This window comes from Scyliorhinus canicula, chromosome 12 (assembly GCF_902713615.1).
Source record: "Scyliorhinus canicula chromosome 12, sScyCan1.1, whole genome shotgun sequence".
In the NCBI taxonomy this organism is placed as follows: Eukaryota; Metazoa; Chordata; class Chondrichthyes; order Carcharhiniformes; family Scyliorhinidae; genus Scyliorhinus; species Scyliorhinus canicula.
The window spans coordinates 65026891-65098542 of record NC_052157.1 but is presented as its reverse complement, the minus strand read 5'-3'; the positions used below and the strand labels follow the sequence as shown (position 1 = coordinate 65098542).

Here is a 71652-nt window from a genome sequence, read left to right as displayed (position 1 = left end):
GTTACTGTAACAAGCCCCTAGTCACCACATTCTGGCCCCTGTGCGGGTACACAGGGAGAATTCAGAATGTCCAATTCACCTAACAAGCACGTCTTTCGGGACTTGTGGGAGGAAAATGGAGCACCCGGAGGAAACCCACGCAGACACGGGGAGAACGTGCAGACTCTGCTCTTAATCGGTCCATAGCCCTCTATTTTCTTCCTATTCATGTATCCATCCAGATGCCTCTTAAATGTTGCTAATGTGCGAGATTCCACCACACCAGCCAGTGACCCAAGCTGGGAATCGAACCTGGGACTATGGCGCTGTGAAGCAATTGTGCTAACCATTGTGATACCACACTGGGTGCAGCTACACTTCAAGGACTACAGTGGATCAAGAAGGCAACTCACCACCATTTTCTGAAGGACAACAAGGGATGGGCAATAATGCTGGCCTAACCAGCAATGCCCACATCCCGTAAATGAATTTAATAATAATCTTTATTGTCACAAGTAGGCTTATATTAACACTGCAATGAAGATACTGTGAAAATCCCCTAGTCGCCACATTACGGCGCCTGTTCGGGTACACAGCGGAAGAATTCAGAATGTCCAAATTACCTAACATCACTTCTTACAGGATTTGTGGGAGAAAACCGGAGCACCCGGAGGAAACCCACACAGAGACAGGCAGAACATGCAGAGTCTGCACAGACAGTGGCCGGGAATCGAACCTGGGACTCTGGCGCTGTGGAACCACTGTGCTACTGTGCTGCCCATAAAAGAATACTGGCTCAGATTCCCCAATATAGGCCCAGTCTTCCCAATACAGGCTCCTTTCCCCAATACAGACCCCTTTCCCCAATACAGACCCATTTGTCCTATACAGGCCCCGTTTCCCCAATACAGACCCATTTGTCCTATACAGGCCCCGTTTCCCCAATACAGACCCATTTTCCCCAATACAGGCCCAGTCTCCCCCAGACAAGCCCAGTTTCCCCATTACTGGCCCCTTTCCCCAATACAGACCCATTTGTCCTATACAGGCCCAGTTTCCCCAATACAGACCCATTTCCCCCAATACAGGCCCAGTCTCCCCAATACAAGCCCAGTTTCCCCAATACAGGCCCCTTTCCCCAATACAGACCCATTTGTCCTATACAGGCCCAGTTTCCCCAATACAGACCCATTTCCCCCAATACAGGCCCAGTCTCCCCAATACAAGCCCAGTTTCCCCCAATACAGACCCATTTCCCCCAATACAGGCCCAGTCTCCCCAATACAAGCCCAGTTTCCCCAATACAGACCCATTTCCCCCAATACAGGCCCAGTCTCCCCAATACAAGCCCAGTTTCCCCAATACAGGCCCCTTTCCCCAATACAGGCCCAGTCTCCCCAATACAAGCCCAGTTTCCCCAATACAGACCCATTTCCCCCAATACAGGCCCAGTTTTCCCAACATAGGCCCATTTCCCCCGACACAGGCCCAGTTTCCCCAATACAGGCCCATTTCCCCTGACACAGGCCCAGTTTCCCCAATACAGGCCTTGGTTACCCAATACAGGTGAAACTTACCCAATAGAGGCCCTGTTTTGCCATTACAGGTCCAATTTCTCCAACACAAGCTCAGTTATCACAATACAGGCCCAGATTTCCCAACAGAGGCCCACTTCCCCCGACACAGGCCCAGATTTCCAGTGGGTGGGCTGGTTAGATGGCTTGGCTATAGAAGGCAAAGAGTAGCGGTGAAGGGTGTTTTTCAGAATGGAGATCTGAAGTTAGTGGTGTTCCGCAGGGGTCAGTGCTGGGACCTCTGTTGTTTGTAGTATTTATAAATGGAGGAAAGTGTGGGTGGTCTGATTAGTAAGTTTGCAGATGACGCAAAGATTGGCGGAGTTGCTGATTGTGCCGAGGATTGTCAGAAGATGCAATAGGATATAGATAGATTGGAGACTTGGTCACAGAAATGACAGATGGAGTTTAATCTGGACAAATGTGAGCTGATGCATTTTGGAGCATCAAGCCTAGGTATGAATCATACTGTAAATGGCATAACCCTTAGTAACATTACCATACAGAGGGATCTGGGCGTGCAGGCCCACGGTTCCCTAAAGGTGGCAACACAGGTGGCCAAGGTGATTAAGAAGGCATATGGCATGCTTGCCTTCATCAGCTGGGGCATTGAGTACAGGGGTTGGGAAATCATGTTGCAGCTGTATAAAACCTTGGTGAGGCCACCACGTTATCAGAAGGATGTGGGAGCTTGAAGAGAGTGCAAAGAAGGTTCACCAGGATGTTGCCTGGTCTCGAGGGTTTTGGCTATGAGGACAGGTTGAATAAACTCAGATTGTTTTCACTGGAAAGACCGAGGCTGAGGGGAGATATAGAGGTCTACAAAATTCTGAGAGGCATAGGCCATGCTTTTTCGAAGGGTGGAAGTGTTAATTACAAGGGGACACAGGTTCAAGGTGAGAGGGGGAAAGTTGAGGGAGATGTGCTGGGTAAGTTTTTCCACACAGAGTGGTGGGTGCCTGGAATGCACTGCCAGAGCGTGTGGTGGAATCTCGCACATTAGCAACATTTAAGAGGCATCTGGATGGGTAAATGAATAGGAAGAAAATAGAGGGTGATGGACCGATTAAGGGCAGAAGGTTTTTTTTTAGTTCGGGCATCATGATCAGCACAAGCTTGGAGGGCCGAAGGGCCTGTTCCTGTGCTGTACTTTTCTATGTTCTGTTTTTAATACAGGCCCACTTTCCCCAGTGCAGACACAATTTCCCCAAACAGGCCCATTTCCCCAATACACAGGCCCAGTTCTGCCAGTGCAGGCCCAGTTTACCCAATACAGGTCAATTTTCCCAATGCAGGCCCAGTTTATCAATTCAAGCTCATTTCCTCAATATACAGGCTTAGTTCCCCCAATATTGGTCCATTTTCACCAATACGGGCCTATTTTCCCCAACACAGGCACAGTTTTCCAATAAAGAGTTCCAGTATTCCCAACGCAGGTCCAGATTCCCCAATATAGGCCCATTTTCTCCAATACAGGCCTACTTTCCCCAACACAAGCTCAATTTCCCAATAAGGGGTACCAGTATCCCCAATGTAGGCCCTGTTTTCCCAATAGAGGCACAGTTTTCCCAATATAGGTGCAGCTTCCTTAATAAAGGCCCAGTTCCCGAATATAGGCCTCGCTCCCCCCTATACAAGTCCATTTTCTCCGATACAAGCCCAGGTTTGCCAATAATTCTTTTTTATTTGTTCATGGGATGTGGGCATCGCTGGCTGGATCAGCATTTATTGCCCATCCCTGAGGGCATTTATAAGTCAACCACATTGCTGTGGGTCTGGAGTCACATGTAGACCAGGTAAGGACGGCAGATTTCCTTTCCTACAGGATGTTAGTGAACCAGATGGTTTTTGCACCGATCGACAATGGTTTCATGGTCATCATTATAATATTAATAATAATAACCACCTATTGAATTTAAATTCAACTGGGATTCGAACCCAGGTCCCCAGCGCATTACCCTGGATCTCTGCATTACTAGTCCAGTGATAATACCACAACCCCACTGCCTCCCCTGAGGCTGTTTCCTCAATTCAGGCCCAGTTTCCCCATACTGGCCCAGTTTCTGCCACTATAGGACCAGTTTTGCCAAGACAGGCCGATTTTCTCCAAAACAAGCCCAGATTCCCAATACAGGCTCCGAGTTTTCCCAATACAGGCCCAGTTTTCCAATTGGGGACTCATTTTCCCCAACACAGGCATAGTTTCCCCAATACGGGTGCAGTTTCCCCAATACAGGCCAGCTACCCGGTTCCCATTGTTTCAATGGTGATGAGGATACCATCGGTGGTTTTCTTTTCCCCTAGTCAATGGATGATGCAGCTCAAAATAATTTCCTCTCAATGACATCCATGGCCAGCTGAGTGAATTTTGAGTTCCAGCACAATACTTTGCAATGCTAAGGTGTCTCTGATGTATCCTTTGAAGGATCTCAAGTTGAAGGACTCTCAACATTAATAAATCAGTCGTTGAAAGTACAGAGATGTCTGCGTTGCTAATGTAATGTTTCAGGGTCAGGTGATTTGTGGAAGAGTCTGACGATTAATTTTGGCAGTATTCTTGAATTTTCGCAGAATTTACATGTGTTTTTTGTGCTGGGTGGATTTTGTTCAGCCTGTGTGGTTTTCCAGTCGGAGGTTTGTAAGTCAATGAACTTAAGGGGCAGCAGGGTAGCATGGTGGTTAGCATAAATGCTTCACAGCTCCAGGGTCCCAGGTTCGATTCCCGGCTGGGTCACTGTCTGTGTGGAGTCTGCACGTCCTCCCCCTGTGTGCGTGGGTTTCCTCCGGGTGCTCCGGTTTCCTCCCACAGTCCAAAGATGTGCGGGTTAGGTGGATTGGCCATGCTAAATTGCCTGTAGTGTCCTAGAAAAAGTAAGGTTGAGGGGGGGTTGTTGGGTTACGGGTATAGGGTGGATACGTGGGTTTGAGTAGGGTGATCATGGCTCGGCACAACATTGAGGGCCGAAGGGTCTGTTCTGTGCTGTACTGTTCTATGTTCTATGTAACTGTATAACTCTATAGCCTCAGGCTTGTGTTCTCTTGTTCAGACTCTCCAACAGGAATGTGCCACGATGTGTCTGCTGTTGTTTGCCTTGGGCATCCAGTTCCTTCACCTGCTCTTCCCAGGGAAAGTGCTGCTTGGTTTCCACAAGGTTTTAGAAATCATCAACTATGTAGTAGATTAGTGAAAACTGTTTCACGGGGCAGTTAACCTCCTTGATTGTGGATAATACTTTCACATCTCCACAACCACCTCCAGCCCCTACAACTCTCCCTATCTCCACAACCTCCGACAACGCCCCGTATCTCCACAACCTCCTCCAGCCCCTACAACACTCCCTATCTCCACAACCTCCTCCAGCTACTATAACTCCCCGTATCTCCACAACCTCCTCCAGCCCCTACAACTCTCCCTATCTCCACAACCTCCTCCAGCTACTATAACTCCCCGTATCTCCACAACCTCCTCCAGCCCCTACAACTCTCCCTATCTCCACAACCACCTCCAGCCCCTACAACTCTCCCTATCTCCACAATCTCCGACAACGCCCCGTATCTCCACAACCTCCTCCAGCCCCTACAACACTCCCTATCTCCACAACCTCCTCCAGCTACTATAACTCCCCGTATCTCCACAACCTCCTCCAGCCCCTACAACTCTCCCTATCTCCACAACCTCCTCCAGCTACTATAACTCCCCCTATCTCTCGAACCTCCTCCAGCCCCTACAGCTCTCCCTATCTCCACAACCACCTCCAGCCCCTACAACTCTCCCTATCTCCACAACTTCCTCCAGCCCATACAACTCTCCCTATCTCCACAACTTCCTCCAGCCCATACAACTCTCCCTATCTCTGTAATCTCCTCCAGCCCCTACAACTCTCCCTATCTCTGCAACCTCCTCCAGCCCCTACAACTCTCCCTATCTCTGTAACACCCTCCAGCCCCTAGAACTCTCCCTATCTCTGTCACCTCCTCCAGCCCCTAGAACTCTCCCTATCTCTGTAACCACCTCTAGCCCCTACAACTTTCCCTACCTCCACAACCTCCTACAACTCCCCCTATCTCTGTAACCTCCTCCAGCCCCTACAACCCTCCCTATCTCCACAACCTCATCCAGCTCCTACAACTCTCCCTATCTCTGTAACCTCCTCCAGCCCCTATAATAACTCCCTATCTCTGTAACCTTCTCCAGCCCCTAGAACTCTCCTTATCTCTGTAACCACCTCTAGCCCCTACAACTCTCCCTATCTCCACAACCTCCTACAACTCCCCCATCTCTGTAACCTCCTCCAGCCCCTACAACTCTCCCTATCTCCACAACCTCCTCCAGCCCCTACAACTCTCCATATCTCTGTAACCTCCTCCAGCCCCTACAACTCTCCCTATCTCTGTAACCTCCTCCACACCCTACAACCCTCCTTATCTCCATAACCTCCCACAGTCCCTACAACCCTCTCTATGTGTAGCTTCCCTAGTCACTCTAACTCTCTCTATTTATATAACCTCCTTCAGACCCTACAACCCTCCCTATCTCTGTAACCTCCTCCACTGGGCTACCACTCTCCCTATCTCAGCAATCTCCCTCAAGTCCTACATACCTCCCTATCACTGTAACACCCTCCAGCCCCATAACCCTCCCTTATCTCCGTAACCACCCCCAAGACCCTACAACCCACCCTATCTATGTAACCTCTTCCAGGCCCTTCAACCCTCCCTCCCTCCACATTCTCTCCCAAACCCTACATATGTCCCTATCTCTGGAACCTCCTTCAGCCCTTCTAACCCTCCCTATCTGTGTAACCTCCCTATTTTGAATTGAATTAAAAAGTTGGACGTAAAATGGTAATGATGACCATTGTTGATTGTCATAAAAACCCATTTTGTTCAATAATGTCCTTTAGGGAAGGAAATCTCCCATCCTTACCTGACCTGGCCTACATGTGACTCCAAACCCACAGCAATGTGGTTGAATCTTAAGTGCCCTCAGGGATGGACAATAAATGCTGGTCCGGGCAGCGACGCCCACATCTCATGGATCTCACTGTGGATGTAGTCGGGGAAACCGAACAGAGCGAAGGTGGTGTTGAGGGCCTTGATGACCAGGGCAGACGTCATATCGGGGCATGGGATGGCGAAGGGGAACCTGGAGAATTCATCGACCAGACTGATGATATATGTGTTGCGGTCGGTGGAGGGGAGGGGCCCTTTGAAATCCATGCTGAGGCGTTCAAAGGGGCGGGATGCTTTCACCATGCGCGCGCGGTCTGGCCGGTAGAAGTGTGGCTTGCACTCTGCACAGACCTGGCAGTCTCTGGTGACTGTCCGTACTTCCTCGACGGAGTAGGGCAGATTGCGAGCCTTGACAAGATGGTACAAGCGTGTGACCTCCGGGTGACAAATGCTGTCGTGCAAAGCACGGAGCTGGTCTACTTGTGCTCTGGCACATGTACCTCGGGAGAGGGCGTCTGGGGGCTCGTTGAGCTTGCCGGGGCGATACAAAATCTCATAATTATAGGTGGAGAGCTCGATTCTCCACCGCAAGATTTTTATCATTTTTGATCTTTCCCCGCTGTGTGTTGTTGAACATGAAGGCTACCGACCGTTGGTCAGTGAGGAGAGCGAATCTCCTACCGGCCAGGTAATGCCTCCAATGCCGCACAGCTTCAACGATTGCCTGGGCCTCCTTTTCAATGGATGAGTGCCGAATTTCAGAGGCATGAAGGGTGCGGGAAAAGAATGCCACGGGTCTGCCTGCCTGGTTTAGAGTGGCAGCAAAGGCAACATCTGAAGCGATGCTTTCTACTTGAAAGGGGAGTGTCTCATCTACTGCGTGCATCCCGGCCTTGGCTATGTCTGCTCTAATACGGGCGAATGCACTTTGTGCCTCAGCCGTGAGGGGAAATTGGGTGGACTGATGAGTGGGCGGGCCTTGTCCGTGTAGTTTGGGACCCCCTGGGCGTAGTAGGAGAAGAACCCAAGGCAGCGTTTGAGGGCCTTGGGACAGTGGGGGAGAGGGGGTGCATGCGGTCAGGATCAGGCCCCAGGTGTCCGTTTTGGACTACATAGCCGAGGATGGCTAGATGGGTCGTGCGGAACACACACTTCTCCTTGTTGTATGTAAGGTTGAGGAGAGTGGCGGTGCGGAAAAATTTAGAGAGGTTGGCGTCGTGGTCCTGCTGGTCATGGCTGCAGATGGTGACGTTGTCTAAGTACGGGAAGGTGGCCCGCAGTCCGTACCAGTCGACCATTCGGTCCATCTCCCTTTGGAAGACCAAGACCCCGTTAATGACACCGAAGGGAACCCTAAGAAATTGATAGAGCCGACCGTCCGCCTCGAAGGCAGTGTATGGACTGTCTGATTTACGGATGGGGAGCTGGTGGTAGGCGGATTTAAGGTCAATTGTTGAGAAGATCCGGTACTGTGCAATCTGATTGACCATATCAGATATATGGGAGGGGGTACGCATCGAGCCGCGTGTACCGATTGATGGTCTGGCTGTAGTCCACGACCATTCTGTGTTTCTCCCCAGTTTGAACCACTACCACTTGGGCTCTCCAGGGGCTATTGCTGGCCTCGATAATACCCTCCCGAAGCAGCCCCTGGACTTCGGACCTGATGAAGGCCTTGTCCTGGGCGCTGTACCGTCTGCTCCTGGTGGCGACGGGCTTGCAATCCCCAGTTAGATTGGCAAAGAGGGAGGAGGGTCAACCTTGAGGGTCGTGAGGCCGCAAACGGTGAGTGGAGGTGGGGGCCAGCTGAATGTGAGGTTGAGGCTCTGAAGATTACACTGAAAATCCAAGCCCAGCAATAGTGCAGCGCAGAGGTTGGGGAGGATGTAGAGGCGGAAACCACTGAATTCTACGCCCTGGACAGTGAGATTGACCACACAGAACACTCGGATTGAGACAGAGTGGGATCCGGAGGCCAGGGAGATCCGTTGGTTGGCGGGGTGGACCACGAGGGGGCAGCGCCTTACCGTGTCTGGGTGAATGAAGCTTTTGGTGCTCCCGGAGTCCAGCAGGTAAGAGGTCGTGTGGCCGTTGATTTTCACTGCTGTTGAAGCGGTGGCCAGGTTGTGAGGACGGGACTGGTCCAGTGTCATCGAGGCGAGCTGCAGGTGGTCGTCCGAGGTTTCAGATGGGGAGCGTCGGTGACCCGGATCCAGCGTTCCAGTCCCATGGGGGAGACAAAATGGCGGCGTCCGGAGGACCTGTTGGGAACAAGATGGTGGCGCCCATGGTGCGCACGTTGTGGGGTCGGGGCAAGATGGCGGCACCCACGGGCCGCACGTGGACCTGGGGGGAGAAGATGGCAGCACCCACTGGTTGCACATGACCCCGGGAGGAGAAGATGGCGGAGCCCATTGTTCGTTCGGCTGGTGGGAGGGGGCGATTGCGGGCGCGATAGCAGCGACTGCGCGGGCCTGGCACACAGCTGCAAAGTGGCCCTTTTTACCGCAGGATTTGCACGTGGCGGTGTGGGCTGGGCAGCGTTAGTGGGGGTGCTTCTGTGGGCCGCAGAAGTAGCAGCGGGGACCCCCAGGGTGCATGGCGGGCGCCGCAGGCATATTGATTGGGGGGGCCCCAGCCGGGGGGGTCGTTTGCGGGGTTCAGGAGGGGCAGGAGGGGTGGGCCAGGCGGCGAGCAGGGGAGGGTTGGACATTTCAAGATGCGACCATCATGGAGACCGCTAACATTTTTGTCTCCGTTAGGTCGAGCGTCGGCCCTTCCAGCAGTCGTCGTCAGATGGGGTCCGACGCAATCCCCGTTACGAATGCGTCACGCATGAGGAGATTGGAATGTTCAGTGGCCGTGACGGCATGACAGTCACAGTCCCGTACGAGTGGGATTACAGCCCGCCAGAAGTCTTCAATCGACTCACCAGGTAGTTGTACGCGAGTGGCGAGAACGTGCTTTGCGAAGAGTGTGTTTGTCTTCTGAGCGTAGTTCTCTTTTTGGAGTGTCATTGTTTCCACGTAACTTGGGGCGTCCTGGATCAACAGGAACACGCTGGAGCTCAACCTGGAGTATAGAACTTGGATCTTCTGAGCTTCCATCGGCGTGGGGGACGCAGCGTTGATGTAGGCCTTAAAACAAGCTAGCCAGTGATTAAAGTCCTTTCTGGCGTCTGGCGAGTGCGGATCCAGCTGCAGGCAATCTCGTTTGATCCTGATGTCCATAATGTAGAAAAATCTGACTGTAATAAATTGATGCACGATCAATTGCACGAAAGACTCAGATTGGTACAACTGTGGCTTTATTACAGTCAGATGCATGGCCTCCTGCTGCAGCTGGCGAAATGGCTCATCAGGAGGAGGTCACGCATATTTATACGGCTCCTTGTGGGCGGAGCTAGCCGGCAGGGACCTGTAGTGCAGGTCTTACCGTACATCCCCTAATACTGGTGCACAATGGTTCACCACACAGTGAGTGTGAGAGAAAGTGTATGTGTGTACTTGTGTCCATGTGAGAATGTGTGTATGAGTGTGTGATTCTGTGTGTGTGAGAGATTGTGCACAACTGTGTGTCCATGTAAGTGTGTGTGAGTGCGTGTGTGAGAGCGTATGTGTGAATGTGTGTGAGTGAATGTATTTGAGTCAGCGTGTGTGACTGAGTGTCTGTGTGTGAGTGCCTGTATGAGGGCGAGTGGGCGGCACAGTAGCACAGTGGTTAACACTATTGCTTCATATCTCCAGGGACCTGGGCTCGATTCCCGGCTTGGGTCACTGCCTGTGCAGAGTCTTCACATTCTCCCAGTGTCTGTGCGGATCCTCCGGGTGCTCTGGTTTCCTCCCACAAGTCCCAAAAGACTTGTGTACCCGAACAGGCGCCGGAGTGTGGCGACTAAGGGATTTTCACAGTAACTTCATCGCAGTGTTGATGTAAGCCTCCTTGTGACACTAATAAAGATTATTGTTATTGTATGTGTTTGAGTGTGTGTGAGTGAGTGTGTGAGTATGTGTGTGTGAGAGTATGAATGTAAGAGTGTGAGAGAGGGTGTATGAGTGTGTGTGTGTATGAGAAAGTATGTGTGTGTGTGAGAGAGTGCGTGTCTTTGTGAGAGTGTGTGAGTGTGTGAGATAATGTGATTTTGTGAGTGTGCGCGAGAGAGTGCGAGTGTGTGTGAGCATTTGTGAGAGAGTATGGTGTGTGAATGAGTGTTTGTCTGTGTAAGAGAGTGTGTTTGAGAGTAAGTGCGTACGTGAGTATGTGTGTGAGAGTGTGAGTGTAAGTTTGTGTGAGAGAATGTGTGCGTGTTTGAATGATTATGTGTGAATAAGTGTGTGTGTTTGTGTGCTTATGAGAATATGTGTCTGGGTGAGTGTGTGAATGTCTGCATGTGAGATAATGTGTGTATAAGTGTGCGTGTGAGTATGTGTGTAAGAGAGTGTGCATGTGTATGAATGTGTGTGTGTGTTTGTGAGAGTGTGTGAATGTCTGTGTATGTGAGTGTGTGTGACAGATTGTGTGAATGTGTGTAATGAAACCATCAATTCAGCGAACACGTGTAGTTGGATCTGAACAGAGGCTTTAATACACTAACAACAGAGCCAGCCTATTCGTCGTTGAACTCCAGGAACTGCGAGGCTGGCTCTAAGGCACTGATCTTTATACATCGGCCCCAAGGGGAGGAGTCCTGGGCGGAGCCAAGGGAAGAGCCCAGTACAAACTCTCGCATACTCCCAGAGCGACTCCCCCTGGTGGTCGGATAGTGCAACTGCACTTACAATGGTGGATAGTGAACATATATACACAAAGTTATATTGGCAACTATATACAGCATTGATCTTACAACGGGTAGATAACGAACATATATACATGGAGTGATATTGGCAACTATATATAGTGTGAATCGCATTCACCACATTCACCCCCTGTTAAAAAAACAAGTCCGGCGGGGATGATGGCTCAAAGGCACAGTCTGTCCAGTGGACGAATTGTCCGTTTTGATCTGCGGAGCACCGGGGTTGCAGCCTCTTGCAGTGGCTGGGCGGGCGTTGAGGTCTGGGGTACAGTTGCCGGCTCCGGGGCGAGTCTTGTCTGAGCCTCATACACCTCCTGGTCGAATGGAGACTGGGGGCGCGGGGGGCAGGCTGGTGCTGGCGCTCGGGACTGGTGGGGTGATTGATGGTCTGGCTATAATCGACAACCATGCGGAATTTTTCCCCGGTCTTGACGACCACCACCTGAGCTCTCCAGGCTGTACCGCCTGCTGCGGGTGGCTACTGGTTTGCAATCCGGGGTGAGGTTGGCGAAGAGAGAAGGGGGGGCGATGCGCAGCGTGGCGAGGCTGCAGATAGTGAGTGGGGGCAGGAGTCCGCCGAAGCTGAGGGTGGGACTCTTGAGATTACATTGGAAATCCAAGCCTAAGAGGAGTGGCGCGCAGTGGTCGGGCAAGACATACAGTTTAAATTTGGAATAGCTAGCGCCTCAAATCATTAGCGTTGCTGTAGTGCGGCCTTGGATTTGGATGGAATGGGAGCCCGAAGCGAGGCCGATAGTTTGGTTGACGGGGATAAATAGGGAGGGAACAGCGTCTTACCAGCTCTGTGTGTATGAAGCTCTCTGTGCTCCCGGAGTCGAAGAGGCACGATGTGTCGTACCCGTTGATCTGGACCTCTGTCATCGAATTTCTCAGATGCTTGGGGCGAGATTGGTCAAGGGTGACCGTGTTGAGTTGCAGACCGCGTGGTGGGTGCCCGGGGGAGTTGAATTCTTCCGATCGGGCGTCCTGTTGAGTAGATGCCGCTGCGTTCTGGCGAGCTTGATGCAGGAACACTGCGTTGAGTTGCGGGCCATGTGGTGACTGCCCGGGGAGGTCGTACTCCTCCGATGAGCTGTTTGAGTCTGGGGATGCAGCTAGGGCCCGTGGATCGCACGTGGAGGGTGGTGATGAAGATGGCGTCCAAAATGGCGGCCGCTATGAATCGCACGTGGCCGGCCGCATGCTGGAGGTTTGCCAAGATGGTGGCCCCCATGGATCGCACGTGGCGGGAGGGGGCGGAGCCTGAGCATAGGCCGCAGCGTTTTGGGCCCCGCGGGGCCTGCTGGTGCTGGGGGCGATGTTTTTGGACTGTTGGGGTGTTGAGGGCTGGGGCCCTTCTGCCGAGGCACACTCTAGTATAGTGGCCTTTCTTCCCGCAGCTGCTGCAGGTCGCAGATCTGGCTGAGCAGTGCTGCCGCGGGTGCTGGCTTTGTCCACAGAAGTGGCAGGCTGGAGCAATTGAATAACTGGTTTGGGGAGCTGAATAGTGGCGGGCTGGAGCAGTTGAATAACTGGTTTGGGGAGCTGAATAGTGGCAGGCTGGAGCAGTTGAATAACTGGTTTGGCGAGCTGGCTGGGGGAGCTGAGTAATTAGCTGGAGCAGCTGGATAGCTTGAGTAGTTGACTGGGACAGTAGGGCGACCGGCTGTGGCAGCGCGATAGCTGGGGGGCCTTGCGGCACAAGCTTGGGGGGGTCCTCAGGTGGGGGGCCCATGCGGGGTCCGCGGGAAACGAGTTGAGGCTGCGGAAAGAAACTTCCATTGTGATAGCAGCCTCTACGGTAGTCTCTAAGCCCTGGGCCCCATTTTCTAATAGTCTCTGGCGTACATAGCTAGATCGAAGGCCCGCTACAAAAACATTCCGCACAGCAAGCTCCCTATGTTCGGCCGCGGTTACGGCCTGGTAACTGCAATCATTTGAGAGATTGTTCAACTCGCGTGCAAATTCAGCTAAAGTTTCAGTAGCCCGTTGTCGGCGAGTCGTGAACACATGGCGGGCAAAGACCTCGTTCATGGGCCTAATGTACATTTTGTCCAAAATCGCCAGCGCAGCGGTGTAGGAACCGGCTGGATTTAGTTGTGTTGAAATTCTGTGGCTTACCCTCGCGTGCAGTAGGCTGAGCTTTTGTTCCTCCGTAGTTCCAGCGGTGCTGATTTCAGCCAGGTAGGCCTTAAAACATTTCAGCCAGTGGCAGAAAGTTTCTTTCGCCTCTGCATCCTGTGGATCGAGTTCTAGACGTCCTGGTTTTAGAGCGGATTCCATGCTTTACTTCGGCAGCTTCTTAAGTGTATTAAATTGATGGAACCATCAATTCAGCGAACACGTGTAGTTGGATCTGAACAGAGGCTTTAATACACTAACAACAGAGCCAGCCTATTCGTCGTTGAACTCCAGGAACTGCCAGGCTGGCTCTAAGGCTCTGATCTTTATACATTGGTCCCAGGGGGAGGAGTCCTGGGCGGAGCCAAGGGAAGAGCCCAGTACAAACTCTTGCGTACTCCCAGAGCGACTCCCCTTGGTGGTCGGATAGTGCAACTGCACTTACAATGGTGGATAGTGAACATATATACACGGAGTTATATTGGCAACTATATATAGCATTGATCTTACAACGGGTAGATAACGAACATATATACATGGAGTGATATTGGCAACTATATATAGTGTGAATCACATTCACCACAGTGTGCATATGAGAGAGGGTGTGTATGTGTGTACCTGTGTCCATGTGAGAGAGTGTGCGTATGAGTTTGTGTGTGCATGCATGAGAGTGTGCATAAGTGTGTCTGTGTGCATCCATGTGAGAGCGTGTGTGGAAATGAATGTGTGCGAGCGTTGTCTGTATATGTGAGTGTGTGTGTGAGTGTACGTGTGAGTGCCTGTGTGAGTGTGGGTATGTGTGAGTGTGAGTGTGTGAGTGTGTGTGTGTGATTTAGAATTGATTTTTGGCTGGGTCAGGCCGTACATGTAAACCAATGTGTCCCCACCCTCCCCATTCCCCAGCACTGTGTGTGTGTGAATGTGCGTGTGTTTGAATGATTATGTGTGAATAAGTGTGTGCGTGTGCTTGTGAGAATGTGTGTGTGGGTGAATGTGTGAATGTGAGAGAGTGTGTGTGAGTGTGTGTGTGTGTGTGTGAGTGTATGTATGAGTGTGTGTGAGTACCTGTGTGAGAGTGTGTGCGCACGAGTGTGTGTGTGAGTGGGTGTGAGAGTGAGGGCATGTATGTGTGACTGTGTGTTTGTGTGAGAGCCTGTGTGAGAAAGTGTGTGTGTGCCTGTGTGAGAGTGTGGGTGTGTGTGTGAGAGAGTGTGTGTGAGTATGTATGTGTGAGTGTGTGTATGTGTGAGTGTGTGTAAGTGTGTGTGTGAGTGCCTGTATGAGAGTGTGTGAGAGACAGTGGGCGCGATTCTCCGCACCTTATGCCGGGTGGGAGAATCGTGGGAGGGCCGGGCGAATAACGCCACGCCGCCCTGGCACCCCCCGTGATTCTCCCACTCCCTCCCAAAATCACGTGTCCCGTTTTGCGACAGGCCGCTCGGAGAATCGCCGCTCGCCGTTTCTCACGGCGACCGGCGATTCTCCGGCCCGGATGGGCCGAGCGGCCTGCCGAACCCGACAGGTTCATGCCGGCGGCAACCACACCTGGTCGCTGCCGGCGTGAACAGCGCGCAACCGGTGAGTGTGGGGCCTGTGGGGGGCGGAGGGAGGATCGAGCACCACGGGCGTGCTCAGCAGATGTGTGGCCCGCGATCGGAGCCCACTGATCATTGGGCCAGCGTCTCTAAAAGACGCACTCTTTTCCCTCCGCCACCACTCAAGATCAAGCCGCCATGTCTTGCGCGGCAGCGGAGGGGAAGACGGCAACTGCGCATGCGTGGGTTGGCGCCGGCCAACCTGCGCATGCGCAGCTGACGTCACTTCGGCGCCGCCGGCCACGTCATTCCCGGCGCGCCGCTTTGACGCAAGTGTGTGTGAGTACCTGCGTGAGAGTGTGTGTGCACGAGTGTGTGTGTGAGAGAGTGTGTGTGTATGTGTGTGAGTGTGAGAGAGTGTATGTGTGTGTGAGTGTGAGAGAGTGTGTGTGTGTATGTGTGTAAGAGAGCGTGTGTGAGTGTGTTTGTGTATGATTTAGAATTGATTTTTGGCTGGGTTGGGCCTACATGTAAACCAATGTGTCCCCACCCTCCCCCATTCCCCAGCACTCCATGGTGGGAATGGTGGGATACTGTGAATTGCTCTGGTTTAGGGTTAGGGTCTGATTCACACCACTGGAACATTTATTTGTCTCTTTTCCATAGCCAAAACATTGTGGGCAGGTTCCTACTTGTTGGTTGGAGAGAATGGGGGTGTCAATGTCCCACGGCAATGATTGTCCCCTTTATTGGCCAATGGATGGGCAGAATCGAGCTCTCCGTCTGATGAAGAGCGTTGGGCGGGTTCCAGAGGCTGAATGGAAGCTGTCTCCAGCACCATAGGAGCTGCAGCCTGGCCTTGTGGCCACCCAGAGAGCCCCCCCCCCCCCCCCCCCCCCCCATCAATCTGATCCTGGGCAATCGGTCCTGTTTCTGGAGCTGTGGTGTGGGCCTAAATCACAAAAGACTTTGTTCAAAAATGCTTATGTCTGACGCTCAGTGATGTGGAGAAAATGGCTCCAACCTAACCGTTGTTCAATTGAAAATAGAATTAAACAAATTAACTTATCTCCGAACGGCATTTGATCATGTCAACCTGAACCCCCAACACAAACAGTGTCATTTGGAGGGCGTTCTCCCTCGGGTGCGGTACAGAGGGAGTTCCATTCCCCACCCTCTGGCTGAGATCGGTTGGGAGGGGGGCTCTCGTTTCTCTGCCCAAGTGGGTGTCAAAGTTCCTGCGGTCACTATTCCGAACCGGTGCCCTGGTCCTCAGGGTCAAAGTTGCTGGAAAAAGACTGTTTGGAGGGAGGCTGATGTGCGCCAATTGGCCGCAACATCACAGCAACGACCGAAAGGGCTTTACGAACCGTGCAGTGTTTACACTGGGACGTCCTGAGCTGGTGGTGAAAGGCAAGAGAGAGATTCATGTTGAGAGAGAGAGAGAGAGAGAGAGAGAGGACAGTACCTCAAATCAAATCAAGGCAATGGCTCCCCCACCACAGTCATTTGTTTTTCCGACAGTTCATTCATCACCCAATGTGAAACTGAGCTACTGAATGAGTGCTGTTTCCTGCTCTCTCATTTAGATATCGATCGTCTGAAAAAGTAGCAGCAATTCTGAACAGGAGGAAAATATCAATAAACTGCACCAATGGGTACCCAAGATTATGAGTTTGATTTCGTAAGTGACAACTCTCTTGCTTGACTCTAGTTTGCGTAATTTTCGTAACTCGAAGGATTATGTTAAAAAAATTAAATAATGTCACTTTGCGTAGCCTCTCTCAATGCCATTGGATTTTATTTGGTAACAGCTCTCCTGAATTTTGGATTTTGTTTATTGTCACGTATACCGAGGTACAGTGAAAAGTATTTTTCTGCGAGCAGCTCAACAGATCATTATGTACATGAAAAGAAAAGGAAATAAAAGAAAATACATAGAAGAAAATACATAGTAGGGCAACACAAGGTCCACAATGTAACTAGATAACACCGGCCTCGGGTAAAGCATACAGGGTGTCGTGTTCATTTTAATCGTCCCGTTTACAAATATCCTTGTTGAATGGAAAATAAATCAAATTAAACGCCGGGATTACTGAGTCGAAGAGCGAAGAAGATTTTTAAAATGAAAAGTACAAATAATCTGAAAGTATGAGTCTTTCGACAGTTTTCAATTTCTCTTTGGCTGCATTTTTGTTTAATTCACCCGGTAATATTTTATCGACACCTCCAACGAGTTTAGTCGTGTTTTTGCAGTGTTGCTATTTGCTATTCTACAGTCACACCACTGGCACTGGGATATATGATGATAGACCTTCAGTTTGTATTAACGGCTGTTAATCTGATGTCGGGGTTTGACTGACCATTATAGGCAATCACCAAATTGAGGATCAGTAGTTGTCTGCGAGGGATTGGCAAATTGATGCGGTCAGAATTTTATCGGGTCACGGGTTTGAAGCTTCATAATACAGGGTCTAGAGTTTCTCCAAGTTGATCAAGAATGTCAAAGCCTTTCTGATAGATCAGAACAATCTACCCACCTTTTCTCCATATCCCTTATTCCCAGTGATCTATCTTCTTCCCAAATCCCTCCATCCCACTATCGCACCTTCTCTCCTTATCCCTCAATCTGCACCTATGTACCTTCTTTCCATTTCCTTCAATCCCACCTTCTCCTCATATACCTCAATCCCCACCTGCCCACTTACTCCCCACAATGCTGAATCCCCATCTACCCACCTTCTCCTCACATCCCTCAAACCCACATTCTCCCCAAATTCCTCAATTCCATCTCTGTCCATATCTCTCAGGAGTTCCTCTATCTCTCTTTCTTTCTCTCTGGAACCATTCCACCTGCCCCTTCCATTTTGTTCACGCTCTGTCCCCAGCTGGATTCTCACTCTTGATCAGGGACCGTCACACTCTCCCCTCTCCCGACTCTAAGCCGCGGCTCCTCAGACACTCGGGACACTGTTTGCGCTGTGGCGCCCGAGATGTACGTCCTCTCAGGATTATTCCCGAGCTCATCGGTTACCTTCATAATGGACGATTGGGATGAATGGCTTTTCACACTGATGAAGTCGGAATCCATCACCTTCTCCCTGCAGTCTGTCAGTGTTGTGTATCTTTGAATCCCACTTCTGAAAATTCAATCTTTTCTATGGAATGAATAAAGTAGCTGGAATACTGTGTACGGTACCTAAGGATGGATTTGTCGCCTTCGATGGGTGGGGGGGGGGGGGGGGGGGGGGGGTGCAAAGAAGGTTCACTGGGCTGGTTTCTGGGAAGAGATAGTCATTCCTGGGGGAGAGATTGAGTAAATTGGACTGGTAACCCCTGGAGAAGGATGATGTGATCTCATTGAAATAACATAGAACATAGAATATACAGTGCAGAAGGAGGCCATTCGGCCCATCGAGTCTGCGCGGACCAACTTAAGCCCTCACTTCCACCCTATCCCAATAACCCCTCCTAACTTTTTTTGGTCACTAAGGGGCAATTTATCATGGCCAATCCACCTAACCTGCACATCTTTGGACTGTGGGAGGAAACCGGAGCACCCGGAGGAAACCCACACAGACACGGGGAGAATGTGCAGACTCCGCACAGACAGTGACCCAGCAGGGAATTGAACCTGGGACCCTGGCGCTGTGAAGCCACAGTGCTAATCACTTGTGCTACCGTGCTGCCCTAAAATATAGACAATTCTGAGAGGGTTTGACAGGGTCGATGCTAAGAGGCTGTTCCCCGCCGACACCCACCCTTGTCCAGGCTGGAGAGTCTGGAATCAGGGCGGTCACAGGCTCAGGGTAAGCGGTCGGCCATTTTGGACTGATGTGAGATGAAAGATGTGTGCGTGTTAGGTGGATTGGCCATGTTAGAATTGCACTTATTATCCAAAGATGTGCAGATTAGGTGGATTGGCCATGAACGATGCATGGAGTTACGGGGATAGGGTGGGGGAGTGGGCCTACCTGGGATGCTGTTTCAGAGGTTCGGTGCAGACTCAATGGGCCGAATGGAAACCAGAGATTCTATGAAAATATTTTTGCTCAGAGGACTGCGCATCTGTGGAATCCTCGACTCCAGTGGATGCTCAGCCGTTGACCAAGACTTGAGATTTTTGGACGTCACGGGATAGTGAGGGAAGGAGGGAGTTGAGGCAGGAGATCGCCCATGGTCACATTGAATAGGACAACAGGCCGAGGGGCTGAATGGCAATTGCACCCCTCCCCCTTCCCCGCAATGATTTATATTGCTGTGATGTTCCAAGTCTGACACATCTTCCAAGAGAGAATCCTGGCGAGATGATCAAAGTATTCAGCAAATAGGAGTGTGTGTGACTCACAGCCTCGCTGTAAACACAAACAACCTGTTTGAACACACATCAAACACAAAGGAATGAGCGGACAGGAAGTAACGGCTGACTGATTGCCTCACAGTGCAATTGGGCAATGACTCCTCAGACAGGGGACCTCACGGGTATTGGACAGACTCTGCACTTGGATGCTGATATTCACTGACAATACTTTGGAGATTTATTTTGGGGCAGTTTGAGGAAGCATTCTGACCCCCGGACCAACTTTGAACTGAAAGCTGTCCAGGTCTCAGTTCTGGTGTTGAATCTAGTCCTGGACACTGCACAGGCCGAGGCCTGGGAGAGGGTGCAGAGGAGATTCAGAAAGAAGTTTACATTGATAAAGTGCCTTTCACAATGTCTCAAAGTGCTTTATCCCCAATGAGGTACTCTTGTGTTGTCGGAAACCAACAGCGAATTGACTCAAAGCAGCATCCCATCGTTCCCATCGCTCCACCATTGTTGTGCCTTCAGCTGTCATGGGCCCCAAGTTGTGAATTCCCTCCCTAACCTCCCACCACTCTCTCTCTCTCTCCCCCTCACTAACTATCCATCTGTCTCACTCTCTCTTACTCTGTCTCTCTCTTTCTTGCTGTCTCTCTTTTTATTCCTGTCTCTATCACACTCCATTTCTCTTTGTTTCTCTCTATCTCAATCTCTCTGTCTCCCTCTCTCTCTCTGTCTCTCCTTTCTCGCCCTGTTTCTCTCTCATTCTGTCTCTTTGTCTCTCTCTGTCTCTCTTTTTGTCCCTCTCTGTCTCCCTCACTCTGTCTCCCACTCTCTGTTTCCCACTCTCTGTCTCTCTCATTCTGTTTCTCTTTGTCTCTCTCCGTCTCTCTTTTTTGAGCTCTCTCTTTCGGTATCTCTTGGTCTCTGTCTCCCTCTCTTTGTCTTTCTGTCTCTCTTTCTATCTCTCTCTCTTTCTGTCTCTGTCTCGACTCTCTTTCTGTCTCGCTGTCTCTCTCTTTCTGTCTCTCTCGCTCTCTTTCTGTCTCTCTTGTCTCTTTCTCTTTCTGGCTCTCTTTGTCTCTCTCTTTCTGTCTCTCTCTCTCTTTCTGTCTCTCTCTCTCCCACCTGCTTTAAGGCGCTCCTTAAAACCTCCATATTTAACCAAGTTTTAGGTCACCTGTCCCCAATATGTGGCTTGGTTCTAACGCATGAAAGATTTGGATCTGTACCCCAAAGTGTTTCACAGACAATTAAGTACTTTGTTTGAAGTAAGGTCACTGAGGTAATGTAGGAAACACTGCAGCCAGTTTGTGCACAGCATGATCCCACAAATAGCAATGTGATAAGGACCCAGATCATGTTTATTTTCAGTTATGTTGGTTGAGTGATAAATACTGGCTCCAGGACACCGGGGAGAACTCACACCAGTCCCTCACACATCTTCCAAATAGACCGTGGCATCTTTTACACCCACCTGAGAGGGTAGGCCGAGATTCTTGGTTGAATGCCACATCTGAAAGATTGCATCTCTGACAACGCAGCCCTCCCTCGCTGCTTCCCTGGACTGTCAGCCTGGATTGTTGCGCTCGGTTCTGGGAGTGGGACCTGACTCAGAGGTGGGAGTGCCATCAACTGATGTTTGCAAGCGATTCCAGGGATGACGGACTTCAGTTAATACGGAGAGACTGGGAGAAGCTAGGATTATTCTCCTTGCAGCAGAGAAGGTTAAGGGGGAGATTAAATCGAGGTGTTCAGAATCATGAGGGGAGGTTTGCAGAGAGTCAAGAAGGAGAAAGTGTTTCCAGTTGGCAGGAGGGTGGGTAACCAGAGGGACTCAGATTGAAAAGAACCAGATGGGGGGAGATGAGGAGAATTTTTATTTCTCACGACGGGTTTTTGCGACCTGGAAGGTGCTGCCTGAAAGGGCGGTGGAGGCCGATTCAACAGGAACTTTCAAAAAGGGGGGAAATTGGAGAAAGACTGGAAGGGAAAGAATTGCAGAGATATGGAGGAACAGAGGAGGTGAGCAGGAGTAGGGACTAACTGGAGTTAGTCTGGACTTTCCTGATGGGCTGAATGGCCTACTGTGCTGGAATATTTGTCTGATCCTTTCACACCTCAACTTGGGCAGTCCCCAGTCACATTTCCAGAGCTGTGCCAGGGACGTGGACTCTGAACAGCACAGGACGAGGCCATTCAGCCCATTTGTGTGTGCAATGAGTGTCGGGGGAAGAGAGAGAGAAGCAGGACCCTCTGTCACTCTGCGACGAGAGATGAAAAGGTGCAGTTGTGCTGTGCATAAAGAAACTGCTTCTCCGGTAAATGGAGCTGTGGGTTAACTGTTATAGGAAGGTGATACGCAGCGACGAGAGGTGTGAAAACCACAATCTTATGAAGGGGTCAGATATGAGTCTGCTGATCATTAAGAAACTGAGACTGCAGACTGCAACCTTCAACAGCATCAGGCTGGACTCACTATAGAACGACGGAGAGAGAGTGGGGGCGGTGGCAATAGAGACTGCAATGTAAACTCCCCCACCCCCCTACCCCCACCCACTGTCTCACCCTACCCTTCCTCGCTCCTTCTGACCCTGAGTCACAGAAAGCTGGAAAGCCCCCATAGGTCCATCGTGGGTTTGTATCCCATTCACTGGCCTCAGCATTACGAGAACTGCGATCAGTCCTTTAACTCAGTCCCAAAGGATCTCCAGGCACGGCCAACAAACTGTCCCCCCCCCCCCCCCCCCGCCCCACCCACCTCCTCACTGACCCCCCCACCCACCTCCTCACTGTCCCCCTCCGCCCCACCCACCTCCTCACTGACCCCCCCCACCCACCTCCTCACTGACCCCCCCACCCACCTCCTCACTGACCCCCCCACCCACCTCCTCACTGTCCCCCTCCGCCCCACCCACCTCCTCACTGACCCCCCCCCACCCACCTCCTCACTGACCCCCACCCACCTCCTCACTGACCCACCCCACCCACCTCCTCACTGACCCCCCCCACCCACCTCCTCACTGACCCCCCCACCCACCTCCTCACTGACCCCCCCACCCACCTCCTCACTGTCCCCCTCCCCCCACCCACCTCCTCACTGTCCCCCTCCCCCCACCCACCTCCTCACTGTCCCCCCTCCCCCCCACCCACCTCCTCACTGTCCCCCTCCCCCCCACCCACCTCCTCACTGTCCCCCTCCCCCCCCACCCACCTCCTCACTGTCCCCTCCGCCCCACCCACCTCCTCACTGACCCCCTCACCCACCTCCTCACTGTCCCCCTCTGCCCCACCCACCTCCTCACTGACCCCCCCCACCCACCTCCTCACTGACCCCCCCACCCACCTCCTCACTGTCCCCCTCCCCCCCACCCACCTCCTCACTGTCCCCCACCCACCTCCTCACTGACACCCCCCCACCCACCTCCTCACTGACCCCCCCACCCACCTCCTCACTGTCCCCCTCCCCCCCACCCATCTCCTCACTGACCCCCCCACCCACCTCCTCACTGACACCCCCACCCACCTCCTCACTGACCCCCCCACCCACCTCCTCACTGTCCCCCTCCCCCCACCCACCTCCTTACTGTCCCCCTCCGCCCCACCCACCTCCTCACTGAACCCCCCCACCCACCTCCTCACTGTCCCCCTCCGCCCCACCCACCTTCTCACTGACCCCCCCACCCACCTCCTCACTGACCCCCCCACCCACCTCCTCACTGACCCCCCCACCCAACTCCTCACTGACCCCCCCACCCACCTCCTCACTGACCCCCCCACCCACCTCCTCACTGTCCCCCTCCCCCCCCACCCACCTCCTCACTGTCCCCCTCCGCCTTAACCACCTCCTCACTGACCCCCCCACCCACCTCCTCACTGACCCCCCACCCACCTCCTCACTGACCCCCCCACCCATCTCCTCACTGTCCCCCTCCCCCCCACCCACCTCCTCACTGTCCCCCTCCCCCCCACCCACCTCCTCACTGTCCCCCTCCCCCCACCCACCTCCTCACTGACACCCCCCCCAGCCTCCCTTGTCCCTCCCATCCCCCGCCACCCCGTAAACAATGTTAGAGGAGCCCAACAAATTCCAAAAAGAAAGATTGAAGATTGAAGAATGAGAGAAAGATCATACATCTCCACCTTAAGGGTAACCCCGGGGCCACTCGCAGCCAATGATGTACCTTTCACAACGTACTCACTCTGGTAAGGTTGGAAGCAGCGATTAGCATGAAGCCAGCTTCCACACAAAGACCTGGTTGTTTCTATTGGTGTTGGCTGAGGGAGATGTATCGGCCCGAGAACTCCGGGTGGGACATCTCTCCTCCTCATCCTCCAAAGAGGAGCCATGGGGTCTTTAACACCCGATCGAAAGGGCAGACAGGGCTTCGGTTTCACGTTTCTTCTGAAAAGCGGCACCTCCGACAGTACAGCATTCCCTCAGTATTGACGGTGTAGAGTGAGCTTTACTCTGTATCTAACCCTGTGCTGTACCTGTCCTGGGAGTATTTGATGGGGACAGTGTAGAGGGAGCTTTACCCTGTATCTAACCCTGTGCTGTACCTGTCCTGGGAGTATTTGATGGGGACAGTGTAGAGGGAGCTTTACCCTGTATCTAACCCTGTGCTGTACCTGTCCTGGGAGTATTTGATGGGGACAGTATAGAGGGAGCTTTACTCTGTATCTAACCTTGTGTTATATCTGTCCTGGGAGTGTTTGATGCGGACAGTGTAGAGGGAGCTTTACTCTGTATCTAACCCCGTGCTGTACCTGCCCTGGGAGTGTTTGATGGGTCAGTGTAGAGGGAGCTTTACTCTGTATCTAACACTGTGCTGTACCTGTCCTGGGAATGTTTGATGCGGACAGTGTAGAGGGAGTGTGGTGAATTATACTGTATTATAATTCACACTGTATTGCATTGCGTTTTATTATGTCCTTGTGGGCTCTGTATGTGAGCTGTTGCGCGGCTCTGCCCATAGGGGGAGATGAGGAGTTTGTACTGGGCTTCACCCTTGGCTCCGCCCATGGCTCCTCCCACTAACCGGAAGTATGAAGTGCTGCAGCCGTAAGCCTGTTCTCAGTTCCACTGGTCGCAGGCTGGCTCAGTTGTAACACTATTAAAACCACGGTTTACTTCCAATCATGTGTCTAGTGAATTGATGGTCACATCAATTTAATAGTATTAGAAAACTTGAAGAAAACGACTATGGAATCAGCCCTCAAACCTGACCGACTAGAACTCGACCCGCAGGCTGCAGAGGCGAAAGAAATCTTCCTACACTGGCTCAGATGTTTCAAGGCCTACCTGGCTGAATCAAGCACTTCTGAGACTACAGAGGAGCAGAAACGCAGCCTACTGCACACAAGGGTGAGCCATCGTATCTCTACGCAACTTACTTGTACCACCTCATATACTGAGGCCCTGGCCATGCTCGACCGAGTGTACGTGAGGCCCATCGACGAGGTCAACGCGTGGCACATTTTCACGACCCGCCGTCAGCGCCCCGCGGAGTCGCTGGAAGACTTTCTGCGCGATTTAAAGGCCCTTGCTCGGGACTGCAATTATCAAGCTGTATCAGCCACCCAGCATATGGAACTCGCTGTCCGAGATGTGTACGTGGCAGGGCTCAGGTCCAACTATGTGCGCCAGTGATTGCTTGAAAAAGGGGCCCAGAACTTGGAGGACACTGTAGAGTCAGCTACAACTTTGGAGGTCTCGTTCCGCAGTTTGAACTAATTCCCCGCGGACCAGGTGACCCCATCGTGGGCCCCCGACCAGTGACTGCCCCAGGCCTGCGCCGCACGGCCACCCACCCACTATACAGCGCCAGCGTGCCATTTTTGTGGACAGCCCCAACACCCACGGCAGCACTGCCCGGCCCGCAACGCGACATGCAGTAGCTGCGGTCGCAAAGGACACTATGCCCGAGTATGCCTGGCAAGATCGAAAACTCCAAACTCCCCCGCAGTCCAGAGCACTCACCTCCCAAACTCACAGGCCCGCGGGCCCAGTAATGCTGCAGCGGGTCTGCCGACTCCGCCTCCACCTAACATGAGCGACTCATGGGGGCTGCCATCTTGGCAACCCTCCCCCACGCGGCTGGCCACGTGCGAGTCATGCAGGCCGCCATCTTGGACGCCATCTTCCTCGCCACCCGCCACGTGCGATACATGGGGCGGCCATCTTGGACGCCATCCTCTCTAGCCTCTGAATCTCATCTCGATGACTACGACCTCAGCGGACAGTCATCACGGGGCCACTCCAGCACAGCTATTCGAGCCGCCGGCTACCCGCAACTCAACGCAGTCACGTTAGACCAGTCATGTCCGAAACACCTCCAGAACTCGATGATGTCCGTTAAAATCAACGGGTACAGGACACCATGCCTCTTCGACTCCGGGAGCACCGAGAGCTTTGTACACCCTGACCTGGTAAGACCCTGTCTTCCCTGCCTTCCCTGCACGGGAAACTATTTCCCTCGCCTCGGGCTCACACTCTGTCCACATACAAGGGGACACCATCGCGACCCTAACGATACAGGACGCCAGCTACTCTAATTTCCAGCTGTACGTACTCCCCGAACTCTGCGCCCCACTCTTACTTGGACTCGACTTCCAGTGTAATCTCAAGAGCCTCACACTCAGCTTTGGCGTATCCCTACCTCCACTCACTATCTGCAGTCTAGCAACGCTAAAAATCGACCCCTCTCCACTCTTTGCTAACCTCACTCTGGACTGCAAACCCGTAGCCACCCGCAGCAGGCGGTACAGCCTGCAGGACAGAGTATTCATTAGACCCAAAGTCCAGCGGCTCCTACGTGAGGGAGTCATAGAGGCCAGTAACAGCCCCTGGAGAGCTCAGGTGGTGGCCGTCAAGACCGGGGAAAAGTTCCGAATGGTAGTGGATTATAGCCAAACCATTAACCGGTTCACGCTCCTCGATGCGTACCCCCTCCCCAGGATTGCAGACATGGTTAATCAGATCACCCAGTACCGCATATTCTCCACGGTGGATCTGAAGTCTGCATACCACCAGCTCCCAATCCGCCTGGAGGACCGCCACTACACGGCATTCGAGGCAGATGGCCGCCTCTTCCATTTCCTCCGGGTTCCCTTTGGCGTCATGAATGGGGTCTCGGTGTTCCAACGAGCAATGGAATGGGGTGCGGGCCACGTTTCCGTACTTGGATAACGTCACCATCTGCGGCCATGATCAGCAGGACCATGACGCCAACCTCCACCAATTTCTCCAAACTGCCCAGAAACTTAATCTCACTTATAATACGAAGAAATGCGCACTACCAGGCTAGCCATCCTCGGCTATGTCGTGGAAAATGGAGTCCTGGGCCCCGACCCGGACCGTATGCATCCCCTCTTACAACTCCCTCTCCCCCATTGTCCCATGGCCCTCAAGAGGTGCCTGGGATTCTTCTCTTATTATGCCCAGTGGGTCCCTCAGTATGCGGACAAAGCCCGCCCACTATTTAAGACCACACTCTTTCCACTGTCAGCTGAGGCCCGCCAGGCCTTCAACTGCATCAAGGACGACATCGACAAAGCCGCCATGCAGGCGGTGGATGAATCCATCCCCTCCCAGGTGGAGAGTGATGCCTCAGAGGTCGCTCTCGCCGCCACTCTGAATCAGGCAGGAAGACCAGTAGCCTTCTTCTCCTGAACCGTCTCCGCTTCGGAACTTCGACACTCCTCAGTCGAAAAAGAAGCTCAAGCCATTGTGGAAGCCGTACGGCACTGGAGGCACTACCTCGCAGGTAGGAGGTTTACCCTCATTACCGACCAAAGATCGGGGCAAAATTAAAAATGATAAAGTCCTGCGGTGGAGGATCGAACTCTCCACCTACAATTACGATATTATGTATCAATCAGGGAAGCTCAACGAGCCCCCAGATGCCCTGTCCCGCAGCACATGCCCCAGCGCGCAAGACGACCGCCTGAAAGCTATCCACAATAACCTCTGCCACCCGGGGGTCACCCGGCTGGCCCACTACGTCAAAGCCCGAAATCTGCCTTTCTCCACCGAGGAGGTAAAAGCCATCACCAGGGATTGCCCGATCTGCGCGGAGTGCAAACCGCACTTCTGTAGACCAGACAAGGCCCACCTGGTAAAGGCTTCCCGGCCCTTTGAACACCTGAGCATCGATTTCAAAGGGCCACTCCCCTCGACCAATCGAAATGTGTACTTTCTGAACGTCATTGACAAATTCTCCCGCTTCCCGTTTGCCAACCTGTGCCCCAATATAACCTCCCACACAGTCATCAGAGCCCTGCACAGTATCTTCACCCTGTTCGGTTTCCCCAGCTACGTACACAGCAACAGGGGTTCGTCCTTTATGAGCAACGAGCTGCGTCAGTACCTGCTCGACAAGGGCATCGCCTCGAGCAGGACTACCAGCTATAACCCCAGGGGGAACGGGCAGGTGGAGAGGGAGAACGCGACGGTCTGGGAGACCGTCCTACTGACCCTCCGCTCCAGGAATCTCCCGACCTCCCATTGGCAGGAAGTTCTCCCGACGCGCTCCAGGCAATTAGGTCCCTCCTGTGTACAGCCACAAACCAGACCCCTCACGAACGACTATTTGTTTTCTCTAGGGGCACTACCACGGGGGTTTCGCTCCCTGCCTAGTTCAGGACACCGGGCCCGGTTCTGCTCCAGAAGCACGTCCGGGCACACAAAACAGACCCGCTCGTAGAGAGAGTGCTACTGCTTCATTCGAACCCCCAATACACCTTCATTAAATACCCCGACGGCCATCAGGACACCGTTTCCCTCCGGGACCTGGCGCCTGCAGGATCCAACTCCACCACCACCACCGCCGAGGTACCCCTCACACTACACCCCCCCACGCCCTGCGCCCCCACGCCTATAGGTTCCTTGCCCAGGCTCTGCGCCCCCACGCCTATAGGTGTCCTGCCCAGGCTCTGCTCCCCCATGCCTATATGTTCCCTGCCCAGGCTCTGCTCCCCCACGCCTATAGGCTCCCTGCCCAGGCTCTGCTCCCCCACGCCTATATGTTCCCTGCCCAGGCTCTGCTCCCCCACGCCTATAGGTTCCCTGCCCAGGCTCTGCTCCCCCATGCCTATATGTTCCCTGCCCAGGCTCTGCTCCCCCACGCCTATAGGTTCCTTGCCCAGGCTCTGCTCCCCCACGCCTATAGGTTCCTTGCCCAGGCTCTGCGCCCCCACACCTATAGGTTCCTTGCCCAGGCTCTGCGCCCCCACGCCTATAGGTTCCCTGCCCAGGCTCTGCTCCCCCACGCCTATAGGTTCCTTGTCCAGGCTCTGCTCCCCCACGCCTATAGGTTCCTTGTCCAGGCTCTGCGCCCCCACGCCTATAGGTTCCTTGCCCAGGCTCTGCTCCCCCACGCCTATAGGTTCCTTGTCCAGGCTCTGCGCCCCCGTGCCTATAGGTTCCTTGCCCAGGCTCTGCTCCCCCACGCCTATAGGTTCCTTGCCCAGGCTCTGCGCCCCCGTGCCTATAGGTTCCTTGCCCAGGCTCTGCTCCCCCACGCCTATAGGTTCCTTGCCCAGGCTCTGCGCCCCGTGCCTATAGGTTCCTTGCCCAGGCTCTGCTCCCCCACGCCTATAGGTGTCCTGCGCCCCCCCGTCGCCCCGGTCAGGTATGAATCGCGGACCGAATCACCCCCGGAGACCACCATCGTACCCTCACCGACCGTCACCACCCAGCCACCCGAAGAGGCTGCAACCCCGGTGCTCCGCCGATCCCAAAGGACGACTCGGCCACCGGACCGACTCAATTTGTAGACCCGTCACCCCAGCCGGACTTGATTTTTTTACAGGGGCTGAATGTGGTGAATTATGCTGCATTGTAATTCACGCTGTATTGCATTGCGTTGTATTATGTCCTGTGGGCTCTGTATGTGAGCCGTTGCGCGGCTCTGCCCATAGGGGGAGATGAGGAGTTTGTACTGGGCTTCACCCTTGGCACCGCCCATGGCTCCGCCCACGGCTCCTCCCACTAACCGGAAGTATGAAGTGCTGCAGCCGTAAGCCTGCTCTCAGTTCCTCTGGTCGCAGGCTGGCTTAGTTGTAAGACTATTAAAACCACAGTTTACTTCCAAGCATGTGTCTAATGAATCGATGGTCACATCAGGGAGCTTCACTCTGTATCTAACCCCATGCTGTACCTGTCCTGGGAGTGTTTGATGGGGGCAGTGAAGAGGGAGCTTTACTCTGTATCTAACCCCGTGCTATACCTGTCCTGGGAGTGTTTGATGGGGATAGTGTAGAGGGAGCTTTACTCTGTTTCTAACCCCGTGCTGCACCTGTCCTGGGAGTGTTTGATGGGGACAGTGTAGAGGGAACTTTACTCTGTATCTAACCCCGTGCTGTACCTGTCCTGGGAGTGCTTGATGGAGACAGTGTAGAGGGAGCTTTACTCTGTATCTAACCCCGTGCTGTACCTGTTCTGGGAGTGTTTGATGGGGACAGTGTAGAGGGAGCTTTACTCTGTATCTAACCCTGTGCTGTACCTGTCCTGGGAGTGTTTGATGGGGGACAGTGTAGAGGGAGCTTTACTCTGTATCTAACCCTGTGCTGTACCTGTCCTGGGAGTGTTTGGTGGGGACAGTGTAGAGGGAGCTTTACACTGTATCTAACCCCGTGCTGTACCTGTCCTGGGAGTGTTTGATGGGGACAGTGTAGAGGGAGCTTTACACTGTATCTAACCCCGTGCTGTACCTGTCCTGGGAGTGTTTGATGGGGACAGTGTAGAGGGAGCTTTACTCTGTATCTAACCCCGTTCTGTACCTGTCCTGGGAGTGTTTGATGGGGACAGTATAGAGGGAGCTTTACTCTGTTTCTAACCCTGTGCTGTACATGTCCTGGGAGTGTTGGATGGGGACAGTGTAGAGGGAGCTTTACTCTGTATCTAACCCCGTGATGTACCTGTCTTGGGAACATTAGATGGGGACAGTGCAGAGAGAGCTTTACTCTGTATCTAACCCTGTGCTATACCTGTCCTGGGAGGGGAATGGGACAACTCATCGCGCCGACTCATCGCCGCTGACCCATCGCCAGCCCAACTCATCGCCAGCCCAACTCATCGCCAGCCCAAAATAATAATAAAAACAAAAACGCTTGTGGATAGATCCACAAATTACTCAATTACCAACGCAACGCCTCTTCATACATAATAAGTAATTACCGACTAACTAGATCCACAAATTACTGTTTCTAGGAACTTCAATTTTAAATTCTTCCAATTTTAAATCCTTTACAATGGAGCAAGTTTTAAGTCAGCGAGGCAAAGAGAAGTTTTCTCATGATTTTTTATTAAAAGACAGTGGTCCCGGAGAAGACAGAATCTTGCTATTTGGAAGGAGAACAGTTGGCTTCATCAGAAGTTTGGTATGTAGATGGAACCTTTAAGATAGCTCCGAAGCTATTTTCTCAGGTTGTATTGTACTGGCTCAAAAATTCGGAGGTGTCATCCCAGTACTTTATGCTCTTTTACCTAACAAGCAAAACGTTACATATTCAAGGTTATTTGAAATGATAAAAGAAATTGAGCCCACCGTAAACCCGAAATCAATTGTATGTGATTTTGAACTCGTGGCATTTAGTGCAATCAAAGAAATATTTCCAAACGTAGAATTAAAAGGGTGCTTCTTTCACCTTAGTCAAGATATGCAGAAGCACATTGCGGCTTCGGGTCTAACTTCTCGTTGTAATAACGACAGCAAGTTTTTGTTACAAGTCAAGATGATACTGGCTCTTGCATTTGTCCCTGTCGAACATATAGATTCCTATATTGATGCCTTAGTTGACGAATTATCTACAGAGCATATGCCAATCCTGAAGTGGCTCGAAAACAATTATATAGGTCAGTTAAACAGACCACTCTTCCCAATGGAAATGTGGAATTTGTATGTTCGAACTTTAAATCGTGAAGACAAAACCAACAACCACGCAGAAGCAGCAAACAGAAGACTACAAATGGAATTAGGGATGGAAGATCCTACAATATGGAAATTCATTAATGCACTCAGAAAAGTTCAAAAAGGACGAGACTGTTATTTGGAATTGCTTATAGCTGGCAGTGCACCACCAGCAAAATTAAAAAGATACCTAGATACTGATAACCGCATTCTTAGGATAGTCCAAAATTTTAATGAAAGGATTCCTATTGAATATTTACGCGGTATTTCTCATAACATAAAATAAGTCTTTTCACCTCCATTAATTTTTGAGACTTTCATTTTCAATAAAGATGTTTTTAATATCCACCGAATTTTATTGAGCACTCCATGAATTTCAATTTTTAGTTAGGCTGGCGATGAGTTGGGCTGGCGATGAGTTGGGCTGGCGATGAGTTGGGCTGGCGATGAGTTGGGCTGGCGATGAGTTGGGCTGGCGATGAGTCAGCGGCGATGAGCTGTCCTAGACCCCCTGGGAGTGTTTGATGGGGATAGTGCAGAGGGAGCTTTACTCTGTATCTAAACCTGTGCTGTCCCTGTCCTGGGAGTGTTTGATGGGGGACAGTGCAGAGGGAGCTTTACTCTGTATCTAACCCCGTGCTGTACCTGTCCTGGGAGTGTTTGATGGAGACAGTGTAGAGGGAGCTTTACTCTGTATCTAGCCCCGTGCTGTATCTGTCCTGGGAGTGTTTGATGGGGACAGTGTAGAGGGAGCTTTACTCTGTATCTAACCCCGTGCTGTACCTGTCCTGGGAGTGTTTGATGGGGACAGTGTAGAGGGAGCTTTACTCTGTATCTAACCCAGTGCTATACCTGTCCTGGGAGTGTTTGATGGGGACAGTGTAGAGGGAGCTTTACTCTGTATCTAACCCAGTGCTATACCTGTCCTGGGAGTGTTTGATGGGGACAGTGTAGCGGGAGCTTTACTCTGTATCTAACCCTGTGCTGTACCTGTCCTGGGAGTGTTTGATGGGGACAGTGTAGAGGGAGCTTTACTTGGTGAGGGAGGGGTATGGGAGGCGATGGAAGAGGTGAGGGATGGGGTTGAGAAAGGGGGATGGGCGTGAGGGAGGGGGGATAGGATTGAGAGAGAGGAATGAATAAAGGAGAGAGGTACTGTTGAGGGAGGGTGGATGTGGGTGGGGGAGGATGTTAGGTATGAGGGAGGGAGATGGGGTGAGGGAGGAGGAAGGGCATCAAGGAGGGTGGGTGTGGGTGAGGGAAGGCAGGGTGGGACAGATCGATGGGCATGAGGGTGGGTAATGAGGTAAGGAGATGGGTGAAGGAGGGATATGTGAGGTGATGGAGGGAGGTTGGGGTGAGCGAGGGGAATGGAGTGAGGGAGCAGTGTGGGGCAAGGGAGGGGGTTGGGGCGAAGGAGTGGGATGGGGCAAGGGAGGAGTTGGGAGTGAGGCAGTGGGTGATGGAGGGGGATGGGGTGAGGGAGGGCTTGATGGTGAGGGAGGGGGATAGGCGTGAGGGAGGGTGATGAGGGTGGGAGATGGGAGTGAGGGAGAGGTGTGAGGTGAGGGAGAGAGATGAGGGGAGGTGGGGTGAGGGAGGGGGATTGGGTGCTGGAGGAGGGTGGGGTGAGGAGGGGATGTGGTGAGGGAGGACGATGGGAGGTGAGGGTGGGGTTGTTGAGGATGGGATGAAGGAGTCAGATGGGGTGAGGCTGGAGGATGGGGCTGAAGGAGGGGGCTTGGGCCATGGGAGGGGAATAGGAGTAAGGGAAGGTGTTGTGGATAATGGAGGAGAATTGAGAGGTGAGTGAGGAGGATGAGAGGTGATGGGGTGTGAGGGAGGGGGCTGGGATTGAGGGACAGTTGCACAGCTCCAAATCCAGACCCACCCATATGAAACCAGCCCAGCCCAGGCTTCCGCACATTCATACTCCTGAGCGTCCAGCAGGACTGCAGCTGTCATCAGCTTACAGGGTCTGGGTCTCCTCTGACTGGACACTGCTGCACAGATACACAGAGCCACAAACCCCATGGGACACCTCATTCCAACCAGGACAGAGCAACATCCTGCTCTCTGATTGGCTCAGCAAAGTGATTGACAATTAAACTACTCCGTATCTAACCCCATGCTGTACCTATCCGGGGAGTGTTTGATGGGGACAGTGCAGAGGGACATTTACTATGTATTTAACCCCATGCTGCATCTGTCCTGGGAGAGTTTTATGGGGACAGTGTACATACATAGAACATAGAACTTACAGTGCAGAAGGAGGCCATTCGGCCCATTAAGTCTGCACCGATCCACTTAAGGCCTCACTTCCACCCTATCCCCGTAACCCGGTAATCCCTCCAAACCTTTTTGGTCACTAAGGGCAATTTATCATGGCCAATCCACCTAACCTGCACGCCATTGGACTGTGGGAGGAAACCGGAGCACCCGGAAGAAACCCACGCAGACACTGGGAGAACGTGCAGACTCCACACAGACAGTGACCCAGCGGGGAATCGAACCTGGGACCTTGGCGTTGTGAAGCCACAGTGCTATCCACTGTGCTACCGTGCTGCACTGTAACGGAGCTTTACTCTGTATCTCACCCCATACTGTATCTGTCCTGGGAGTGTTTGATGGGGACAGTGTAGAGGGAACTTTACTCTGTGTCTAACCCCGTGCTGTACCTGTCCTGGGAGTGTTTGATCGGGACAGTGTAGAGGGAGTTTTACTCTGTATCTAACCCTGTGCTGTACCTGTCCTGGGAGTGTTTGATGGGGAACAGTGTAGAGGGAGCATTACTCTGTATCTAACCTCGTGCTGTACCTGTCCTGGGAGTGTTTGATGAGGGACAGTGTAGAGGGAGCTTTACTCTGTATCTAACCCTGTGCTGTACCTGTCCTGGGAGTGTTTGATAACGACAGTGTGGAGAGAGCTTTACTCTGTATCTAACCCCATGCTGTACCTGTCCTGGGAGTGTTTGATGGGGACAGTGTAGAGGAAGCTTTACTCTGTATCTAACCCCGTGCTGTACCTGTCCTGGGAGTGTTTGATAGGGACAGTTAGGGGGAGCTTTACTCTGGATCTAACCTCGTGCTGTACCTGTCCTGGGAGTGTTTGATAGGGACAGTTAGGGGGAGCTTTACTCTGGATCTAACCCCGTGCTGTACCTGTCCTGGGAGTGTTTGATAGGGACAGTGTGGAGAGAGCTTTACTCTGTATCTAACCCTGTGCTGTACCTGTCCTGGGAGTGTTTGATGGGGACAGTGTAGAGGAAGCTTTACTCTGTATCTAACCCCGTGCTGTACCTGTCCTGGGAGTGTTTGATAGGGACAGTTAGGGGGAGCTTTACTCTGGATCTAACCCCGTGCTGTACCTGTCCTGGGAGTGTTTGATAGGGACAGTTAGGGGGAGCTTTACTCTGGATCTAACCCCGTGCTGTACCTGTCCTGGGAGTGTTTGATAGGGACAGTGTGGAGAGAGCTTTACTCTGTATCTAACCCTGTGCTGTACCTGTCCTGGGAGTGTTTGATGGGGACAGTGTAGAGGGAATTTTACTCTGTATCTAACCCCATACCTGTACCTGTCCTGGGAGTGTTTGATGGGGACAGTGTAGAGGGAGCTTTACTCTGTATCTAACCCCGTGCTGTACCTGTCCTGGGAGTATTTGATGAGGGTTTGTGTAGAGGGAGCTTTACTCTGTATCTAACCCCGTGCTGTACCTGTCCTGGGAGTGTTTGATAGGGACAGTGTGGAGAGAGCTTTACTCTGTATCTAACCCTGTGCTGTACCTGTCCTGGGAGTGTTTGATGGGGACAGTGTAGAGGAAGCTTTACTCTGTATCTAACCCCGTGCTGTACCTGTCCTGGGAGTGTTTGATAGGGACAGTTAGGGGGAGCTTTACTCTGGATCTAACCCCGTGCTGTACCTGTCCTGGGAGTGTTGATAGGGACAGTTAGGGGGAGCTTTACTCTGGATCTAACCCCGTGCTGTACCTGTCCTGGGAGTGTTTGATAGGGACAGTGTGGAGAGAGCTTTACTCTGTATCTAACCCTGTGCTGTACCTGTCCTGGGAGTGTTTGATGGGGACAGTGTAGAGGGAATTTTACTCTGTATCTAACCCCATACCTGTACCTGTCCTGGGAGTGTTTGATGGGGACAGTGTAGAGGGAGCTTTACTCTGTATCTAACCCCGTGCTGTACCTGTCCTGGGAGTATTTGATGAGGGTCAGTGTAGAGGGAGCTTTACTCTGTATCTAACCCCGTGCTGTGCGTCTCCTGGGAGTGTTTGATGGGGACAGTTAGAGAGAGCTTTACTCTGTATCTAACCCCATGCTGTACCTGACCTGGGGACTGTATGCAGTATACTGAGGAAATTAGAGGGATCTTCGTCAATGTAAACTTAGCAGATCAGTCGATGGTCTTCGTTGGAGAATGATAGGATTTAGAGATCTTGTGCAATAATTCCGCGTTACTTGCATATTCTTTATCAGTGGTATCAAACCACTCAGTATGATTAGGTTAACTCTCAGCTTAAAGTATCAGTCAGACAAATGAAATAAAAATACACATATCATTCTCTGACCGATCCTCCAGCAAGTAATTTCTAACTGAAATCTAATATCCTGCAGCTGTTGACGTGGTTTTGCCACTTTGATTTTGATAAGAGATTTGCTTTATTTAAAACTCTGTTTCCTCTTTCACTCTCCATTCATATTATTCAAGACTGCCCCACTCCGAATGGTTCAAAGTGAGTCCATGGCTCAGTGATATAACCATCTCTGGAAACTCCCCAGATCCCTTCAACCCTCCCTATCTCTGCAAACTCCCCAGATCCCTACAACCCTCCCTATCTCTGTAAACTCCCCAGATCCCTACAACCCTCCATATCTCTGTAAACTCCCCAGATCCCTACAACCCTCCCTATCTCTGTAAACTCCCCAGATCCCTACAAACCTCCCTATCTCTGTAACCTCCTCCATTCCCTCCAACCCTCTCTACCCCTGTAACCTCCTCCAGTCCCTACAACCCTCTCTATCCCTGTAACCTCCTCCAGTCCTGACAATTCTCCCTATCTCTGTAACCTTGCTCCACCCCTCCCTATCTCTGTAACCTTGCTCCACCCTAAAACCATCCCTATCTCTGATTTTCCCTCCAGCCCAGAGTACCCTCCCTATCTCTGTAAACTCCTCAAGTCCCTACAATCCTCCTTATCTGTGTAACCTCCTCCAGTCCCTACAATCCTCTCTATCCCTGTAACCTCCTCTAGTCCCTCCAACTCTCACTATCTCTGTAACCTCCTCCAGCCCCTACAACCCCCCATCTCCGTAATCTCCTCCACACCGGCAACCCTCCCTATCTCTGTAACCTCCACTAGCCATTACAACCTTTCCTATTTATGTGACCTCCGCCAGCCCCTAAACCCTTCCTATCTCTGGTACCTCCCCAGACCCCAAACCCCTCCCTATCTGAGGAATCACCTCCAGCCCCGAGAATACTCTGATTCTCTGTTACGTCCTGCAGCCCCTACAAGTCTCAGAGAGCTCCGAAAAATCAAAATGTCCGTCATTGAATAGAAGAATTCTGGATGATTAAATACAAGGGGCTGGATTCTCCGTCGGCCGATGCCGAAATCGGGAAATGCAACTGGGTGGACAATCGGTTCTATTCCGAAATTGTGGCAGACGCCAGATTCACGCCAAATCGCAATTCTCCGTTGCCTCAGCAGCGGCCTCAAAGCGTTCCAGAACGCACATACAGTAAACACCATTGGCATATCACATATCATTAGCAGGCCTGGCCCGGTGTTCTCCGGGGCCTCCACGATGCTCCGCCTCCGATGGACTGAGTTCCCGACAAGCAAGGTTCACGTGTGGTTTTAAAAATCGGGAAACCGGCGCCGTGGCCAATGAGGGAGAGAGACGGGGTAGGGAGTGGAGAGGCGCGACCGTGGGCTGCTGGGTCGGCACTGGCCGGGCTGGCTGGGGTGGGTTGAGGGGGCCCTGCCAGGGCCGGGGGATGGGGCAGGTGACGGGGGAATGGGCCGTGTGGCCAGGCCGGGGAGACCCCCTCAAGGGACTGAGGCAGTGCCCAGGCACGGACCGCCATTGCCGCGGCGCGCAAGGGAGCCACCTTGCTGCAAACCCCACTGACCATCCATCCTGCCCCTTGGTTCTGCAGAGTGACGTCGGTTTTATGGGTGCCCCCATCTCCCCAACCAGGTCACCCAGAACCCAATCCCCGCACATCACTCTCGGTCATACCACCCCCCCACCCAACCGGCCGTTACCTGCTGGAAGGGCATCACGCGGCCCACTCAAGGGCAATGGTCACAGTAGCCCCGACGGGGGTTCCGGGCGGAGCGTACCGCTGGCAAGGGCAGCACCAGCCGATGGTACCCCTGGCAGCCGAGCTGGCCTTTCACCCCCTGCAGACAGTAGATATTGGAATACAACCAGCAATGGTGGTGTTTCTGCTCGTCACCGTAGCCCTGGGGGTGCTCTGAGGCTGTATCAGCTGGAGTTGCTTGAGATGGAGGAAGCTGCAGTCGCGGAGAATGCAGCAGCAGAGCGGGCAGCGCCTGTCGTTTGAGGACCTGCCGGACCGGGCATGCCTTCGAAGACTCCAGCTGAGCAGAGAGACAATGCGACATACCTGCCAGGTGATGGCTCACATGGCACCGAGGTGGCATGGGGGAGGACACCTGCTCCTGGTGGCCATCAAGGTGATGGTCACCCTGAACCTTTCTGCCAAGTGGTCCTGCCAGGCACCAAGTGGGGACTTGTCAGGGATCTCACAGACTTCAGTGCACAGCATCCGTGCCATCATGGAGGCCCTGTATGCTCAGGTGGCTCAATACATCCACTGCAGCCCAGACCAGCCCACCCCTCACACCCATCTGACAGAGCACCGAGGCAGGTTGTTACAGTGTTAACAGGTGTTTAATGTGAACAAATATTTACAGATTTGTGCCCTAGCCCCTATAACTAAACTATGCCCTATTCCCGTGCCAACTTAACTGGTGTCTAACTTTCTGGCCTTACAGGCCCTAACTCTACCTCTAGGTGGATCCCCAGACGGTACAGCTGGAGTGGAGGTGGCCTGCTGCCATTCCCGTTCTGTGACCTGGGACTCTGTTGGCGGGTGTCCTCTGGAGCGATCGGGTCTGAATTTGGCCCTTCTGCTGCTTGGGCGTCCCGGGTGGCATGGTACCACCCTGTCTGCCTGCTGTCCACCAGATATGCCAGGGACAGGAGGGGAGGGGGGGTAGGGGGAGTCTGAGGTGCTGCGGTGTTCCTGCACCTCCCCGTTGGGAGTTACTGGCACGGGCACCATCACCTCCTCATCCCCCGGGGGTGCCCGATGGCCGCCGGGCTACTCCGTCCCATACGGGTGTGCGAGCGGAGCTATCCACTGAGACTCCCCCGTGACCTGGCACTGTCAATCCTGGAGGCCCGCTCTGCATGCTTGTGGCTATGGAGCACAGGGAGTGGACCATCGCCCTCTGGGACGGCGCCACATCACGCTGCGACTGTGCCATCACCTTCTGGGTCTCTGTCCCATCAGCCAGTGACTGCGCCATCTCCCTCTGGGACTGGGCCACCTCCCTCTGTGTCTGCGCCTCGTCGGTCAGCACCTGAGCAAGGCACCGACATTCCCAGCCATGGCCCGCTGTGACTGGGCCACGCTCAGGTGCGCCGCTGCGATTTCCAGGTGGCTCTGGCACATGGCTGCCTCTGATGCGGCAACTCTGTCCTGGGCCTCGGTCCACTCCTGCACAGAATGCTCCAGGCCTTGGATAGCAGCTGCTGGATGCTCGCCGACAATCCCTCATGTAGTCCCTGGCTTTGCGACTGCATTTCCACAATGGACGGATCTGTCCGTTCCAGAAGCCCGAAACCCGTCTCGATAGCAGCTCGTCCCTGGGGTCGGCCTGCCCTCCGACCGTCTGCTCCCTCAGGTGTTCCTACCTCCACCTGCTGTACTGGATCAGCTGTGTGGTCCGCACCAGATAGTGTCCCAGGAGTCTCTTCACTAAAGTGCCCAACCGAGGTGAGTGTCTCTGGGATGGTGAAGGGTGTTGGAGACAGCTGTGACGGGAAGTTAGGATCATCCCCGGACTCGAGGGCCAGGGTGTCTTTGTTCTCTTGTTGGGGGCTGCCATCCGAGCTGATCGGCACATGGAAGGGCGGGGGAGGGGGGCGCTGCGGCACTGGCTAGGGTGGGGGACACCAAAAGGAACCGCCCCATCACCAGCAGGTCCAGATTAGACAGCGGGCCGGGGGGGGAGTGGAGGTGGTGGGGGTGATGGTGGGGGCAAGGGTGAGAAAGAGGGTGGCGAGGATGGAGGTGAAAGTCAGGCTGATTTTGGGGCGAGGGTGGGGGTGAGGGTGGTGTGTGGGTGACGATGGTGTGGGGGGGGAGGGCGGTGTGGGAGTGAGGGTGGTGTGCAGATGGGGCTGAGGGTGATGTGGGAGTGAGGGTGGTGTGGGGTGAGGGGTGAGGATGAGGATGGCGCGTGGGGGTGAGGGTGGTGTGGGGGTGAGGGTGGGGGGTGAGGGTGGTGGGGTGAGGGTGGGGGGTGAGGGTGGTGTAGGGGTGAGGGTGATGTGGGGGTGAGGGTGGAGCGGGGTGGTGTTGGTGTGAGGGTGGGGGTGTGGGTGGTGTGGGAGTGAGGATGAGGCTGGGGGGTAAGGATGAGGGCGGTGGGTGGGTTTGAGGGTGATGTGGGAGTGAGGGTGGGGGTGTGGATGGTGTGGGAGTGAGGGTGGGGGTGAGGGTGGTGTGGGAGTGAGGATGAGGGTGGGGGGTAAGGATGAGGGCGGTGGGTGGGGGTTAGGGTGATGTGGGAGTGAGGGTGGGGGTGTGGATGGTGTGGGAGTGAGGGTGGGGGTGAGGGTGGTGTGGGAGTGAGGATGAGGGTGGGGGTAAGGATGAGGGCGGTGGGTGGGGGTGAGGGTGATGTGGGAGTGAGGGTGGGGGTAAGGGTCGTGTGGGAGTGAGGGCGAGGGTGGGGGTGATGATGAGGGTGGTGGTTGGGGGTGAGGGTGGTGTGGGGGTGGGGGTGCTGTGGGTAGTGAAGCTGAGGGTCGGGTTCATGGTGAAGGTCGTGGGTGGGGTGAGGGTGGGGTTGATGGTGACGGTGGTGTGGGGATGGTGTTGGAGGGGGTGTTGACACATGTGGCATTGGGAAAAGCAACTCAGCGGGGTCTCAGTTCCTTGCCTGCCGCCGGTCTCCACCTCAGCAACCTCCCTTTCCTCTGGGCTGCCGACCATGTCCAGGGCCCTCTGCTCAGCCACGGTGAGGGGCCGCGGGAACCTGCTCCTGGTTATGGGCGCAATTCTCCTCGGGCGGGGGAACAGAAAATGACAATGTTAGACCGTCCGCGCATGCAGCCCAGGGGGTGGGCAGCTGGTGACCTCAGTTGCCAAGACACCCGGCCATGGCAGCCGGTACGGATGCTGGCATGTGGTGTAGGGTGGGGTTCGGACATGTCCTGGATGGGGGTGGTTGGGTTACGGGTATGTGGGGTGGGGTTAGTGCCAGGCGCATGGTGCTGCCTACTCACTCTGGCTGCCCTGATCTGTCGTGAAGTTTCTTCCGTCAGTGCAGGCTGGTGGCGCTGATCGCCTCTGTGTCCAGGCACAGCGAATGCCTGGCAGCATCCTTCCTAAGCCAGTGGAGAGGGTGGCCCACATCTCCACCCCCACATCCAGGAGGGTCTCCAGCTCGGCATCAGTGAATCTTGCCGTGCTCCCCTCACTGCCATCTTGGTGGCTGGGATGGTGTGTGTGGGAAGTGCAGTGTGTATATGCAGCTGAAGCTTGTCAGCCTTCTGAGTGTCAATCGCCAATCTGACGAATCCGGCACTGGATCTCATTGAAATCGATTGTGTTCCATGTGGCGCTGGTGCTAGACCCTTAACAGTCGCTGAATTGGTCCAGTGCGGCGCCAGTTTTGCTGTCGTGGAAGTCCACGAATCCTGCTCCGGAGTCAACTCTTAGTCTCACGATTGAATAATTCCGCCACAGAGATCTGTGTCCTCTGGATAGGCGTCATCAGCCACGACCACAGCGGATAACCCCAGTCGCCCAAGAGCCAAACCCTTACCCCGGGATGTGCCTTGAAGGTGTCAGGAACTGTCGAGTATGCCGGGTTGAAGGCGTCATGCACACTGCCTGGATATCAGGCGCACACATGCATGATGTGCAGATCATGGTAGCACACCAGATCTATGTTGATCGAGTGGAACCCCGCTCAGTTTGTGAAGACCAACCCACCATGGGCCAATGCTTGTAGTGCGACTTACATCCCGTCAATCACTCTCTGAACCCGGGCATCTCGGTGATGGCAGTGGACCCTGCTGCCCTGGTATCCTGGTGGGCTCGGTCCACATTGAAGCTGATATATTGTGCTGACCAGGTATGTACGGCCTCCGTGACAACACCGATGCACCTGTGCACGAAGGTCTGCGAGATCCCAGGCAGATCCCCACACGACACCTGGAAGGACCACGTGGCGTAAAGGTTCAGGGTGACTGCCACCTTGACGGCCACCAGGTGTCTTCCCCCATACCCCGTGGTTCTAGGTGTGGCATGATGCGGCAGATATACCGTATGGTCCCCCTGCTCAGCCAGTCCGGCAGGTCCTCAAATGACAGGCGCTGCCGGTATGCACGCGGCCTGATGCAGCGCCTCCTTTCCACCTCCTCCTCGGCCTGTAGGGCAGCTGGCTCTCCATCCTCACTGGCACCCTCCTGTCGGGGCTACTGTGGACACGCTCCATGAGGAGGGGTGGGCAGCGGAATGTTTTCAGAAGGAAATTGGGAAGGAACTTGAGGGAAAACAAGTTGCAGCAATACAGGGATAGAGCGCCGGGGGGGGGGGGGGGGGGGGTGTGTGCAGGGGAGAATGGGGATGACTGGATGGATTTACAGAGAGCCAGAATGGACTCGTAGATTCATAGACATCGATGTTTACAGCACAGAATGAGGCCGTTCGACCCATCATGCCCAGGGTGGCCGACAAAGATCTGGCTACACCAATCCCAATTTTCCAGCGCTTTGCTCATAGCCCTGGAGGCTAGGGCAGCGTAAGTGAATATCTAACTTGATGGGCCAAGTGGCCTCGTTCTGTACTGTGATGATTCAAAATCTCACCATGGCGATGGTTGTGAACAGCTTCCCCATTAAACCATTCTGACCAATACCTCCTGGCAACTAAATCTGCTCCTCATCTCCACGCCATCCAAACAGCTCTTCATCTTCGTCATTTTTCACGCGGACGACAGCTTGGACGGTGATCACTAGAAACTGGAGAAGGAATAGACTATTCAGCCCATTGAGCTTGTGGTTCACCATTCAATAAGATCTTGGCTGATCTTCTGCCTTGTCTCCATGTGCGTACTTCTCCCCGCATCCCTTAATTCCCAGAAACACCAAAACCCTGTCCGTCCCAGCCTGAAATGTGTTCAGCGATGGAGCATCCACAACCCTCTGGCATAGATAATCCCAAAGATTCACAACCTCTTGAGCGAAGAAATTTCTCCTCATCTCAGTCCAAAATGGCCGACCCCTTTTCCTGAGATCGTGCTGCCCACCACGCAACCCACCCACCCCCTGCACCCACACCCCCCCCCCCCCCTTTAAATATGAAGACCAAAACTGCACACACAATCCCAGATGTGGCCTCATCAAAACCCTCAACAGCTGTAACAAGACTCCGAATCTTAGAATCATACAGGACAGAAGAGGCCCTTTGGCCCATCTAGCCAGCACCAACAAAAGAAAATGACTCGATTCTACACTAATCCCATTTCCCAGCTCTTGGCCCATAGCTTTGAATGTTATGACACTTCAAGTGCTCATCCAAGTACATTTTAAAGGTTGTGAGGTTTCCTGCCTCAGGTGCCTTCCCAGACAGGGCATTCCAGATTCCCACCACCCTCTGGGTGAAAATATCTTTCCTCAAATCCCCTCTAAACCTCCTCTCTTTCACCTGAAAATCATGACCCTTTGTTATTCACCAATGTGCTACTTGCTTTCCTTATTGCTTGTTGCATCTGTGTGCTAACATTCTGTGTTCCTTGTCCCAGCACACCCAGGTCTCGTTGAACATCAACATTGAAATTTCTGCACTGCACTTTTTAAAAATGACTTTTGTTTTTAATCTACTGACCAAAGTGAATAATTCACATTTCCTGATATTGTACTCCATCCACCGTCCACTCACTTAACCTGCCGGTATCTCTTTGCAGGCTCTCTGTGTCCTGCCCACAGCTTACCCTCCCACCTTGCTTTGTATCATCAACCAACTGTTAATACATTACTCGCTGGGCACAATCTTCCGTCCTCATAGCGTTCTTGCGCAAGCGAAACGAGGCCAGTGAAAAGCAGGATAGGCCACAAACACGAACCATGCCAGGTGCCAAACATCTTGCGACACAACCATCCCACTCCCTTAGACGAAATCGGGATCTCACCATAGCAAGGTGAGAAACCAATTATCACCACTTAAGCCCAATTTCCATACAATTAACGGGAGCCACCCCATATCCAACGGCCGCCCGTGGAAATGCTGGTGCCGATTAGCACTCCTTTTTAAAAATGTGAAGCTGGTGGAAGGGCTTCCATGGGGAGCCGAAGAGGCAAGTAGCCATCTTTGCTCACAGGTAAAGAGCTTACCACTCCAGTGTTCGGTGCGGGGTGTGGGACCTTGGGCTGGGGGCGGGGGACCCTCCACAGGGGTGGGCCGCTATCGGAGGGTGGGGGGGGGGGCGCGTTGGGGCAACCGGGAGGCAACCGCTCGTGACACCACCATGCCACCCCTCTATTATTTGCCTGTTCTGGGGGCAACCCTTGTCTCTGCCCGAAGGAGAAAATGCAGGAAAATCGCAGCAGGTCTGGCAGCGTCTGTAGGGAGAATGAAAGATGAGTCATAGCCACAGAAACCCAGGGAAACTGGGTGCTAATGGCCACAGTGATTTGCTTTTATCCCTTGTCTCTGCCCGTTTGCCTCAGCTACCAGCCATAACCCCCATTGGCTGCTGAGGCCTCTGGCCATGTGGCTGACAGCTATTGGCAATAGGGAATTGACAATCGTGGTTCAGTGAGCACTTCACACAACCCAAGTGGCTTCCCATGGGTGAGCGGGCCATGTAGCATGTGGGAGTCATTGCTTAGCACCCCAATCACACCTTGATGCTTGGACACTGTGCTTGAACACCGTGGGAGGCAACATCACACACGCAGCAGCCATCATCCAAATACCCAGAGGATGGGACACATCTCCAGGGACATGTCCATGACCGGAGGGTGGGTGGGTGCCACGGGGAGGGGGAGGGGAGGGGGGATGCTTGGAGAGATGGGCCAAGGGTTCAGAGGTCAGCCTGCATTGCAGAAGAAAGTGACAGAAGCATCATAATGGTTGTGCATAAAGGTGGTTAATGTGTTTTACAATACCCCACTCTCCTGATGGTGCCACCTCCCCCACCCTTTACCTACCCCCACTCCCCATCCCACCTCCTCCTCCGTCCCCCCGGTGCTCTCAGTGAGCCTCGATGTGCTTGGCCCTCCCAGCTCTACCACTACACCTAGATGTTTCCCCAGGATGCACATCTGAGATGGAGGCAGCCAGCTGCTTACCTCGTCCCGTGGCCTTCACTGCTCCGGGCGGGCGTCCTCTGGGGCCGGAGGGCCCCGGCTCACTTGTTGACGGCACAGCTGTGTCGCCCTGACCCGTGTGCTGACTTCGAGATGTGGCCTCAACAGATGGTGCCCGATCTCTGAGTCCAGCTGCCGAAAGAAATTCTGAGGGCTGGACTCTCCCGTCCCAGCCGCTGCAGGAACACCACAGGCAAGCCGTGTACAATGGAGAACTCCATTGGCCGCGGGCAGGATTCTCCGGTCACCAGGGGGGGGGAGGGGGAGACGGAGCCTGAGAAACCCACCCAATGTGTGGACAAAACCAGTGAGAACCTCCCCAGGGCTGGAGATAATGACTAAATGTCAATGAATAGCGGTGAGGAAACCCACTACAAATGAACTGAGAAATGTTGCCGGAGAATCGCACCCTTAGTCTCCAGCCTCACATCGCATCCTCAACCTGATATTGGCTAATGCACCCTCCATCCTGAAGGGTCAATGGCAAGGAGATTGGTGAGGGCAGAGTTCTTCCTAAACCTGTGGCACTGGGATAATCAATCAATTCGCCTCCCCCTCAATAACTGCCCTGGCTAGCACACTGAGTGAGACCAGGCCTTTGTTTCTTCATTCTCAGCCTTCACACAGTAAGCAAGCTTTCATTTAAAATGGTGTCAGCAACGGGTCTCGAAACAGGAAGTGGAACCTCACCAAAACCAAGATCGCCTGTTCCATCACAAGGTGTGAACTGCACAGATGCTGACTGCACCAATCTGACTGACTGCTGCTTTTTCTGAAATAACTTAGACTCAGGGGCAATTTCCAATTGACTTCTCCATTGTGACCAAACCCTACACCAGGTTTCTGAAGAAAAGGACAGGATGTCCCCTCAGCACCTCACAATGAAGCACTTTTATTGTTAAAGACTATTCATTGTCTTCAAGTGGGAAACATGGCAGCCAATGTGCAGTTTGCACAAAAGAGTGTTCCCACCTGCCCTCAGACAGCCCCTCCCTCAGTCTCCCCCTGCCCTCAGACAGCCCCTCCCTCAGTCTCCCCACTGCCCTCAGACAGCCCCTCCCTCAGTCTCCCCACTGCCCTCAGACAGCCCCTCCCTCAGTCTCCCCACTGCCCTCAGACAGCCCCTCCCTCAGACTCCCCACTGCCCTCAGACAGCCCCTCCCTCAGTCTCCCCACTGCCCTCAGACAGCCCCTCCCTCAGTCTCCCCACTGCCCTCAGACAGCCCCTCCCTCAGTCAGCCCCTCCCTCAGTCTCTCCCTGCCCTCAGACAGCCCCTCCCTCAGTCTCTCCCTGCCCTCAGACAGCCCCTCCCTCAGTCTCCCCACTGCCCTCAGACAGCCCCTCCCTCAGTCTCCCCACTGCCCTGACAGACCCTCCCTCAATCTCCCCCTGCCCTCAGACAGCCCTTCCCTCAGTCTCTCCCTGCCCTCAGACAGCCCCTCCCTCAGTCTCCCCACTGCCCTCAGACAGCCCCTCCCTCAGTCTCCCCACTGCCCTGACAGACCCTCCCTCAATCTCCCCCTGCCCTCAGTCAGCTCCTCTCAGTCTCCCCCTGCCCTCAGACAGCCCCTCCCTCAGTCTCCCCCTGCCCTCAGGCAGCCCCTCCCTCAGTCTCCCCACTGCCCTCAGACAGCCCCTCCCTCAGTCTCCCACCTGCCCTCAGACAGCCCCTCCCTCAGTCTCCCCACTGCCCTCAGGCAGCCCCTCCCTCAATCTCCCCTGCCCTCAGTCTCCCCTGCCTTCAGACAGCCCCTCCCTCAGTCTCCCCACTGCCCTCAGACAGCCCCTCCCTCAGTCTCCCCACTGCCCTGACAGACCCTCCCTCAATCTCCCCCTGCCCTCAGTCAGCTCCTCTCAGTCTCCCCCTGCCCTCAGACAGCCCCTCCCTCAATCTCCCCCTGCCCTCAGTCAGCTCCTCTCAGTCTCCCATTGCCCTCAGACAGCCCCTCCCTCAGTCTCCCCCTGCCCTCAGGCAGCCCCTCCCTCAGTCTCCCCACTGCCCTCAGACAGCCCCTCCCTCAGTCTCCCACCTGCCCTCAGACAGCCCCTCCCTCAGACAGCCCCTCCCTCAGTCTCCCCACTGCCCTCAGGCAGCCCCTCCCTCAATCTCCCCTGCCCTCAGTCAGCCCCTCCCTCAGTCTCCCCTGCCTTCAGACAGCCCCTCCCTCAGTCTCCCCACTGCCCTCGGACAGCCCCTCCCTCAGACTCCCCCTGCTCTGTCAGTACCTCCCTCAGACTCCCCTTGCCCTCAGTCAGCCCCTCCCTCAGTCTCCCCACTGCCCTCAGACAGCCCCTCCCTCAGTCTCCCCACTGCCCTCAGACAGCCCCTCCCTCAGTCTCCCCAATGCCCTGACAGCCCCTCCCTCAATCTCCCCTGCCCTCAGTCAGCTCCTCTCAGTCTCCCCCTGCCCTCAGACAGCCCCTCCCTCAATCTCCCCTGCCCTCAGTCAGCCCCTCCCTCAATCTCCCCCTGCCCTCAGTCAGCCCCTCCTTCAGTCTCCCCACTGCCCTCAGACAGCCCCTCCCTCAATCTCCCCTGCCCTCAGTCAGCCCCTCCCTCAATCTCCCCCTGCCCTCAGTCAGCTCCTCTCAGTCTCCCCCGCCCTCAGACAGCCCCTCCCTCAATCTCCCCCTGCCCTCAGTCAGCTCCTCTCAGTCTCCCCCTGCCCTCAGACAGCCCCTCCCTCAGTCTCCCCCTGCCCTCAGGCAGCCCCTCCCTCAGTCTCCCCCTGCCCTCAGGCAGTCCCTCCCTCAGTCTCCCCCTGCCCTCAGACAGCCCCTCCCTCAGTCTCCCCCTGCCCTCAGGCAGCCCCTCCCTCAGTCTCCCCACTGCCCTCAGACAGCCCCTCCCTCAGTCTCCCACCTGCCCTCAGACAGCCCCTCCCTCAGTCTCCCCACTGCCCTCAGGCAGCCCCTCCCTCAATCTCCCCTGCCCTCAGTCAGCTCCTCCCTCAGTCTCCCCTGCCTTCAGACAGCCCCTCCCTCAGTCTCCCCACTGCCCTCAGACAGCCCCTCCCTCAGACTCCCCCTGCCCTCAGTCAGTACCTCCCTCAGACTCCCCTTGCCCTCAGTCAGCCCCTCCCTCAGTCTCCCCTGCCCTGAGTCAGCCCCTCCCTCAGTCTCCCCACTGCCCTCAGTCAGCCCCTCCCTCAGTCACCCCCTCCCTCAGTCACCCTCCCCCCTCAGTCTCCCCTTCTCTCATGCTCCCCCCTCCCTCAGGCGGTCCCTCCCTCAGTCTTACTGTTCCCTCAGTTGGCCCCCTCCCTCAGTCTCCTCCTCTCTGTGTCCCCCTCCCTCAGTCACCACCTCCCTTAGTCTTCCCTCTCCCTCCACCTGCACCCTTGCTTAGTGACCCTCTTCCTGCCCCCTCCCTCCATTTCCCTCTGCTCTCAGTCACTGTCCTCCCTCAGTCTCTCCCCGCCCTCAGTCAGTCCCTCCCTCTGTCTCCTCCCTCCCTCAGTCTCTCCCCGCCCTCAGTCAGTCCCTCCCTCTGTCTCCTCCCTCCCTCAGTCTCTCCCCGCCCTCAGTCAGTCCCTCCCTCTGTCTCCTCCCTCCCTCAGTCTCTCCCCGCCCTCAGTCAGTCCCTCCCTCTGTCTCCTCCCTCCCTCAGTCTCTCCCCGCCCTCAGTCAGTCCCTCCCTCTGTCTCCTCCCTCCCTCAGTCTCTCCCCGCCCTCAGTCAGTCCCTCCCTCTGTCTCCTCCCTCCCTCAGTCTCTCCCCGCCCTCAGTCAGTCCCTCCCTCTGTCTCCTCCCTCCTTCAGTCTCCCCCCGTCCTCAGACTCCCCTTCCATGTCACTGAAGCGAAACAATGGCTCCGCCACCAGCTTGAGAAGGGACTGACTTCACCGGAGCAAATTGGAATTAATCGTGGCGTCAGCTGGAGAAAGACAGATTTCTGATTGACCTTTTCACAACCCTCCAAAAGCGTTTCACAGCTCATGAAGTATTTTTCTGAAAGTTTTACCTCTGTAGTAAGGTAGGAAATGCTGCAGCCATTTGGAGCACAGCGAGATCCCACATACAGCAAACATGATCATTCCCCAGACCATTCTTCAGTGATTTTCGAGGGATAAATCTTGGGCCCAGGACATTGGGGGAAACTGCCCCCCTTGCCCCCACCTCTCCCCTCCCAGCCATTCCCTCCCCCCATCTCACCAACCTCCAGCTCTTCCTTCAAACAGTGGCCATGGGATCTTTAACACCCACTCACCATTGTCCGTCAAGTCATGTTACGTCTGAGGAGCAGTGACTCCAATAGCATGCACTACTTCAGTACTGGACTGTGGGTGTAGGCTAAAAGCCTTATGCTAAAGTGTATGGAAAAGAACAAGAACAACATTGGTCCTTTGAGCAAAGTGTGTGCAGAAGCCACAGTTGGCATGAGGCAATAAATGACATAATTCTCAGTATGTCATTTCTGAGACCTGTTCATTTCTGAGCTTTCCAACCAAGCCCAGGCATGCACACACACATACACATGCACACATACATATGCACATACACACACACATGTACACATCCACACACACACATATGCAGACACACATATATACAGTATACACACAAACAGAGATAACCACGGGCACATATACACACACAATCATACACACACACCTATGCACGCACACATGCATACACATATATACACAGACAAACACATACACACACACACAAACACCCACACACACATATACACACGCACATGCACACAGGGGCAGCACGGTAGTATATTGGGGCTTTTCACAGTAACTTCATTTGAAGCCTACTCGTGACAAGCGATTTTCATTTCATTTCATTTCATATTGGTTAGCACAACTGCTTCACAGCTCCAGGGTCCCAGGTTCAATTCCCGGCTTGGGTCACTGTCTGTGCGGAGTCTGCACATCCTCCCCGTGTTTGCGTGAGTTTCCTCCGGGTGCTCCGGTTTCCTCCCACAATCCAAAGATGTGCAGGTTAGGTGGATTGGCCATGCTAAATTGCCCCTTAGTGTCCAAAATTGCCCTGAGTGTCGGGTGGGGTTACTGGGTTATGGGGAGGTTGAGGTGTGGGTTTGGGTAGGGTTCTCTTTCCAAGAGCCGGTGCAGACCCGATGGGCCGAATGGTCTCTTTCTGCGCTATAAATTCTGTGATTCACACATACATACATACACACACACACACACACAGCTCCTACATAAAGTCATAGAAATGAACAAGCACAGAGCAGGCTGAATATCGCTGACTATTTCTGTGCTTCCTCTTGCTGTGTGGTTAGTGTGACAGCCGTTCTGTGGAGCCTCTGTTGGTCACCTGAGGCCCAGGCAGCAGACCATCCAATCCACACATGTGTCAGCACGAAGGCAGGTTCTCAACGTTGCTGAAAGAATTATTCGGCAGCACCATATTCACCCGAGGCACATCCCAAAGCGTTTCCAGACAACGATCACCAGTCCAAAATGTGGCCATTCGTTGAATGTAGGAATTTGTGCACATTAAGGTCCCTCAGGCAGCTACATGATGCAGAGCCCACAGCTTCCCATCGGGCAGCAGTCTCGTCTCAGGATCGCCAGGTTCCGGGTTTCTGTCCCATTCCAGGGTTTGAGAGCAGCAAATTGGGCTGACTGAGGGAGGGCTGCACTCTCAGAGGGTCAGTACTGAGGGAGTGCTGCACTGTCAGAGGGTCAGTACTGAGGGAGGGCTGCACTCTCAGAGGGTCAGTACTGAGGGAGTGCTGCACTGTCAGAGGGTCAGTACTGAGGGAGGGCTGCACTCTCAGAGGGTCAGTACTGAGGGAGTGCTGCACTGTCAGAGGGTCAGTACTGAGGGAGTGCTGCACTGTCAGAGGGTCAGTACTGAGGGAGTGCTGCACTGTCAGAGGGTCAGTACTGAGGGAGTGCTGCACTGTCAGAGGGTCAGTACTGAGGGAATGCTGCACTGTCAGAGGGTTAGTACTGAGGGAGGGCTGCACTGTCAGAGGGTCAGTACTGAGGGAGTGCTGCACTGTCAGAGGGTCAGTACTGAGGGAGTGCTGCACTGTCAGAGGGTCAGTACTGAGGGAGCGCTGCACTGTCAGAGGGTCAGTACTGAGGGAGTGCTGCACTGTCAGAGGGTCAGTACTGAGGGAGCGCTGCACTGTCAGAGGGTCAGTACTGAGGGAGCGCTGCACTGTCAGAGGGTCAGTACACAGGGAGTGCCGCACTGTCAGAGGGTCAGTACTGAGTGAGTGCTGCCCTGTCAGAGGGTCAGTACTGAGGGAGTGCTACACTGTCAGAGGGTCAGTACTGAGGGAGAGCTGCACTGACAGAGGGTCAGTACTGAGGGAGTGCTGCACTGTCAGAGGGTCAGTACTGAGGGAGTGCTGCACTGACAGAGGGTCAGTACTGAGGGAGTGCTACACTGTCAGAGGATCAGTACTGAGGGAGTGCTACACTGTCAGAGGGTCAGTACTGAGGGAGTGCTACACTGTCAGAGGGTCAGTACTGAGGGAGTGCTGCACTGTCAGAGGGTCAGTACACAGGGAGTGCCGCACTGTCAGAGGGTCAGTACTGAGTGAGTGCTGCCCTGTCAGAGGGTCAGTACTGAGGGAGTGCTGCACTGTCAGAGGGTCAGTACACAGGGAGTGCCGCACTGTCAGAGGGTCAGTACTGAGGGAGAGCTGCACTGTCAGAGGGTCAGTACTGAGGGAGAGCTGCACTGTCAGAGGGTCAGTACACAGGGAGTGCCGCACTGTCAGAGGGTCAGTACACAGGGAGTGCCGCACTGTCAGAGGGTCAGTACTGAGGGAGAGCTGCACTGTCAGAGGGTCAGTACTGAGGGAGTGCTGCACTGTCAGAGGGTCAGTACTGAGGGAGTGCCGCACTGTCAGAGGGTCAGTACTGAGGGAGTGCTGCACTGTCAGAGGGTCAGTATTGAGGGAGTGCCGCACTGTCAGACGGTCAGTACTGAGGGAGTGCTGCACTGTCAGAGAGTCAGTACTGAGGGAGTGCTGCACTGTCAGAGGGTCAGTACTGAGGGAGTGCTACACTGTCAGAGGGTCAGTACTGAGGGAGTGCTGCACTGTCAGAGGGTCAGTACTGAGGGAGTGCTGCACTGTCAGAGGGTCAGTACTGAGGGAGTGCCGCACTGTCAGAGGGTCAGTACTGAGGGAGTGCTACACTGTCAGAGGGTCAGTACTGAGGGAGCGCTGCACTGTCAGAGGGTCAGTATTGAGGGAGTGCTGCACCGTCAGAGGGTCAGTACTGAGGGAGTGCTGCACTGTCAGAGGGTCAGTACTGAGGGAGTGCTGCACCGTCAGAGGATCAGTACTGAGGGTGTGCTGCACTGTCAGAGGGTCAGTAGTGAGGGAGCGCTGCATTGTCGGAAGGCTGTTGCCTTTCTGAAGCAAGCTTTGTCAGCTGTCCCTGGGGCCTCCTTGAATGGGTGAATGATCACACGTCGCTGTTTCGACAAAAAATCGGTGTGTTCTTCCTGCTGCAAAGCAAAAGAGAAAAGTTTTGCAAAATCTGCTGAGGTTCTCCTTGGGTCTGTGGGAGATAACAGAAAGCTCACCTTTCCAGTCAATGCCTCCTTCAGCAGATCGGAGATCCCCCTCCATCACCTGAGCTCAATATCGCTGGACCAACATCACAATAAAAAACCCTGCTGGATGTCACTGTGATGGTGCTGCTTGTGGGATCTTACTGTGCACACGAGCAGCTGCCTTTCCCACAGTACCCCAACTGGACATAGAAGCACTTTGCCATGTCCGCTGGTTTGGTGTGAAGTGTTACGTCAGCCCAAATGTCAGGTCCCACTTTCTGTGACCCGGCTTAACTGTTTTTTAAAATCTTGCCCATTGAGGGATGAATTTAATATTTGGTGAAGCACCTTCCGTTGCTCAATCCGCTGTGTGAAGGCTTGTGTCGGTGATTGTCAAGGTTGTCACAGGGCACGGTCTGGGATTCCAGACGGCCCACGTGTTCTTTTCGCATTTTATTTAATGTTATTGATCTCTTGCAGGACTTTTCTGACTTCTCTGAATTTATCAACTGGAACTCCAGCTATGGCTATTCGTCGAATGACAGCTATGATCCGTGTGACACCAGTGCTGTCTGTTCAGTTCAGCCCTGCGACACCATTGACAGCCAAAGATTTCACCGTGTCTTCATCCCCATCTTCTACTCGGCTGTTTTCCTCGTTGGATTGATCGGCAACGGGGTGGTGGTGTTGGTCCTCACCAGGCACATGCGAACCCTGGCTGTGACCGAGACCTACATTCTTCACTTGGCCCTGGCTGACCTCCTGCTGGTTGTGGGCATGCCGTTCTGGGCAGCCGAGGCAGCCTGGGGCTGGACCTTCTGGACAGCTACATGCAAGATCGTGGGCGCCCTGTACAACATCAGCTTCTACAGCAGCATCTACCTGCTGGTCTGCATCAGCTTTGACCGCTACCTGTCGATTGTGCACGCGGTCCAGATGTACAAGAGGCGCCGGCCATGGCGGATCTACCTCAGCTGCCTCACAGTGTGGCTCACCTGTCTCCTGCTGGCCATTCCCGACTTCATCTACCTGAGGCCGATCGAGACCAATGGCTCCTTCAAATGTGCTCACGACTATGAGGCAGATCAGACCAAAGCTTGGATCGTGACACTGCGCTTTTTCTACCACATCACCGGCTTCCTCGCCCCACTGCTAGTTATGGCCTACTGTTACCTGAACATCGTCGTGACCCTCAAACAGTCCCACAACCTCCAGCGGCGGAAGGAATGCCGGGCCATCAAGGTCATAATGGTGGTGGTGCTCGCCTTCCTGGTGTGCTGGACCCCGTACAACGTGGTCATGTTCGTGGAGACCTTGCACCGGCTGGGGGCCATCGGGCGGGACTGCGAGATGGAGGGTCGCCTCGACACTGGCTACTCCCTCACAGGCTGCCTGGGCAATGTGCACTGCTGCCTCAACCCCTTCCTGTACGCATTCGTCGGAGTAAAGTTCCGCAGGCAGCTGCTGGAGACCCTCCGCGAGGGGGGCTGCATCAGCCACAACTTTGTGAAGAGATGCAGCAAACCGGGCCGGCGACACTCCGTCATGACAGTCTCGGAATCCGGGGAAACTTCCTACTCTGGATTCTAAGCACCCGGTTCGAATCCCCCGCCTATCATCCCTCCCCCTCCCTGGGTGAGGTTGAGGGAGGGAAGGGGATGGGGGAAGGAAGCTGAGGCAGGGGGTGGGGGAGTAGGATGCGGTGCTGTTGTTGAGTGGAGAGAGACTGATTCATCAATGAGGCAGCAGCGATGAGCGACTTCAGGGAATGTGGAGAAACTGGGAGAAGCTGGCATTGTTCTCCTCAGGAGAGGGTTCGGGGGAGATTGAATCAAGACGTTCAAAATCATGGGGGAGGGTTTGGAGAGAGTAAATGAGGAGAAAGTGTTTCCAGTGGCAGGAGGGTGGGTAACCAGAGGGACACAGATTGAAGACAATCAGGAAAAAGGCCAGAGGAGGGGAGAGGAGGAGAATTTTTATTTACACGGCGAGTTATTGTGATGTAGAAGGTGTTGCCTGGATGGGCGGTGGAAGCAGATTCAATAGGACTAACAAAAAAGGGGGATTGGATAAATATTGAAGGGGAGCGGGGGTCAAATGGGAAGCCTGTATCACACCAGTACTGTACCCCAGTGTTACACAGGGATAGACCTGTCCCCACCAGTACTGTACCCCAGTGTTACACAGTGACAGACCTGACCCCACCAGTCCTGTACCCCAATGTTACACAGGGACGGACATGTCCCCACCACTACTGTACCCCAGTGTTATACAGGGACAGACCTGTCCCCATCAATATTGTACCCCAGTGTTATGCAGTGACAGACCTGTTCCCTTTAATCCAACAAAAAAAATCTATCAATCTCAGTGTGAAATGTTCACTTCCTCCCAATCCGGACAGTAATTTTTGGGGTAGGAAATAATTCTGGATTTTCTCTCCCCTGCCACTTCTCTCTGCCTTTGCACCACCCCACAAATATGCTACGTGTTCACTGGTGTCACGGTTGTGGTCTATTGCGGTTTTATGTATATAATATTTTAGCCAATCAGACCCCGACGCAGCACACATTTTCTTTGGGGAAAATTTGAAGTGTGCCAGATCCTTTTAAAATGTAAATGTTTATTTGTAGCTTGTATTAAGGAACCTGGTTTGCAGTTTGATATGAATTTAAGTCAGTTCTCTGCTTCATATATTTAGTTATATCGTTATTATAATGTAAGCATGTTTAGACAGTGAGTGAAATTCATGCAAAATTTTTTTTAAAGCTGTAGCAACTTCTGTAAGAGAATAAATGAAAATCGCTTATTGTTGGCTTCAAATGAAGTTACTATGAAAAGCCCCTAGTCACCACATTCGGCGCCTGTTCGGGGAGGCTGTTGCGGGAATTGAACCCGCGCTGCTGGCCTGCCTTGGTCTGCTTTCAAAGCCAGCGATTTAGCCCTGTGCTAAACCAGTACAGAAATCAGTATTAATATCTTTGTATTGAGAATGTATCGCATTTGTTTTAGAGGTTAACACATGGCTTAGATTAGATCATTTGGACTGTTTTGGTGTGGATTTATGCAGGTAACGCAGAATCATGAAAGGATTTGTGGGACAATTTCCAGCTGGCTTTGAAAGATGGTGCTTAACCCTGCAAAATGATGCCATTCCTTCAGTGTCGCTGGGTCAAGGTGCTGGAGCCCCATCCCGTACCATGCGCTGTGCGGGTGGACCAACACCCACATGGAATGCAGCGGTTCAAGAAGGCGGTTCACCGCCACCTTCTCAAGAAGCAATTAGGGATGGGCAAGAAATACCATGCCTTGCCATCAATGCCCACATCCTGTGAAATAAAGTTTTAAACAACAAGTGTCTCTCTTCTTCGTTGCACAATAGTATTTTGGTATTCTGATGATGTGCGATTACTGTCTGCTAATGTTTTAACAGGTGACATATAACGATCCGTCGTCTCTCGCGCGCACACAGGGCATCTGGTAGAGGTTTTGTTATTGGCGAGCTGGGCATAAATTGCGCCAGTTTCGAAGCAGTTTTTGGTTTCCTGCTCAAGCGAAGTTACTTATCGAGTAGCCTAAGGAAATGAAAACTTAAATTTGTGGGTTTTTTTCCCCCAAATAGGTAGCACTGTAATTATATCCCTTGGCGTATTTAGGAGTGATAAGTGATGTTTAATTACCTCATCAAAAAAGACCCTATCGCAATTAACTTTGCATTTTCAATCTCAGTGATCAACCCAGCGGCTATGAGTCACAACTTTAAACGTCTGGAATTTATACACAACCGCTTGTTAGTTGTATGGGCTTACCATATTCAGTTTCTACAGTAAATAAATACAATATCTATATTTAGAGGCTTTTTAAAACAGATCCACACATGCCCTCAAACCCAAAATAATCAATGTGATTTCTGCGCTAATTTTGAAAAATTGTAACAAATGTAATCAGCAGAAAATCGTCATGCGGATTAATTCGATCTGGGGGCTTGGCCAGTTTGGAGAGGCCAGTTTCTAACCCAATACTTTTTCAAGCCAATGCAAAACATGGTGGAATCCAATTTGCGTGAGAGGTGACGGTGAAAAATAAATTTAGCCATACTTTCAGCCCTCATGTCGATAATCTGACAGATCAACAGGGTGTACAAACATGTTTGTCTTTGAGTATTCCTTTGGCATTCCGCATTGTGAACTTGCTTCATGACCCGATAGGTATCCTCTGAGTGAGTATATAAATGGAGGAATTTCTTTCCCCATAAATATACTTTGTTCATGCAATTTGTAAAAGTACATTCAAGCATTTCAAATTGAATGTGACAGAAAGTGCAATAAAATCCAACTTTTTGCACACATTAATACAAGTGTTGATATTTACAATATACATTCCACGTCTACAGATTTGGGACCTGCTTGTAAGTTGTATCCATATCAATAAAAACTAACCAATTTTTTTAACTCTGGTGCCTGATTTTATCTTTAGCCAGTGGTGACAGTCTGTGTGAGCTTTTTACACCTTTTTGCAAGGAGAGAGGGGAAACGTATTCAGTTATTTGATTGTGTAACTACTTTGGTACGTGTTACCTAACATTAGTTTCAACCCTCATTCCTGAATGTTTTCAAGCTTGTTCACATGTTCTATGGTAAGTCAAGCATTCGAAACTGGCACTGCCCAAAGTGGGTAGATCACAGAGGCTTACAACACGGAAAGAGGCCTCTTGGCCCATCGCATCTGCGCCAGCCACCTATCTATTCTAATTGTATTTTCCAGTATCTGCTCCATTGTCTTGTGCGCGCTGGCATTTCAAGTGGTCAATTAAATGCTTCTTAAATGCTGTGTGAGTGCCAGATTCTCACCACTCTCTGGGTGAAATGTTTTTTCCCACAACTCCCCTGCCCCTTACCTTAAACCTACGATCCCTGGTGACTGGCCTTCTACCTTTTTTAGAGGCATTTAGAGTAGCCAATTATTTTTTTCCCAATTAAGGGGCAATTTAGCGTGACCAAAATGACCACTCTACTAAGGGGAAACGCTCCTTCCTATCTACCCTATCAATGAACCTCATGATTTTGCACACCTCGATCAGGTTCCCCCACCCACCTCCTCAGCCGTCTACGCTCGAAGGAAGCCAACCCAGCTGAACCAGCCTCTCTTCATAGCTGAAACGCTCCAGCCGGGTAAGAGAGAAAGGATTGAGAATCACTGAGAGAAGCTAGGGAGATGTCTAGCCGCATCAAACGGATCCCTCTGAACATTTTTCATCGATGTTATACTTTTGCAAGCTGTGATTTGAAATCAGCAATGAATTTGATATTCCGCAAACGGTCTGGGTGGAATGCATAATCCTTGTGACCCAAGGCTAATTTGGACTTGTAACCTCAGGCCGAACAGGGTGAATCCGCGTGTGGGGTATTTAATTCCCTCCCTCTGCTCTTGCCCAGTCGTAGAGGGTGTCCCTGCTTTCAGAACAAGCCGTGGGCGAAATTCTCCGACCCCCCAGCAGGGTCGGAGAATCGCCTGGGGGTGCCTAAAATCCCGCCCCCGCCGTGGCAGACATTCTCCGCCACCCGGGAAGTGGCGGGGGCAGGAATCTCGCCCCGCCGATCGGAGAGGCCCCTGCAGTGAATCTCCGGCCCGGATGGGCCGAAGTCCCGCCGCTGGGAGGCCTCTCCCGCCGCCGAGGTTTAAACCACCTCTGGAACGGCGGGCTCAGCGGCGCGAGCAGGCCCCGGGGTCCTGGGGGGCGGAGGGGGATCGGACCCCGGGGGGTGCCCCCACAGTGGCCTGGCCCGCAATCGGGACCCCCCGGTCAGAGTCCGGGCCAGTGCCCTGGCTGCACTTTTTCTCCTTCCGCGCCGCCACGGCCTCCGCCATGGCGGACGTGGAAGAGAACCCCACATCGCGCATGCGCCGGCAGTGACATCAGCGGCCAGCTGCCGCTGACGTCTCTGCCGGCGCTTCTGCCGACCGGTGAAAGCCTTTCGGCCAGCCCCGCTGCCGGGGGCGCCAGTTTTTTGCGCCGGTCTTCTGGTGCCAACCGCTCCGGCGCGGGGCTGGCCCCCAAAGGTAGGGAGAATTCCCCACCTTTGGGGAGGCACGACCCCAGAGTGGTTGGCACCACTCCCCTACTCCGGGACCCTCCGTCACGCCGGGTAGGGGAGAATCCCGCCCCGTATTCCTGTGAATATAAAGTTTGAACACGGAAACAAGCTCTCGGTTTCGCTTCATGAGTTTCAGATGGATTTGTGCTTTTTGCGGACAAGGTACAAAAGAAGTTAAATCTGAATGTGAGAGAGCAATGATCTATGCAGCATCCTTCAGCAGCTCAGCATGAACCACAACTGCATCAAAGCTAAAAAAGTGTATTTTTCACTTGAAGAATGGCTACTGTTGAAAAATGGGAAGTGCAACAACCAAATGGTCAAAGCAAGATCCTTCAAACAGCAATGTGATAATGACCAACGTCACTTGCTTTGTTCCGAGATATTGGCTGAGGGATAAATTTTGTGCTGCAGGACACAGAGGAGAAACTCCCCGAAACCCCCCACCCCCACCCCTCCGTTCAGCCTCCAAATAGCGGCCGAGAAGTCTTTAACACACAACAGAAAGGACAAACAGAATCTTGGTTAAAGTTCAAATTTGAAAGACAGCACAACTGACAGTACAGCACTTTCTCAGTACTGACATTCTGACAGTGCAGCACTCCCTCAGTACTGACCCTCTGACAGTGCAGCACTCCCTCAGTCCTGACCCTCTGACAGTGCAGCACTTTCTCAGTACTGACATTCTGACAGTGCAGCACTCCCTCAGTACTGACCCTCTGACAGTGCAGCACTCCCTCAGTCCTGACCCTCTGACAGTGCAGCACTCCCTCAGTACTGACCCTCTGACAGTGCAGCACTCCCTCAGTACTGACCCTCTAAGAGTGCAGCACTCCCTCAGTACTGACCCTCTGACACTGCAGCACTCCCTCAGTACTGACCCTCTGACAGTGCAGCACTCCCTCAGTACTGACTCTCTGACAGTGCAGCACTCCCTCAGTACTGACCCTCTAAGAGTGCAGCACTCCCTCAGTACTGACCCTCTGACAGTGCAGCACTCCCTCAGTACTGACCCTCTAAGAGTGCAGCACTCCCTCAGTACTGACCCTCTGACAGTGTAGCGCTCCCTCAGTACTGACCCTCTGACAATGCAGCACTCCCTCAGTACTGACTCTCTGACAGTGCAGCACTCCCTCAGTACTGACCCTCTAAGAGTGCAGCACTCCCTCAGTACTGACCCTCTGACAGTGCAGCACTCCCTCAGTACTGACCCTCTGACAGTGTAGCACTCCCTCAGTACTGACCCTCTAAAGTGCAGCACTCCCTCAGTACTGACCCTCTGACAGTGCAGCACTCCCTCAGTACTGACCGTCTGACAGTGCAGCAGTCCCTCAGTACTGACCCACTGACAGTGCAGCACTCCCTCAGTACTGACCCTCTGACAGTGCAGCACTCCCTCAGTACTGACCGTCTGACAGTGCAGCATTCCCTCAGTACTGACCCACTGACAGTGCAGCACTCTCTCAGTACTGACCCTCGGACAGTGCAGCACTCCCTCAGTACTGACCCTCTGACAGTGCAGCACCCCCTCAGAACTGAACCTCTGAAAGTGTTGCACACCCTCAGTACTGACCCTCTGACAGTGCTGCACTCCCTCAGTACTGACGCTGTGACAGTGCAGCCCTCCCTCAGTACTGACCCTCTGACAGTGCAGCACTCCCTCAGTACTGACCCTCTGACAGTGCTGCACTCCCTCAGTACTGACCCTCTGACAGTGCAGCACTCCCTCAGTACTGACCCTCTGACAGTGCAGCGCTCCCTCAGTACTGACCCTTTGACAGTTCAGCCCTCCCTCAGTACTGACCCTCTGACAGTGCGGCACCCTCAGTACTGACCCTCTGACAGTGCAGCACTCCCTCAGTACTGACCCTCTAAGAGTGCAGCACTCCCTCAGTACTGACCCTCTGACAGTGCAGCACTCCCTCAGTACTGACCCTCTGACACTGCAGCGCTCCCTCAGTACTGACCCTCTGACAGTGCAGCACTCCCTCAGTACTGACTCTCTGACAGTGCAGCACTCCCTCAGTACTGACCCTCTAAGAGTGCAGCACTCCCTCAGTACTGACCCACTGACAGTGCAGCACTCCCTCAGTACTGACCCTCTGACAGTGCAGCACTCCCTCAGTACTGACCGTCTGACAGTGCAGCATTCCCTCAGTACTGACCCACTGACAGTGCAGCACTCTCTCAGTACTGACCCTCGGACAGTGCAGCACTCCCTCAGCACTGACCCTCTGACAGTGCAGCACCCCCTCAGAACTGAACCTCTGAAAGTGTTGCACACCCTCAGTACTGACCCTCCGACAGTGCAGCATTCCCTCAGTACTGACCCACTGACAGTGCAGCACTCTCTCAGTACTGACCCTCTGACAGTGCAGCACTCCCGCAGTACTGACCCTCTGACAGTGCAGCACTCCCTCAGTACTGACCCTCTGACAGTGCAGCACTCCCTCAGTACTGACCCTCTGACAGTACAGCATCCCTCAGTACTGACCCTCTGACAGTACAGCATCCCTCAGTGCTGACCCTCTGACAGTGCAGCATCCCTCAGTGCTGACCCTCTGACAGTGCAGCACTCCCTCAGTACTGACCCTCTGACAGTGCAGCACTCCCTCAGTACTGACCCTCTGACAGTGCAGCCCTCCCTCAGTACTGACCCTCTGACAGTACAGCACTCCCTCAGTACTGAACCATACCAGCCGCCATGGACGGATGCCCAGGCCACTGATGCCACCAGCGACCCACACTCTGAACTGTCTGGCGTGATTTCTGAGTCATTCCCCACCCCAGAAGGAGAAGGCGATGCATAACTCATGAGAAAGGGAGATGACTGGAGGGGGACGCCTGGACATTCAGCCCGTCGAACACCCCCTGGATCGAGGGCCCCTCAGCGATGCGGTGAACCCCACTGCATAGGCATGCTAGTGGGCTCAGACTACATTGAATTGATGTATTGTGCCAACTGGGCTTATTGTGCCTCCATGATGGTGCTGATGCACCTGTGCAATGAGCACCGTGAGATCCAGCGCAGATCCCCACTCGGCTCCTGGAAGGACCCCGTGGCCTAAAGGTTCAGGGCCACTGGGAATGGGTGTCCTACCCCATTACTCAGGGTGGGAGGTGCGCCATGATGTGGCTGATAAGTTGCACTGCTGATTGGCTGGCCCTGATCGCGGGCCAGGCCACCGTGGGGGGCCCCCTCCGGGGACGGATCCCCCCGTGCCCCCCCTCCAGGACGGCCCCCGCAGACACACCTTCCAGCTCCCCCCGTGTGGGACAATTTCCAGCTGGCTTTGAAAGATGGTGCTGCGAAGGTGTCATGTTTGCTTAACTCTGCAAAATGATGCCACCATTGCTGGTTGAATTCCCATATCCGATGGCCCAAATCCAGCCCCCCCCCTTGAAGCGGCGACTGTGGACGCTGCCCTTGGTCGTGCTGCACCATGTTCTGCCAGCAGGTGGCAGCCAATTAGGGGGACGGGTGCTATGATGGAGGGTGGGGTGCATGGATGCGAGGGTGGTGGGTTGGAGGGTGGGGCTGCGGTGATGGGTATGGGCACCCATGTGGCCAGTCTCACTCTACAGAACCAGGGGCTAAGGTGGGTCGTCTGTGGGATGCGCATCAAGATGGCTGGCTTGCAGGACACAGAACTGGCAGTCCATGCCTGGACTCCGCCCAGTCCCGTGGGGGTCACCCCGGCCCCACGTCCCATCCCCCTGACACCCACCTCCTGCCCACAGGCATATCACCACAGGGTGGTCAATCAGGAAGGCTTTAGGAAGCTTCTTAAAGGAGGAAGGGGTGTAAGAGAGAGAGACTGAGAGAGACAGATGGGTAGGGAGGTGTGACCTTTAGGGAAGGAATTCCAGAGCTTATGCCCGAGGCAGCTGAAGGCACTGCTCCCAATGGCGGAGTGTTGGGAATCGGGGGATGCGCGAGAGGCCGGAATTGGAGGAGTGCAGAGATCCTCTGTTTCCCCGTTCCCCTCTAATTCAAGTGTCAGGCACCAGTATAGAACTGTGAGGTTATTTCTGTTCAATGTCTCTGTGGTGGATGTATTGTATTAACCATTCACCATGTACATTACTGTATCACGCTGTTACCCATGAGGGCTCCACCTATGGACCATTGTAAGGTATTACCTGGAATGTATCAGGTTGGGGCCTGTGTGGGCTCCGACCCTGGCTCCGCCCCTTGAGGGGAGGTATAAAGAGCAGTAGCCCTGTGGGCAGCTCCCAGTAGCAGATCAGTCGCAGGCAGGCACTGTTCTAGTCGATCAAAGTCACCGTTTACTTCTACTCCTTGTTTCGCGTGAATTGATGATTGTATCAGTCTCACCATTTATGGAGCAGTTTGTGCCCATGGTAAGAGGGGACTCTCTCAGAAGCCACTTATGTTTCCACCGTGACAGAATAAGTTGCATAGCAGACATGAACATGCTCACTTTTTTCTTGTGGGTATTTAAGCCTTTATTTCCTGTTGTTGTTTTTGTTGAAACAATTCTGTTTCCATCCCATTCGCAGCTCAAACATGTGGTTAAGTTTCACAAATATCACCATTGTGTCTCTTCTGTGGGTGTGTTGTTGGCACCCTCTAGTGACAGATCTGATATTGCAGCAGTAACTGGAGATAACGCCTGAGTGTCAGACTGTGTGAGTGGGATTCTCCAATAATGGGGCTATATCCCCACGTCGGCGTGAAAAGTGGCGCCAACCACACCGGCGTCAACGGTCCCCGCAGCTCCAGCCGGCGCGAAACGGCCGGCGCGTGTTCGCACATGTGCGGGACGGCTGGCATGATTCTGCGCATGCACGGGGCTTCCCGACAGGGGCCCAGCGCAGAGGAACATAGGTCCCCACGGAACCAGCCGCCTGCCGATAGGTTGGCCCTAATCGGGGGCCAGGACACCGTGGGGGCCCCCCTCCGAGGTCGGATCCCCCCGTGCCCCCCCCCCCCCCCCCCCCCCTCCAGGACGGCTCCACAGACACACCTTCCAGCTCCCCGTGTGGGACATGAGTAACCCACGCCGGCGGGACTCGGCCGAACTTGGTGGCCACTCGGCCCAGACAATCGCCAAGGGGGGTGCTTTCAACGGCCCCTGATCAGCGCGGCGGTAATCCCACGGGTGCCCGAGAATCGGTGGGGGAGAATCGGGAAGCCGGCATCAGGGCGCAATTCTCGCGTCTCCCCGGGGATTCTCTGACCCAGCGCAGGGTCAGAGAATCCTGGCCTGTGTGTCTGTATATGTCTGTGTGAGTGTGTCTCTGGGTGTATGAGTCTGTATTTTTATGTGAGGGTGCGTCTGTGTATCTGTGTGTGTGTATGAATCTGCATGTGTACGTGAGTCTGTCTGTATGTATGAGTCTGTATATATGTAACTGTTTGTGTGTCTGAGTTTGTATATGTGTGTGTGTATGAATCTGTATGTGTACGTGAGTCTGTCTGTATGTATGAGTCTGTATATATGTAACTGTTTGTCTGTGTGTCTGAGTTTGTATATGTGTGTGTGTATGAGTCTGTATATGTGGGTGTGTGTGTCTCTGTGCATGAGTCTGTATATGTGTCTGTGAGCGTGTGCATGAGTCTGTATATCTGTGTGTGTCTGGGTGTATGAGGCAGTATATGTTGTGGTGGGTTGGTACCTGAGTGCATGAGTCTGTATATGTGACTGCATGCCTGTATATGTTTGCGTAAATGTGTATCTGTGTGTATGAATCTGTGTATGCGTGTGTCTGTGTCAATGCGCCTATATGTATCTGTGTTAGTGTGTGTGGTGATATGCATCACTGTAAATACACAAGGGGTTAATGTGAACACACTACACCTAGCTAGACACAAGAAGGAGCACCAGAGACATGACGCACAGACATTCAACCAATAGGCCAGTAAGACAGGATACGACCAATGGGCATTCAAGACACACACAGAGGTGACACTACCACAGGAGGGCATTACACCAACCCATATAAAAAGACACAGCGCACATGCTCAGTCTCTTTCCAGTGGAGACACTTAGTGAGTACACAGGGTTGATTGAAACACGTCACACCCACCACGTGGATTGCAGCAGACTGCTTAGGTAGTCTGAGTAGCTATAGCAGGATTAGCAGGAGAGTCGAATCCAAGTAGGAGAATCGTTAACAGTTTAATAAATGTGTTAAAACTATCTCCAAGTCTGAACCTTCCTTTGTCAGAGTGCACATCAAGGAAGCAGCTTATGCCATGTCAGCTTAACAAAACATGGTACCAAGGAGTGAAATGTTTAAATCCATATAGTTACAACTCAGCAAACAGTGACAACCAGCAACGGCACCCAGGCAAGGTAATGTTCGGGATTCCGGTGCCACAGCAGCTCAGGTACCAAGGCAATTTCAGTGCAGACTGGCGTTGGTTCAGGCAGAGATTCGAGATCTACCTGGTAGCGTCCAACCTAGATGGCATGGCGGATGCAGAGAAAATAAAGCTGCTCCTCACCATCGCGGGTCCAGAAGCAGCTGAAATCTTCCAGACCTTCAAATACTCAAAGGGGCAAAACAAGAGCGACTTCCAGGCAGTCCTGGACAAATTCCAAGAATTCTGCGAGGAAGATACAAGAAAAAAAGGTAAAAGAAATGCCAACACTCACCACGAGGTAGGCTTGCAGCAACAAACGGCAGTTTTGATTTGCAGCCATCTTGGAAAAGGTGCTGCACATGGGCAGTTGCGCGAAGAGCGCACAGAACGGGAAGGTCAGTTTGCGCATGCACGAGAAGCCGCGCATGCGCAATTGCGAAAAGGCCCCAAGTAAACGAACAGCGATCTGCGCATGCACAATCGCTTCCCACGTTCTACGTCACAAGCGCCGTGACGTCAGAGGCCCACTTAAAGGGGAAATGTCCCAAAACACGGGAAAAAATTTTTAAAGCCTCAAATCAAGATTCTTTCACCTGGAACGACAGCACAATGCCTGAAATTCGACCAGTAGCTGAAAGTAACCTCCGCAGAACCCTGGAACATGCAGTAAGCACCGCCCTAGAAGATGATATGGTCTTGGAAGATAACGACTCAGACGAAGATTTCATCTTGGGAGGTGGCTACCCCAGTAACAAATCCGAACCGCAACTAGAGGTGTTGTACATTGAAGACCCCGACGACGAGTTCTTTGGATTGGAGAATCCTCAGCCCAGCATATATGACATCCCGACTCATGAGTGCAGGATTATGCTGCGGCCGGACGCCAAGAGACGGAGAGCGGTACAAGCCCACAGAGAGCAGCCTGCTGCCACACAGAGAGCGGCCTGCTGCCACACAGAGAGTAGCCTGCTGCCACACAGAGAGCGGCCTGCTGCCACACAGAGAGCGGCCTGCTGCCACACAGAGAGCGGCCTGCTGCCACACAGAGAGTAGCCTGCTGCCACACAGAGAGCGGCCTGCTGCCACACAGAGAGCGGCCTGCTGCCACACAGAGAGTAGCCTGCTGCCACACACAGAGAGTGGCCTGCTGCCACACAGAGAGTGGCCTGCTGCCACACAGAGAGTGGTCCACGCACCGCTTAAGTGTCCCCTACTCCACACAGAAAGCGATGAAGATCTCCACAGTGAGACCAATGCACGATTCCACATAGGGAACGCTGCAAGACTGCACAGAGGGAGTGACACAAGCCTCCACAGCGAGCTCGTGGACAGCCTCCACAATAGGAGCAACGCAAGACTCCAGAGCGCTGTTCTTGCATGAACAGCAAGAAGACGATGACAGTCTACCACGCTCACGTGAACAACAAAGCGACTATGACAGTCCACCCAGATTATGTGAGCCACCAGAAGAAGACTCTGACAGTCTACCCAGCTCATGTGAATGACAAGAAGACACTGCGGCTCTACCCACTGTATGTGCGACAAGTGACGACGACATCCCACTTCCCATACAAGATGTGCAATGTGACAGACCTCAGCTAGTGTGTACAGAGGCACTCGACAATCACATTGAGACCACCGGTGACTCCGGTGACACCACGTTAATTCAAACCTCATTCGCTCGAGCCTCTCCACAACCAAATGCATTCCTGAATGTTTTGACTCCGGACGTGGAGCATCAAGAAACCTCAGCTGACTCAAGTGAACCAGAAAGGGCTCCAGACAGGGAGCATCGACAAGCCAAAACTGACTCAGGTGAAACAGACCAGACTCCAGATGGGAAGAATCGACAAGCCAAAGCTGATTCAAGTAAGCCGGACATGACTCCAGACGGGGAGTACCGCGGACTCAGTGACGGCACGCTCAAGGAAACAGCAGATACCACAAAGGACACTGACACAAGTAACTGTGTGAAGGACTCGTATTATACACAGAGTGTGGTCCTTAAGCACAGCGAACACAACAACAGAACCATCCAACACAACAACATCAAAGACCAAAGTCAACAAGCATGACAAAAACAACACCAACGGAACTACGACTGGTATGACATGGTACAACTCTGCAAATGAGGGACACTGTTACTGCTCAGCTCAGTATAATGACATACCCATGGCAGGACGACACAGATTGCATACATTGCTACCAGCATCAGAAGAAAAAAAAGACTCCAAATCAGACAACAAAGTGATGTGACCACTTCTTGGTTTGTTACGCACAGGGACACTGACGGCGTTTACAAAGCAATGCCACCATCAACATCATCATCTCACCAACCAAACAAGAAAGACACTCGACCATAATAGTTAATGAACTTTGGACTCATACATATGATTTGGACTTATTGTTTAATGATCACTGTTATCATGATTTGAACATATCATCACTTTATCAACCTAGTTTGTTCAATTTTCTTTAACACTGTACAGAAAATATGTAACACGAAAAAAGGGGGGATGCGGTGATATGCATCATTGTAAATACACAAGGGGTTAATGTGAACACACTACACCTAGCTAGACACTAGAGGGAGCACCAGAGACATGACAGACAGACATTCAACCAATAGGCCAGTAAGATAGGACACGACCAATGGGCATTCAAGACACACACAGAGGTGACACTACCACAGGGAGGCATTGCACCAACCCATATAAAAGGACACAGCGCACATGCTCAGTCTCTTTCCAGTGGAGACACTTAGTTAGTACACAGGGTTGATTGAAACACATCACACCCACCATGTGGATTGTAGTAGACTGGTTAGGTACTCTGAGTAGCTATAGCAGGATTAACAGGAGAGTCGAATCCAAGTAGGAGAATTATTTACAGTAATAAACATGTTAAAGCTATCTCCAAGTCTGAATCTTCCTTTGCCAGAGTGCATATCCAGGAAGCAGCTTATGCTATGTCAAGAGCATAACAAAACAGTGTGTTTCTGTATGTATGCATGTATTTTTATGTGAGTGTGTCTGTATCCATGAGCTTGTACATGTGTGTATGAGTGCGTGTCTGAATATATGTGTGTGCGAGTGTGTGGGTGTGTGTGAGAGTGAATGTGTGTGGGTATGTGTGCGTGTGTATTTGAGTGTGTGGATGGGTTTGAGTGTAAGTGTGGGTGCATGTCAGAGTGTGCCTGTGTGTGGGGATGATGTGTGTGTGTGGCTGTGTGACTGCGTGTGTGAGTGTGTGTGGTTGTGTGTTGGTGTGTGTATGAGTGTAAAGGTGTGTGCATGGGTCTGTGGGGGGTTTGTGTGAATGTGTGTGTGTCAGTATGTGGGTATGTGTGTGAACGTGTGTGTGTTTGGGAGTGTGTGTGTGTGTATGTTTGAGATTCTGAGTTTGTGTGTGAGTGTTTCTGAGTGTGAGTGCGGGTGTTTGTCGTGAGTGTGTGTTTCTGTGTGTGTGTGTGTGAGTGTTTCTGTGTGTGAGTTTGTTGTGGATGTGTGTGAGTTTGTGTGTGTGAGTCGTTGTATGTGAATGTGTGTGCGTTTGTGGTGTGTGTGTAAGTGGGTGTGTGAGAGTGTGTGAATTTGTATGTGTGGGTGTGAGTGTGAACGTGTGTATGTGGGTTTTAGTGTGTGTCTAGGAGAGTGTGTGTGTGTGTGTGTGTGTTACCCTCCGACAGTGCAGCGCTCCATCAGGAGACAGAGGTTGAAACTGTTTTCCTCGGGAGAAGAGAAGAGGAGAGGGAGATTTGATCGGGGTGATCACAATCATGAGGTGGGTTCTGGACAGAGGGGATGGAGAGAGAAACTGTTCCCACTGGGGGAAGGACCGGGAACCAGACCGGGGCGCAGATTTGAAGTGATTGGTGAAAGATGCAATGGGGGCACGAGGGGGAAACTTTATCACCCAGAGAGTGGCGAGGATCAGGAACACACGGCCCGAGAGTATGGGGGAGGCAGGTTCAATCGAGGAACTGAAAAGAGAATTGGGATTGTTAACTGAACAGGAAGAAGGTGCAGGGCCACAGGGAGAAGGCAGGGGGAGGGCGACACTAGGTAAACTGCTGTTTTGGCGAGACAGCAAGTTCACGAGTGGCTGAATGGCCTCCTCCTATCCTGCACCCATTCCATGATTTTTTGACAATCACGGAGCAGTTTAACGAGACGACCGGAAGGCTCTATTCAAAGGGAGAACGTCGTTTGAATCTGTGCCTGCACTTTGCTGACACATCGCAGTGGCCTTCATTGTGCAATGTGTGTGGTTGGCGGGGGGGGGGGGGGGGGATTCTGTCCAAGACCTTTTGACCAAAATTGCTTTTTTTTTTCAACCTTGTTCCTCATCCAACTCTTGCATTTTTTGCAAAAAATGGACAGAAAAAATTGATTCTGTGAAATAAATGACTCATTCAGGGAATCTGGGCCCAACATATACGAACAACACTCACAGAAGTCAATGGCTGGTTCAGGCTTTGTACAGGGTGATTTCCCAACATTAGAAACATTCAGGTTGCTGAGTTAACCACATGCTGTGTGAGTCTGGAATCACACGTGGGCCAGCGTAAGGACGGCAGACGTCCCTCTCTAAAGGGACATTAGTAAACCAGATGGGTTTTGCAATCGATGAGAGTTTCACACTGAGATGAAGTCTTAACCCCAGATATATTAATTAGTTGAATTTCCATTCTCCCCAGGTGTCATGCCGTGTTGGGATTGGAGTGAGATCAGCGAACCTTTGTTGGGTCACCTCCAAAACAAAGTATACTTTTCCTCAGATATAGAGAGTAATAAACTCTCAACACCGGCCTGTGCTGCCATCAAAGCCCTTGTACATCCGTGGCCACAGGACCAGAAGACGTAGGAACAGAAGGAGGCCATTCGGCCCATCAAATCTGTTCCGCCATTCAATGAGATCATGATTGATCTGATATGATAATCCTAAACTCCGCTTTCCTGCCTTATCCTGTTGTAACTGTCCAATTCTGATACTTCAACCAGCTCCTTAATCAAAGTTTACCCAGGTGTCTTTATTGATGAGGGGAACAAAGTACGGACACAGATATAAAGCAACACACTTTATTAATTATGGTTAACCCATAAATTACCCACTCTTTATCAAAGAAACACCTAGGATTCGACTATACTACCTGTAAAGGTGGTTTGGTATGCTGGATATCCGATCCCTAAGTCCCTGTGCTTCCTCTTTACAAAGGTGGTTCTCGCTGGCTGTTTCTTCCTTGCTTGCTTGCTTCCTTCCTTCCTTCTGGTCTGGTCAAGGTCACCTCACACACTGAGTCTTTGCTGTGGGTGTCTCTGAGACACCTACCTTTATCCCTCCTCTCTCCCCACCTTTCCAGAAACTTCTCTGGCTTCTGGCCAATGAGGTCTCAGGAGGGGGTCACAGCAGCCAATTGTCCGATTGATGACCGTTTGACAGACCACCGGAGTCCGCCCCAGGTGTCCCATCTCTGGTGGTGTGGGCTGCACATGACATGTTTCCATATAAGGTAACAGTAGAAACTCTCGGTGACAGAAAGTCTGGCTCGATCTGGGATACGGACAATAGACCTGTGCATTTCAATGGGGTACGATGACCTCCTGCTGGGTCTCAGTGGAGTGCGATGATCTCTGATGGGTGATTGAATGGGACAGGCCCAGACATGTTCTGGCAGGCTGTCTGTTGGTTGTGTGTTTCAGATATTCAGATTCTGCAGGCTGCTTGCTGGAGCAGTCTGTGGCTTTAATTTAAACTGCCCTGTCAATTCCCCTGAGAATCCAATATGCCTCACATTCTTCTAAATTTCAATGAGTACAGGTCCAACCTTCTCCTTGATGTGTCATGTAGGACGCAGGTCTCCATGGCGATGGCGAGGGTGAGCTGCTTAACTTTAAGGAGCTGCTGGCGAAGGGGATCGGAGTGGACCGCGAAAATGATCTGGTCGGGGATCATGGAGTCGGAAGTGGAGCCATAGTTGCAGGACTGCGCGAGGGTACGGAGATGGGTTAAGAAGGACTGAAAAGGTTCATCCTTACCCTGCAGCCTCTGTTGGAACACATAGCATTCAAAGCTCTCGTTGACTTCGATGTCACAGTGGCTGTCGAACTTGAGGAGAACTGTTTTAAACTTGGACTTGTCCTCGCCTTCAGCAAAGGTGAGGGAGTTAAAGATGTGGATGGTGTGGTCCTCAGCCGTAGAGAGGAAGAGAGCAATTTTTCTGGCATCCAATGTGGCTTCGAGGTCGGTGGCTTCAAGATATAGCTGAAACTTCTGCTTAAAAATCTTCCAGTTGGGCAGCATGGTGGCACAGTGGTTAGCATTGCTGCCCATGGCGCTGAGGACCCGGGTTCGAATCCTGGCCCTGGGTCACTGTCCGTGTGGAGTTTGCACATTCTCCCCGTGTCTGCGTGGGTTTCACCCCCACAACCCAAAGATGTGCAGGATAGGTAGATTGGCCATTCTAAATTGCCCCTTAACTGGAAAAAATAATTGGGTACTCTAAATTTATTTTTAAAAATCTTCCAGTTTGCACCGAGGTTGCCGGCGATGCGGAGTGGCGGGGGAGGGCGGACGCTGTCCATGTTACCGGATGGCTGATCGCTGGTCGAAGGCAGATTATTTCCAGGTAGGTCCGTCAAACTCTAACATGACTCACTGGTACCATGGTGTGTTGGGTAAGCTGGGTCTGCGAGGACTGCGTTTACTGCAGCAGTGAGAGAGACAGGCTTCCAACACTTGTAGAAATGCAACTCGATTTTATTGAACTAACAACTGTTAAACATACTTAAACTGTGGGTTGACACTATGCTGAGTTCACTGGAGACCTGAGGCGAACCTGACCAGACTATCTTACCACCACGTGGTGGATGTTCTAGTTGTTGCTCAAAGGCTCTGGCTGT

At 53.0% G+C, this 71652-nt stretch overlaps 1 protein-coding gene across 1 annotated transcript; it reads left to right on the top strand.

Annotated features, from left to right (window-relative positions):
- Window positions 1–16559: 16559 nt before the first annotated feature.
- On the top strand, window positions 16560–53914 carry LOC119974479 (C-X-C chemokine receptor type 3-like). The gene is made up of 2 exons (XM_038813393.1): window positions 16560–16641; window positions 52805–53914. The coding sequence occupies exons 1-2, from the start codon at window positions 16612–16614 to the stop codon at window positions 53912–53914; spliced, it is 1140 nt and encodes a 379-aa protein (XP_038669321.1). The 5' UTR covers window positions 16560–16611.
- The last annotated feature ends 17738 nt before the right edge of the window (window positions 53915–71652 follow it).

Excerpts from the sequence above, each read along its gene's own strand:
- LOC119974479 (XM_038813393.1), top strand. The coding sequence starts at position 16,612 with ATGGGTACCCAAGATTATGAGTTTGATTTC. Across the intron at positions 16,642-52,804 it reads AAGATTATGAGTTTGATTTC|GACTTTTCTGACTTCTCTGA; the intron begins GTAAGTGACAAC and ends GATCTCTTGCAG.